The sequence below is a fragment of the Callorhinchus milii genome, unplaced genomic scaffold, assembly GCF_018977255.1.
Source record: "Callorhinchus milii isolate IMCB2004 unplaced genomic scaffold, IMCB_Cmil_1.0 Scaffold12, whole genome shotgun sequence".
NCBI lineage: Eukaryota > Metazoa > Chordata > Chondrichthyes > Chimaeriformes > Callorhinchidae > Callorhinchus > Callorhinchus milii.
In genome coordinates, this window is record NW_024704753.1 from 16,060,894 (window position 1) to 16,126,105 (window position 65,212).

At 43.9% G+C, this 65,212-nt stretch overlaps 1 protein-coding gene across 4 annotated transcripts; it reads left to right on the forward strand.

Annotated features, from left to right (window-relative positions):
- The first annotated feature begins 359 nt into the window (after window positions 1-359).
- On the forward strand, window positions 360-57,066 carry LOC103176690 (sodium- and chloride-dependent taurine transporter). 4 transcript variants are annotated; one of them, XM_042339819.1, is made up of 15 exons: window positions 360-397; window positions 1,510-1,589; window positions 2,452-2,679; window positions 24,986-25,120; window positions 27,017-27,251; window positions 28,700-28,832; window positions 32,933-33,067; window positions 33,817-33,920; window positions 34,055-34,179; window positions 41,114-41,226; window positions 47,473-47,610; window positions 49,165-49,267; window positions 50,451-50,551; window positions 51,034-51,204; window positions 52,043-57,066. In XM_042339819.1, the coding sequence occupies exons 3-15, from the start codon at window positions 2,454-2,456 to the stop codon at window positions 52,193-52,195; spliced, it is 1,872 nt and encodes a 623-aa protein (XP_042195753.1). In that variant the 5' UTR covers window positions 360-397; window positions 1,510-1,589; window positions 2,452-2,453; the 3' UTR covers window positions 52,196-57,066. The 4 variants fall into 4 exon arrangements, with proteins under 4 accessions (XP_042195753.1, XP_007888575.1, XP_007888574.1 ...); XM_007890384.2 differs by lacking the exon at window positions 360-397 and adding an exon at window positions 829-885; XM_007890383.2 differs by lacking the exon at window positions 360-397 and adding an exon at window positions 1,212-1,254.
- Window positions 57,067-65,212: the final 8,146 nt, after the last annotated feature.

A 65,212-nucleotide genomic window follows, 5' to 3' on the forward strand; every position in this document is an offset into this window, starting at 1 on the left:
GAGTGAGTGAGCTGAGTGAGTGAGTGAGCTGGGCTGGAGCTGAGTGAGTGAGTGAGTGGGTTGGAGCTGAGTGAGTGAGTGAGTGGGTTGGGTGCAGCGTTACCCGGAGCTGTACGCGCTGACGCACTGGGGCACTGCTCGGCTCTGGGTTTTTTCCATTCATGCATACAGTTAATGTTCAACCTACAGAGGGGCTGAGGGGAAGCCAAGGAGCCATATAAATGAAATGTACTCCCCTCAAACCCAGGATTCATTTGGCAGCGAACAAGAGGACAGTCTCCACACCTCAGGGATCTGCGATTAGATACCCCCCCCCACCCCCCCACCACCCTCTCCCCATCCCCACCCCCCTTTTTACCCCCCAATCCTCCTTTTTTTTTGAGCAAGAAACTACCAGGTAATGAGATCTATTTCATTTCTAGTGGGGGGTTATTTTTTTTTTTGGGGGGGTGGGGGGTGAGGGGTGGGATGGGGTTTGTTTATTTCTTTTGCTTTTAACCTGATCTCTCTTCTCTCTTCTCTCTCTCTCTGCATCTCTCTAATTCTATCTCTCTATTTCTCTCTCTCCCTCTCTCTGTCTCTCTCTCTGTTAGAAAAAAATATGCAATAAAACCCTCTGATTTTTCCATCTCCAAACCCCAAACCCAAACCCCCCCCACAAAAAAAAAATTTATTTTTATTTTTGTAAAATGAATTAGATTTTCTTTATTGTCTCGAACTTTTTATTGGGTGGAAAGGGGGAAGAGAGAAAGACCCCCTTTTTCCTACCCCCCCCCCCCCCCCACACACACACACACACCCCATCACCAACCTTTCTCTCTCTCTCTCTCCTCTGTATGTATCATTGTCTACTTTGTATCGATGGAGGGTTACATTTAACAGTGTGTAGGTTTGGTTTCATTGGGGTTTGTTGTGGTTGTTGCATAGGGCATATGTGTAAATATATATATAGTCAACGATGAAACTGACTGTGTGTTCATGTTTCGAGGGAGAGGGTAAGAGTGGATTTCCTCATGTCAGACATGCTTCCTGCTCAAACAAAGAAACTGAGCTTGAATTAAAATTAATTCTACCAGCCAAGGCATCCAGACCATCGAGCAGTGTGATCTCCCCCCCCTCCACCCCCCTCCACCCCCCCTCCCCTGTGATTTCTTGGGCTCTTAAAACATTGCACACATTTTTTTTTATTGGGGTGGGTATTTTTTTTTATTGGTGGTGGTGGTGGTGGGTGGACTTCTGTTTTGGTGGAGGAGGGTAAGAAAAAAGCAATGCTTTGGGTTCTGTTGAGGTGTGGGTGGTAAGAAAGGCATGGGTTTCTGTGGATTTTTTTTTTGGGGGGTGGGGGGGGGGGGGGTGTTGGAATCACTCAGATTTGACAATATGTGTAATTTATATATTCATTTCGATTTTTCTCCACTCACAGTATTGTTCCATTTTTTTTTCTCTTGCTTTTTTTTTGTTAATTTTTTCTCTCTCTCTGTGTCTCTCTCTTTCTCCCCTGAAACACAGAAGAAAAAAAAACAATTCAAGTATACTGGAAGCAAAAAACAATAGACGTTAATTCCGGGAGAACAGTAAAGTACTGCTTTGTATGTATTGAAGAATTACTGCGCTTTTGTTGTGTGTGTGTGTGTGTGTGTGTTGGTGGTGGTGGTGGTGGTGGAAGGGAGGGATGGGATGGGATGGGGTGGGTGGTGGTTATGTGTGTAAAATGGGTGTTTTTACTCATTTATAACCCAGAAAAAAAAATTTGCTTTTTAAAAAAAAGAATATGTATGTCATTTTGTTCTTCTGATCTGAGAGAGATTGATCTCAGGGTTAGGAGGGGGAATAGAAGGCAAGAGAGAGAGAGAGAGAGATGTAATGTAACCTTGCAGTGTTGGACACACATATGCATTACTGGTTGGGTGGATATGAAGGGGATCAGTGAATAAATAGATTGATCCATCCATCCATTAACACACTGTAACATAAAAGGCAACGGAATACACACACACACACACATAGAGATCACTCTCACTTAAAGGTGAGAAACCCACAAAGCAATTGCACATGAACACAGGTGACATTTTTGGAAGCCAGGAGGGAATGAATGGAGGGGATTGGGGGGCTGGGGGCTGGGGCTGGGGCTGGGGGGGGGGGGGGGAAGAAAAGAGAGGAAAAAAAAATACAAAGTGAAGATTTATCAATAAAGCCTGTAGTGTGTGTAGTGGCTCGCAAGCGCGTTAACTCGGCCGAGATAGGGTTAAACCAGAAGGGCGGGTTGGAATATGGTTATGTATAAATTTGGACGGTTTGAGTTTGGATGTGGGTTTGTGGATTATATATGTGAAAGGAACCTTGTTGAGCGTCCTCCTTCCTTGTCTCTCTCTCTCTCTCTCCCTCTCGCTCTGCCTCTCTCTCTCTCTCTCTCTCTCCCTCTCCCTCTCCCTTTCTCTCCGGTGCGCTCAGGAATGGCCCGAGGTGAGAAGATGCATTGCTTGAAGGATTTCCACAAAGACACTCTCAAACCCTCGCCCGGAAAGAGCCCAGGCACCCGGCCAGAGGACGAGGCAGACGGCAAGATGCAGCGGGAGAAGTGGGCAAATAAACTCGACTTCATCCTATCTGTAGCGGGAGGATTCATCGGACTAGGCAACATCTGGCGATTCCCTTATCTCTGCTATAAAAACGGCGGAGGTGAGACGCGCATTGTTTTTGAGTGGGTCCTTTTAAAAGGGGAAGGTTCTTTGAGAAGAAGTGTTTGGCCACTTTTGTTTGTGTGTCTATTGTGGGAGGGAGGGGCTGGGTGGGCAGGCGGGTCGGGGAGAGAGCTTGAGGTACAAGAAACGCGTCATTTTTATCACAAGGTTTTTCTCCTCGCGCAAGTGACATAAGGCAGGCAAAGAGGGTTCGATGTGATTTAAGGCTGTGCATCGGTTTAAAAATAGCAGAGCTAATTCTTCCTGTCCTGAGGACAATAGCCCTTTAATCCGGACACGTACTGGAATTTTTAATGCTGTGTTTTATTTTATTGTTGTGGCACACATGCGGCTGTATATGTTTACCCTTCACCTTTGTGTGATGACGTGTGTGATGCGATTTGCATGTTCCAATTTTTTTGGGGGGGATGCGTGCGTGTGGGTAGGGCGGTAGTGTTTGTCCGTGTGTGCATGTGCGTGAGAGAGATGCAGGCTCAGATCATGATACATACATGTCATACCTGATTGGCACTCCCTTATTTAGCTTGTGAAGCGAGGAGGGCAAATCTCAGGGGCAGATTTGGTACAAAAGATCCGATTGGAAAAATGTGGCTGTAAGGTGGGCCCCACCCCTGGGTGTGGCAGTCCACAGCATATCTGATCGTTTCTGGAGGCAGATTGAAGAACCTACCCTCCCCAGGGTAACGCAGTGGTAACCTCCAGAGATGGCGCGAAGGTGCCCTGTTTTTATTGCACTGCCGAATAACCGGGGCTGTAATAAGGCGGTAACATTGCAATGCAATACTGCAGCACGAACCTATTGTAATCGACAAAGAGTCTGGCACATCGGCACCTGCACATGCACTCGAGCAACGGAGCAGGCTAGATTTCGCTTGACACATTTCCTCAGGCGCGAGAGGCGGCCCGAGCTAAATCGAGCTTAAACTTTCCGGGGAGTTGTGAGGGTCAGAGTAAACCCGTGCCCGAGGTAGTGAGAACAGAGTGCCGCCCAGAGACTTAACGAGGACAGGCAGAAGTCGAGGTTGGCGGTTGCTAGCCACACAGAAAAGACGTGGAGATATTCTGTTGGTGAGTGCAAAGTCACCAACAGATCTCTTCCCCCTATAGTCTCGTGCACGTTCCAGCAATCCTTGTTCAGCGCTGATTGACTCGGTGATTAAGTTTGTGAGCTCAGAAGTGGGGGCGATGACATTCCCAGGATCCGATATCACAGGCAGGAGAAACTGCAGGTGATGCTTCAGCGCTGGTATTCAGTGCAGACATTTTGGGATTGATGGCGATTGTTTAAAGCACAACTGGTATAAATTATAAATTGCTTTGGCTCCAACGTTGAGAGGGTGGATTTATTTAATTATATTTATTTTTAAAAACACAAAGACTTCCGTGCAAAGACACGACTAATTACTGTAATGTGGCACAAGGCTGTTTGTATGGCTTCAGGATCCAGTGGGGCTGGGGTTTCTGTTAGAAACCTGAAGCTTTTTGATCGACAAACCTAGGCAAGAAGCCAAGGATCACAGTGCAGGACACGAGCAAGGTTGAAAGGAGGAAGAGGGAGGGGAAGATATACTGTATCAAGCATTGGTGGTTAAGTGACACCAGGCTTGGGTTTCAACAACCTCTACATCATATGAGGAAGGGAAACCTAAGGAGGTCCATAGTTTTGAGGGTCTGGGAAAGAATGACTCAGTGAGAATTTGGATTCCAAAGCAGTGAGAATACAGAGAGGAGGAAAAACGTGCCGGGGAGTATATTTGGAGCTTGAGGGAACTAAGAGAAAATGCAGAAGATTAATGACCTTGGAAGAAGATGGTATAAATATAATTTTTTTGGCTCGAGTGCTAGGATGAATTTATTTAACTATATTTAGAAACACAGACTTCGTGCAAAGACTCGACTAATCTACTGTAGCAAAGGACGTTTGAGCCGGGATCCAGTTTCTTTTGTGGAAAAAATTTCTGTAAACATTTCACATCACCTCCTTGTGATTATGGTGAGGTGTTTTGATCCCTCACAGTTTTGTCAGAAATCAGGGTGGGGAGGGGTGGGGGAGAGGAGAAAGCAAATGTTTGACTTCCAAGGCATGTTCTGATGACACGTTCTATTCAAACATTTCATCGCACACTAAAGTTTTGTCAGTTTTTTGCGCAAAGCAATAAGTTAAGGAGGGAGGAAAGACTCTGGTGTGTCACAGTGTGTTCCGAGTTGGCTGACGTTGTTGAACACCGTGTTGGGAGGCATTGCAATTAAGCTTTGCAACTCTTGGGATGAACCACCAGGCAATTGGCAGTAATAGAGTAACTGTCCCTCAACATCGGCAATACAACAGTAGTGACTTGCATTTACATAGCGCCCTTCATGAGGGGTAGCGTCCAGGAGCACTTGATAGCCTTCAACAGAGAAATTTCCCCAAATAGACATGTTCCCATTTGGGAGAGGGACTTCGTTTGTTCCTCCACCCAACATTCCTGACATCCCAGCATAGAGATCTCTCACCTATCTTATTATGCCTGTTGTATCCAGCGCCTTTGGGACACCCTCTCGACGTGAAAGGCGCCATACAAATGTAATTTGTCATCGTGAATCCAGAGTACGGCAATCCTTTTGGGTTTCACAAGTGAGGCCCCCAAAATTCTCAGCGTTACCTCAGTGACGTTATCTTGGTGGGGAGGATAAAACGAAGGTTGTGCCGAATCTTACAAAATGTCTTCAGTTCAGTTTTCATTTGGAAGTCGTTTTTTTCGCAGATATTCAGAACTTTCGGTTATCTAAAAAAAAATAGTCTTTTTCGGGGTGAGTCGTGCGCACAGTGAAGCGTGACGCTGGCACGTTTTGCCCATTTCATGTTAGCCTCAGGCGCGGTACAGACAGATCAGATGCAGAACGAAGGTTCCTCATCTCTGCCTCGAACTCAGAAGTGCTCCCTCTACTGTATCAATGCGACATTTTACTTAACCCAAACCAGCCATTTTGTGGCCCTTGTCCGTGATTGCCAAATAAGTGCTCAATCCAGTTTTGTGTTGCCCACTCACTAGTTACCTGTTACGGATTTTTTTTCTCCCCCCCCCCTTCCACGCGTAGAATCAATGCAGCCAACAGGCACAGGCACAGGAGACTTTCAACCCATTAGAATTGGCCGGTTTCAATCCCCGGTCCAGGAAATGAAGGTACATTTGTCCAATCCCACGGTGTCATTCAGTTCCCGCTGTAAACTACTTTGAAGAGTTTCAAGTTTTCAATCGCGTATATTATGGACTGCTTAAAAAATTATTTTTACAAAACCCAAAAATAGATGCCACGGTCGGCGTTGTTTGTCCTGAATCCGTTTATTGCTGACAGCTGTTGGTTTCATTCTTGGGAGATGACAAGGCTCTTTCAATGTCAGTTCAATCTGATGGACAGATAACTCATAAAGGACATATAAGTGTCATTCATTGTATCTGGCATTGTATTGTAACCCCAAATCTGGCACAAAGCTAGGAACATTACTTGTTATATCAAGGTTATTGCAAAAGTCTTGACCAGCTGATGGTGACAGAAAAAACAACAGGAGTTGGGTCTTTAATCGTCTTTCGATATTTCTAATACTGGATTGAGAAATTTTGAAATGTAATTACATAACACTTTTTGTTCTGCTTTTTTATTACTTGGGTCAACATTTCTGAATTTTCAGGTTTCTGTCACTGCGTTCTTGATTTTAGTTCCTATTTCTTTGGTGTTTGGGTTTGATCATTGCCTTCCTGAATTTGTGGGGTGTCGAATTCAAATTACTGCATAGGGTTTGTTCCCGAATCTAGATCCCGTTAATGGTAAAATAATAATAAGTCTGGTTATATTGAATGGTTTTGTGATTCCCTAGTTGCGTGATGATAACACTTTTTAAAGGGAATCTGGATGATAATGGGAAGACACTAAATCCACTCTTAACATATGGTGTTTTATCCTGATGGCCTTTTCTCTATAACTTGCAAAAATAGTCACCAATTATTACTCTGGCGTGTTCCTCCGACATGCAGGACTGAGTGACAGGCTAATTGAGTGCGGACATCTGGACAGATCTGTTTCCAAAGTCCGCAAGAAAGAGAAGGTAGGAACAACAACCACAATAAATTACACTTGGAGAGCGCCCTTCACGTCAGAAAGACGTCCCAGGGGGCTGAAAGGAACGAAGAGGGCAAGACAGGAATCGCAACATGTTATTGCGAAGCAATTGAAGGAGAAATTTAAAACAGATGAGAAAGTTAGGGTGAAAGGAGGTTTGAAATTTCAGACAACTCGAGTGGGTCAGTGCAGTTGGATATCAATGAGGCTTGATAGAGTATCCTCCATCGATCTGGCGAAATTGTGTGTATTTGTGCGTGTGTGCGCGTGTGTTTGTGTACGCATACTATCTCTGGGGGAAAACGTACTGATCCCCCAAAAGTAATCAAGCAAAAATCTTCAGAATAGGTATCCATCCCCGCATCGCCATTGTGCAACTCCGATCTCTTTCCCTCCAGAGGCAACTTTTCCTATGTTTTCCTACCTCCGCCCAAAGGAATACAAATATCTCGTTCTCCATCTAAACCGGTATCTTCCAATGTTGTTCACGAGTAGATATGTAGACAGTTCTTATTTCAAAGTACTTAATCAACATAGTATTTATTGTATTTAAGGCTGCTCTTGTTAAATGTTGTTCCCCAGACTCATTACTCTGGCAGTATTCTAATCTCTGTTGTCACTTGATGCTTTTTAGTAGTTAACCTATTGTTCTCATAATCCAAGTCCAAGTCCAAGTCCAGTATCTTGGTTACATCAACATAAGGTACTCATCTCATTTGAAAGACTTGGATCGTTCAAGCTATTTTCCACAGTTTGCTCTTAATTCAGAATTCTAATCTCTGAGATAATTATTTTTCTTCCTTCCTGAACCCTCTCCAATACTTCCAAAACAGAACAAAATATTCCAAGGAAGGATCAGAGAATCGTGATTAGATTAGATTTGATAGCCTGAGTGAAAGACCCAGCACTAGAGTAGGCTCAATGGGCTCCTTTTCTGCTCTTAACGTCTAAAGGTTAGAAGGAACCCATGGCTATAATTCTTGGTTTAATCAGCTCTCTATCGCCTGCGCACCGGAATTAAACCCACAGAGAGATTCATTACAGTTTCCTTAAATAGCAATAAATAGTAATTAGTCACATGCTGTTCCATCGCAGTATTTATAATGGGGTGGGGGATGTAGAAGAGCCATGGTGGGGGCACTCTAGAAAATTGTATGTCAGTTGCTAGCCAGGGTACCATAGCTACAGGGCTTTAGATATTCTAAGATGCAAACTGAGCAATTTCCTGCTCTGGTAAATGTTTTTCTTTCTCTTTGGCACGGGAACTCGAAAAACAATGCATCTCAAAGCTCTAAGTATCTTATCTTTCTTCCCTAGTCAATGTTTGCAGGTGTCAAACAGAAGAGTGGGGCTGCATTTGGGAAACACTAGTGCGCTGTTAACCATTGTGCAGTTGCATTCATGTGGACAGAGGGAATTCTAGGTTGGCATTAGTTATACAACTAAACAGCCAATGGAAAACATCCGAAAATGTTTTCTTTAGGTACATAATTAAAGGCACCTCCCAATTCCCTCACCACAAATACGGTGACACAAATCACGCCGAGATGTTTGTGTCATACATTTCCTAACATTATCCCTCAATGGTAATTAGTGGGTGTTTATCAACATCCAAATCACCAATGGAAACCATCATTCGTGGAACCCAGGTGATTTGTGTTTCCTTCCACTGTCAACCCCTCCCTTTTGCCCCCCCACCTCCCCTGCCCACCCCCACCCTCCAGTCGTATCACGTGTGACTTTGCTGTAGTTCCATGATAGTTCCCGTCCACCCAAATGGCCCCTGTCCTTGTGTAAGTCTAGACAGTGAGCATCAGTAGGGTATTCCACTGCAGAAGGGATCTCAACAGGAATCACTGGATAGCAATCAGATGCAGGAAGACTAGTGATCCCAGTGAATATACAGGGTGACCAGAAAGTCGTGAAAACTACCCGGTTATCTAAAAACAGAACAAAAACACCATTTTTTTCAAACATTTATTAGAAATTGTAATGGTACCATGACCTTTTTGGCCACTCTGTACTTACACACAACAGGGATCAGCTCGCAAGCTTAGCCACTGCAATGGCTCAGTGTAACTCCAGGCAGTGCCTTTCCACTCACTGGACCTTTTTTTAACATATCCAATGTTTAAGAGGCCCTAGTGGTTATGATTTCCCGTGAAATCAACATACAAACTGGGGAGCGCAATGGCCAATGAATGTCAGGCAGTGAGGTGCAAAGATTAGCAAAAGGAAAAACCAGGCGATTAAAATTCACTCGCTTAAGATGAGGCGAGCAGACCAGACGGATCTTGCTTCTCTACAGCTCCTTATCACGTTGTAATATCTTACAAACCGCGAGTTAGTAGCTATTTTGGTCGGCAGGCACGACAGCCATTTGCAACAGCAAAGAGCCATGATCTGAAATATAAAATGGCCCCCGGCTAACCTCACTTCTCGTCTAGCCGCTCGGGTCCGCTCTGTGCAGGATGTGCCGCTGGTATCCATTCCTACTTCCTGTGCACACATGCGATCTATCCTCTTCTGTTTGTCTTTGATCCCGAACAGGTTTTTTTTTAGATCAACAGCGATGAATTCTTGCACATTCCCATTAGTCTCGCAAAATAAAATAGGAAATGAATCACCGATTTCAAAGGCCTGGTAAATAGATAACGTGTGTCGGTGTTCTGCTCGGTCCTGAATGGTTTTCGTTTTTCGGGTCTGCGAAGGGACGCAGAAGACATTTCCCCCCCCCCCCTTTTTTTTAGGTCTTTGCTTTATGTGGTCAGTGGCTTTTCCTTTGAAACGGTTAAAAAAAAATCCAATAAATATTCAGCTTCACCTTGAACGAGCCAATTTATGACTGTTTTCAGATGTGAAGCTTGGGGATTTGGTGTTGTCACAGTGGTTTGCCTCATTTTAAATGGATGCAGGGGCTAGGTATGCAATGGAAAACACCCACACAAATCCATAGCAAATGCACAGTTCTACCGAGCAAATGTGATATGTAACTATTCAGATTTGAGACAGACAGGAAATTCTTGAAATGTAACCGTTTTTACCAAATTTTCCTGCTGGCTTATCCGTCGCTGAAGGCTTTGGCTCTCTGTAGCTCTGTGTGCGTGTGTGTGCGTGCGTGCGTGTGTTCGGCGGGAGGAGGGGAGGCAAAGGGGAAATTGGCAAGAGCCCATTTCAGGCAAGTGAAAGAAAGAAAGAAACCTTTTTGTGTGATTTTGGAGCCCAATAGTTTACATTGCACGTGGGTTCTCTTGTCAGCCTGACCTAAAGCAGTGGCTTTGAGATTAAACAGATTAGTTCAACGGCAAAGGCAAGTAATCTAGATCGTTATATAACATGGAGATTATCCTTTCTGTGCGAGTCAGGAACATTAGGGCTGAGCCCAGTGAAGCTTTGTGCTTTTAATTTTTTTTTTCTTTTTGGTAAAACGCAATCGTTTGTTTTTTAACCCTGGACTGTTAGAATCGGGAGCCGTTGACGAAAAGATCTGTGCTTGAAAGATCAGCGTGCTGCGCGGTGCCTGATAACAGCGAAAAAAATTGCAGCGTTCGTCTCCCAACGCATAATGTGTGCCCTCCTTCTGTGATTTTTGTTTTCCTCTCGCGATCAGCACAGCCGTCCTGGCCTCCCTGATGGCTCACTTGCACTGCCTAGTGTCAAACTGAGCCGTGCAGATCAGCAAGGCTCCTGGTTCGATGTACGGTCTGTGCTGATCTTAGATGGAGTTGGCAGTAAGCGTGATACAAAATTGTCCTCAAAGCTCCTTGGGCTCGAGAGGGGAAAAGATCTGCAGGCTTTTCTCTCTCCCATCATGAGCCAGTGACTCACCCATGCTGGAGCGTGTGTGTGTGTGTGCGGGCGTGTGTGCGCGTGCATGCGTGTGTGAGGACACAATGGGGTGTCACCGTAATCAATGAATCCTCCTCCTTAGGGTGAGGTCGCAGAAGGCAGCTTGCGCTTGTGTGAGAAGGGAGAAATTAAGAGAGCAAACCGGAAAACGACCAGACATCGAAGCTTTTTTCGTGTTTTTAAAAAGATGAGTGATGTATTTTACGCACGATAAACCAACGCACCCCTTTGTTATCCCAAAAGCAAGGTCGGAGAGGCCTTGCCTGACCAGCCTCGGGGAAGTGACATTTAGATCGGTCTTTCACACTTCCATTTGTTTGCCAGCGGGAAAAAAGTGTTGAGGATGTGTCGGAAATTGTTCCACAGCCTTCGTTTGTCATTCTGAATGGGTGATGCGAGCTGGAATTGATACAGTGCAAATGCACGCACACAGACACAAGCTTATATAAGTCGTCCGTCGATGCTGCTGTTGAGGTTCATTTGAAATGACATGAATTTTTTCTTAGATATTTTCCATTCTACTCGTTTGAAAAGATTGAACTGGTGGGGCTATTACTGTGATTTCCCCCCCCCCCCCCCCCCCCCCCCCGAGGCTTTCAGAAAAGACTAGATTTAACAAAAAAAATCTTATTCTTTGCAAATCATCATTGCGAGGATATGTCAGTGTTTTTTGAAACCTTCTTCGAGCCCCAGTGTCAGATCACTGCGAGATATACACAAATATACAGTCAATTCACTTTACAGTGTGTTCTGTGAAGCGCTTTGGGACGTCCTCCCGACGTGAAAAGCGCTATATCAAATGCAAGGATTATTATTATTATTAGATCAGATACAGAGTGAAGCTCTCTGTACCATCCCAACAATACAACCACAACTTGAATTTATATAGTGCCCATCACGCAGGATAGCATCCCAGAGCCCTTGTTGCAGGGTAGTGTCCGAATACTCCCACGTCAGTTACAGCTTGCTTCAGATACAGAACAAATCCCCCTCCCTATTAAACCCTTAAAACAAATTCCCATGGAAGGAGAGATTGCCACTGGGTTCATTTCGCATCTCAATTGGGGGAAAAAAAGGATTCAGTGGAGAAACTAAGACACTGGGGGTACTGAAAGGTTGCCTGATGCCTTCAGCCACTCTGCCCCCAACCTCTGGAATTCCATCCCCAATCACTATGCCATCGGACTCTCCTCTTCCTCTCTCCTCCCTTCTCTCTCCCGCCCCCGCCACCCCAAACCTTGCTCGGGTCTGAAATGCTGTACTCTGTCCAGCGCCTTGGGACTTCCTCCCGACGTGAAAGGCACTATATACAAATGTAATCTTGTAGTTACTGTTATTAAGAAGTAATGATTGGGGTTACCAAGCTTGGGTTTTAAAGCCTGAAGATTATAGACGGAAAGGAAGATTTAAGGAAGATAGGGAGTTCGAGTTCTGAGGTCCTGGGAAATAAAAATGGAGAGTAGAAGACAATGTGAGGGTAGTGGTAAAGTTTCTGTAATGTATGTGCACGGCACTCAGTAGCAATAGTGGTCCAAGTTTCTCCAGGACTCCCATTTACGATCTAATTTGGACAGTGGTGTCGGCAAGTTGGCCAAGCTCGTTCCCAGCAACGTTCCCAGCCCTTTTTTCTGTTGTCTAGTGAAAGTCGGAAACGATAATTACATCCTCCCTCTAAAACAGAAGAAGTGCTTCACGAGTCCCTGCTTTTCCTGGCACTCTGTTCAACAACATACATCAGAGTGAACCACACCCCCAGACATCAGTACAAATATTAAGAGTAGAAGCAAAACACATAAAGCCTCTCAGCCATGACTCAAAATTTGGCAGGTGCAGGAAACAGTTAGGGAGGTCTAGAATCCACTTGTCTTTGTCCGTAGCACTATTCCCCCCCCCCCCCCCCCCCCCCACCTGAAATCTTAAGTTGTCACACGGTTTTGTAAAATTCTTAAAAGATTAATCTTAATTTGCCAGCCGGCTCTTGTTAAAAAAAAACAACTACCTTAAAACCATTACTTTCCAAATTGAGAGTGAATTTAAGAATTCTAACATCATTTTACTTTTGAAGACATGCTGAGGACGAGATGGAACGCGATCCTTCTGGTCTTAAGAAAGGGATTTGCCCTAACATGGCCTTGTTGCGCCCTCTTCCCCACTCTGTTTACCGAGCAGTAAGTAAGTTGTTCGTTGAATGGCAGATCGCTTTCCCTTAAATTTTTGTTGAAGGGATTATTACCCCCAGAAAGCGATCCACCCATCGAATAACAACTGGATTCCTACTTAATGCAAGGTAAGCAGAGGTTACCTACTCAATCCATGTATATTTGTTGTGGACACTGCTGTGTGAAGCACATGACAACGACATGATAAGGCATCTGTGTCACCAAAACCCTACCAGCCCAGTCAATCTCCTGCACAGTAGCTCTGAACAGTAGATGATATCTTTTTTAAAAAAATTACGCCCATGTTCACGAGCTCAATAAATCTTTATTACACTTTAGGTCAGAGTACAGCGTCTCTTAAAATACAAAATGTACAGCAATATCCATCAGTGGGGAAAAAAACAGGAAGAAAATCATTAACAGACAGATAAAACTCAACATGAATGAGTATAATTTAACGAATATCAGGGTTAAGGAGGGCATTAATGTTGAAAGATTACGGGAAAGATGTTCAATGATTGGCAGTTCTTTGAAGGCGGAGGTTTATTTTGCATGAGAAAGACTGAGAGAAGAGATTTTAGGTGGCTCTACCTTTAGACAGGAGTCCCATACATTGTCCCGAGTCTTTCTGAACCTGCTGAACTATGAAGGTGGTTGTAACTGAAAAGAACGAGACATTAACCCTAAGAATCATTTGATTTGGTGTAGCGCCTTTGTTGTCTGGAGGACGTCTCAAAGCTCTTCACAGGATGTACTGTAAAATAAAGTGACTGCATAGGCAAACGTGACAGGCAATTTGTGCACGCCAACGTCCCAAAACAGGTATAAGAAGTGAATTAACTATTTTATCTGTGGGAATATTGGCCAGGAAATCAAGAGAACTCCCTTCTGTTTTTTAATAACACTGTGGGATCTTTAACAGACAGACAGAACCTTTAGTGCTTAATGTCTTATTCGAAGGAAGGCACCTCCAGCAAAGCAGTGCTCCCTCAACACTGCACTGGAGTATCAAAGTATGAGTTCAAAGTCCTGATGTTGGACTTCATTCGAATGGAGATTTCCTGGGGGAAAAGTTCCCAATAGCAAAATCCAAATAATCATCATCTAAGAGATGTTGGGATCCATTCAAACTAGTTCCACAAGTCTTAACACACAGCAGGAAAGGAAGGCTACCACATGGATCATGATACATCCATTGGCTCCCTGTTACTCACTCCAACCCAAGAGCACTTTGTGAGGCTTGTTGTCCATGTCGTTTCGAAGGCTTGCTTTTGTGTGGAAGCACCCGAGCCTATTTCATCTCTTAAAATGGCTCCTTACGCGAGCTGAGAGGCAGCAGAAAGGCCTAGTCACGTCTCCTGAGATTGTCAAGGTCTAACAAATCTGAACTCGTGTCCTACAGAGCAGTAAATTAGAATTGCTTAAGTCCAGAAACTTTCTTATCATCAGTAGCCGTGTGTGTTAGGTCTACCTCCCTCAAGCTTCTCAAGGTTGGTAAAGTAATATACTGTAAAGTGTACTGTAAAGTGATTTGTGTATTTTGAGGGTGAAATGCGGCAGCCAATTGGTGAGAGGTGGTGTACCAACTGCGCACAGAACTGATCTTTTGTCTAATACAGGAATATTTATAGGTGAAAGCTGAAATGGCTGAAAATCACCAATATTTTACTTAAAGGAACAACATAGGATGCAGCTATGATGAATGATCAGATCTGATAAATTCTGCTCGGGTAGAACGTGGGGTCTGTGGGCTTCAAAAAAAAAATGCTGGAAAGAAAGATAGCAACATGTTCAGCGAGGGGTCAGCGTGACTCAGTCCTCGCTCCTTTCTTGTGCTTTGTGTCTTTAAGCTGTTGATCTGAGGCAGCTGGAGAGAAGCCATTTTGTGTCGCAATCTCTTGCCCGATTGATCCACTGGTGCTTTTTCACTGCTGTCATTTTGTGAAGGAGCGTGGAATTCTCTCAGGAGGTTCAAAAAAGTCGCTCGCCTCTCCCACCTTAGTAATCCGGGGGAAGTTCCGTGGTAGGTAAATATTTAATGAACGTTAGCAAGGGGCTGCCCTATGCGCTAGGCTCCTTCCCTCCAGCCCTTTGTTGCTCAGCTGCTCCTGTTGGCACCTCTCGCAGGCTTGTCCCTGCCCACAGACAAACATCAGCCAAGTAGCCTTGCCGCTTTCTGTGTCGTGCGGAATTAATGTAATGTTATTCCAGGCCAGACTGCGAAGAAAGGGCTGCAGTACTCAGTAACTCAGAGGACCCTTGTTCCTCTCTCCCTCTCGCTCGCTCTCGTTTTGTTTAGGAGCTCACTACAGCAGCCACTCACCAGGGGTGCCTTTATTTAGCAAAGTTGCAGAGGCTTCGTATTAACACCAGATTCCACGAGAACAGCAGGTCACAAGTCCTGAGCAGTCGGCCAGTCGCCAGGATCACAAGAGAGGCACAAGCCAGTGTTTTTGTGCTTGGCTTCCAGGCATTGAAATAGCGAATCATTGAATTTCCTAATAGGTTTTTCTCCTTGTGTCTGGCCTTATCGAAAGCGAGGAGTGGTTTGGGTTTACGCCTCAAAGCTGCTCCTGATCTGTAGCCAGCGGTTGTTGAAACCTCCCAAATTTCTTTACAAAGATAGGTGGAGAGAAATTATTTCACTGGTCGGTGAGTCGGTGATTAGAGTGTATCAATTGAGCAAGGGAGCAAAGCGAGGAGATTTGGAGGAATTTTATTAAGAGTTGTTGAGACGTGCAATGCCTTAAAGATTGCGTTGGTCAAGGCAGGATCCATGTTAGCTTCCAAGAGGGAACTACATGCATATATGCAAAAAGGAGTCATTTATAGGCACAGGACTGTTTTCAAGGCGGCCCACAGCAAACACATGGAGGGAAGCGAGAGTAAATTTACTTCCCCATCAATTTCTGCAAGTAGCGCAAAGCTTTTAGTGGACTGTAACTTGCGTGGGCTGGCACATGCTTTGTTCCCTTCAGACCGCAAAACCCCTTTGAGAGAAGGGAATTTTTCCCAGCGTTCTCATGGCGCTTGTGGCAACCTTACCAGTGCAGGTGTCTGCTGTGTTTGCTTTGAAAAAAAACCAGTCACTCCACTTGACAGTCATTATCGGTTTATGAGCAGAAGTGCTTCATCTCATCAATCTCTCGTTAGGAAGTTGGACTGAAGGGGCTAAAAGCAGGCCTTGAGGTAGTTGGGGGAGGCGGTGTTGGTGGGGTTGGGGGTTGGTAATGTAAAGCTGGAGACCGCAATACCGTTGTACGTTGATGCAATCGGTGGTGGGTGGGTGAGCTCATTATGACTGCTTTTAGTGCAGGACTGACTCAGTGCTAATGCTGTAGGAGGGCAGGATTCACTTGTTAATTGGTAAGAGACTGCACAAGGGTTGTCGTCTGCATGTGGTCTGAAGTACTCTCATTGTCACACTGAAACTAAGTGGATGTCAGAGATGCTTTAAATGACTCTACATAGTAAAACACCATTTGCAATGCCCCTTCAGCTCTTCCTCAGCCCAGACTGATAGGAAAAAGACTTCCTCCTTCAAATCCTTCTTCCTCTTCGACCGTGCCTTCGGTCACCATCCTACCCCCAACCCTTGCCCTCCTCCACCCCTCCTGACCCCAACTCCCAGCTCGGGTCCAAAAACCCCTGACTGTCCAGCGCCCTGGGACGTCTTTCGGACGTGAAGGTGCGCTATAAAAGTGTAACTTGTTGTTGCTGTTCCTTCATTTGCTGGTTGTAAATCAAGCAAATTTAGTCTGTTTCAATCCTATTTATCAGTGGGCATAGGCTTATAGAAACGCCTGCTCTCAATTACTCCAGCTAGCTGGGATTTAATTGTAATAGTAATGTTAGTCAGAGAAGCCACAGCACATGTGGGCAGACATGTGTGGGTAGACATTGCACCTGGGTCTGGATTTACTACATTTTATGAGCATACGGAATTTGACAAATTCTGAAATACAGTCATTAATTTAGAAACTCGACTGTGTTTCTGGAAGTTCTTTTGAGAATTACAAGAAACGGGGCTTTCTGAGTTTAAACGCCGAATTCAGCAATTTGCCTGATTCCGCACACTCTGAAAGTGTTCCGCTTCACAGAATGTACTGTAAACTGAATTGACTGCATATTTTGTGGGTGAAGCATCCATCTGGAGAGGCAGTGGGCCTTTTCAGATGGATGTTAATGATCCCACTACACAGAAAGAGGAAGGGAGTTTCTCCTGGTGCTCTGGATGTTTTCGGGGAGGTTGCTGCTGCTATGTTTGAATACAAAATCAGCCATTACGCTTGAGAGTAATTATCCGTGAAGAGCTTTGAGATGTTTTAATGCGATGAGGCTCTAGAGGAAGTGCAAAGAATGGCTTTCTCCTCTTTGCAAGGATGCATTTTGATGAACAATGAGGAAATGCATTTGCATCTTCATATGGCCTCAATGATAGGGCTTCCCCTTTGTCCATCTACTGGAGGTTAGGGGCAGTTTTGGGGTGGAGGTATGCATGTGTGCTTGTGTAAAGACACAGGGGTAATTGTTAAAGCAAAGCCAGAGCCTGGGGGTGCCATCCTGCAGCATTCTTGAACGTGAATGGAGGCATCTGGCTGTCCGAACAGGTTCTTAAATGGGCTTGGATGTGAGCAGCTAGTCATTGTCTCCTGGAATGTAAATACTCTCAACAGACCCATGAAGAGAGCTCTGGTTTTAGCTAGATTGAACATCCTCATGACTGACCTTGCTGAATAGGACTGAAGGTTAGAAGGAGAGACACAGATAGATGACTAACCAGTAGTAAAACATAATGATGGTTCATGCGCTTCTGAGATCAAAAGTGTGTCATTAGACTTACAATTACCAGCAGTCAGAAATCTAAATTTGGGCATTTACTTTCTCCCGTCTTGAATATAAATAACCTTCCTTAATATTTTTGGAGGTTCTTTAAGTAAATGCAAGCAAGTACGCCCATAAGATACAGTCAATTCACTTTGCAGTATATCCTGTGAAACTTTTTGAGATATCTCAACGACGTGATAAGGCGTTAGATCAAATGCAAGGATTATTATTATAATTCTCATGGGGATTGGGAACAAGTATAGAGGGTCCAACTTCCCAGAGGTTACCTGTAGTTGGGTCACTCCCTAGTGTGATGGATTGAGTTTGGTCAGATATATGATTGAGCAAATTATACATTATTACTTTTTATGTACTGCAATGTAGGATCTGGGTGATGCAGTGGCCTGTTGCATCAGGGGTTTTGGTTGTCTCCAAATTGATGGGATGAAGGTCTCCTCTGTGCAATGACTTTGAGGAACGAAGTCCTAAAGTTCAACAAAAATTATGCTATCAAGAAACCAATTGGAATGAACTGAATAATCTTAATGATCAAAGCCACAGATTGGCTGGAGTGCAAATTGTGGATCACACTGGGGGAGTAGACAGTGATTTTGGTGATAAAGCATGTTCTTATAGTGGAGTCGATGTAGCTTTGCATGGAGTCTCCCTACTCCACATTACGTTGGAGATCCTGCTTCTTTCAAAGTCATTATTCGGTGAGTCGATAAGAGCACGACCGAGATCCCTGCATAAGGCAGGCCGTCATTGTTGACCTTCATTATAGTCCAATCAGATCCACAGTTACTTCATTTATCATTGAATCGATATTGAAGCGATTTCAGGTTAATAATAATCCTTGTGTTTGATAAAAAAACCAATGAGTCAAAACATCTTGAAAGCATTTCACAGGGTTTTTAATGTTAAGTGTAGGACCTTGATTTAATGTCTCATCTGAAGGACGGCATCTCAGACAATGCAGTGATCCATCAGCACAGTAGTGTTGGCTTAGACTTTGAGTTCAAAGTCCCAATGGGTTTGTCTCAGGGGAAGAGTGCTACCAGTTGAGTGAGGTGATACATGACCATTCCAGCCCTAACAAAACGTTGTAACACGCACTAAAATACCCAACACATCCATACACTAACACAGTAACACGACAAGACACGGAGTGTCGCACTCACTTATCACACTGATACAAAACACACCATGGTAACACACCAACACACTCCTCCACCCCAAATGTTTCCTTGTCTTGTTTCCCCAAAACCGTTGCTTTGTTACTTTCAGCCAAGTCCTAACACAGAGGAAGTCCTGATGCGGCAAAACACATGTTGCTGTTAAACAGCCGAACACTGAAACCCGGGATAAACCAGTTCAAAGGGTTTCCATTCTGCTTCTGTAAGGCGAACTAGAATGCAAACCATTTTAACCATTATCTCGATGCGCTCCTGTGACTGAAACCATGTTGGGCTCCCGTTCAGAGAGTACCTCTATGCTTGGATTGCGTGTCACTCTGTTTATAGCCTACGTTAGACACAGCCGGCCTCTGTATGTCACTGATTTATGATCTTTTTTACTAGCTTGGCGCCACTTAAGAAAAACAACAGTGTTAAAAAAGCAATTTGGAAAATGTTTCATAACAATTAAAACATTTTCCAAACAATTGAATCAAAGGAAGCAATTACTAAAATTATGCTGCGAATTCTGGTTACGAGACTGAGATCCTGTGATAAGCATGTTACCCTGCGAATTACAAAAATTGACTGCATATTCTATATTTTTAACCATTTAAAGCACGTTCATCTGTTAGTTTCTTCATCTATTGTGTTCCTTCCTGCAGGGTAGTTCAGCAATTCCCCAGCCCCTCTTTCCCAGTCATGCTCAGTCCCTGATGTTGATATAGCAGAAATACACTGTACTAATTATAGGATAACACATAGTCTAGAAACTCTCTCAACGCACAGCACAGCGAGGAACGAGATGGACTGTTCACGCTTTCTCCATCTCAATATGCATTGCTGGCTCTATACGTACTGCGGGACATTTTTATCTGCGTATTGCATAAAAACAAAATGATTTATTTTGTTGGCTGTGGTGCCATTGGTGGAGAGAGGCGCCAGCTGGTTTGGCACTGGTGGACAATGTTGGACAATCTGCATAAGGATAACTTGTGAACACTCCCCCGCTCCCTTTCTCCCAATTTATTCTCTTCACCTGAAAGTGCCAACCCATGCTGGGATGAGCCATCTGTTGTTACCTTGGCCAAATGACCGTTTCCTTTGTGTTTTGCTGGTTGATCCAATGCTGCGCCAGATCGAGGCCTCAGCTAGTTATGTTTAGTCATGTGTACTTTGCAGGGGCGACTGGTTAGCCTACAGGAGTGGAGAAACCTCGATTAATTACCCTAGCGACTAGAAGCCCTCTCCTGAGATATGATCGCTCAACACAGTAATGTTCTGTTTTAGTTTCATACTGGCAGTGGTTAACTGATTGAGCCATCAGTTGGAGATAATACTAAAATGCCTTAAGAGGGATATATCCCTCCTTTGGATGAGACGTTAAACTAAGGTCCTGTCTACCTGTTCAGGTGGATGTTAAAAGATCCCACTGCACTATTCGAAAAGAGAAGGGAGTTTCTTTCTCCCTGTGTCCTGACCTACAGACCCCCAAATAAAATAGGTCACTCATTCCGTGGCTATTTGGGGGACATTGCTTACAAGATACACATCCACTCCACCTTACAGTATATCCTGTGATGTGCTTCGAGACGTCTCAACGACCTGTTAAGGCGGTACATCAATTGCATGGATTATTTATTATCTGAATAATGTAAGTAATGATTGGCTGTAGATATGTTCCATAATATGAAAATCCACAACTGGGAGGAAGGTTCTTCAAGAGTGCATTGAACATTCCAGTTCCACCAAGGTCAAATAGCTGTCTTGACCCAGACAGAATTTTCTTTTGTTCAACTTCTTTCTCTGCCTTGAAATATTTTCCAGCGCCGCAGGCCATTCCCCGCTCAAATCACGTGGTCACTGATGCAAGAGAACCTCAGGGCTCGGGCTGAACATGCATGAGAGGTTTGACAGGCAATAACTCATATCACTCAGCCTGTCAAACTCGCTATATGGGCACACAGCAGGTGTGAAAATTCGATGCTGATCTCGTGCCAATACGTTCGGGTGACGCACATTTAATTCCTACCCAAAAGTGTGGGTCAATTTAGACGACTCCCTTCTCGCGCGTGGAAATTTGGATGCTTCTGTAACTGGTTATAGTCATGGCACGAGAAGAGATTCAACGATTTGGCTCTGAAATTGATCGAGTCAGTGAAACCGTGCCCTACTGGAATGCAGCATTTAAGCCTCCTTGGACCCAGATCAGGGTCTCATGTTACTGACACGATTGTAACAGAGCAACCAAATCCTGCAGATGACCCAGACCAATTTAAACCAATCCAGAAAAACTAAAACAGTCTATCAGAGTGCAGAATTACGATTCTAAACGACTTGATTCATACATCATCGTGCTCCGCCGCTGTCAAAGCGTTCTGGAACGCCGCCTTGCATGAGTTGCCGTTGTATACATACAAATTGTCGTTATTGCTGTTGTATGTTAAGCACGGTGATCTGCGAGACAAAGAGAATATGCATAATCCAGATTCCCTTCCCGCCCACACACACACACAGACACAGACACACACACACACACACGCGCGCAATGATTCTATTTATCTATACTTGGTCAAATGAAGGTTGTATAGTCTACAGGATTAAAATTCCGGCGTCTGAGCATTGGAACAGTAAGACCATGTTTGGGGTTTTTATTTTGCACTGGATGTGCGATGCTGCTATTTTCGATGCTCAGCATTCAGCAAGTGGCTGACTGATAAAAGCACACGGAGAATAGAATCCAGGTCCCCACAAGCAGGTACTTAAGCAGCTGAACAAGCTATTATAATTGAGCGTTCACGGGTTGGTCCAATGTTTTGGCCTGTCTGCCTGCCTATCTCCTTGTATGGCTGCCATGGTTAAATAATAATAATAATCCTTGCATTGAGGCCTGTAGCTCAGCGGTTAGAGCACTCGCCTCGCAAGCGAGGGGACCTGGGTTCGAGTCCCAGCCGGGTGAAACGTAAGTAGAAACCCGGTTGTTAGTCACTTGGCGGATCGCTTTTCCGGGGATAATAATTCCTTCGAAAAAAAATAATAGTAATTCGGTCACTCAATTCACGAATGTTTGTGGGTCGCTGCTGTACGCAATTAGCTGCTGCGTTTCGCCCCCAAAATACATACACAGTCAATTCACTTTACAGCGTATTCTGTGAAGCATTTTGACACGTCTCGAAGAGGTGATAAAGCACGATGTTAAATGCAAGGATTATTATTATTATTTAACCATTGCAGCCATACAAGGAGATAGGCAGGCAGGCCAAAACATTGAACTGACCCGTGAACGCTCAATTATACTGTCAGCGACAAGTGCAGTTGGGAGCTTGTGAGATTTACAGCGTGGCCCCTAGTAAAACTTTGGAACACATGGTGTTTGCAAACCCTGAATGCCACCGGCGTAATATAACAGTGCTGTGCGAGAAGCTTTTATTGTGAGATTCAAAGTAAATCAAGTCCTGACATAAGTTATTATTACTAACAATAAAATAATATTCCTTGCATTTGGCATCGAGTGTTTCCCATCAGGAGGACATGCCAAAGCTTTTCACAGGATCTATTGTCAAGCGGAGTGACTTGGAGTGTTTTGTGGTTGAACAAGGCAGCTTATGTGCACGCAGCAATGTGTCACAGATAGCCATGGAACGTGGACAATTTTTGTAATATATCTGGGGGCGTTTGTTGGCCAGAATACTGAGAGAAACTTCCTTCTTGTTTTTTAAATAGGGATCTTTTAATGTCACGTGAACAAATATAATCAGGCAATGCATGAATATAGATTGAGAACCTCAGCAATATACGAGGCAGATAAGCAAGAAAAATTCAGTGTGCAAGAATGTAAATACATAAGAAATTATTAATAATAATAATGTGCCTTATCACAGGTAAGCAGTTTTAATAGTTTTTTTTAAGCAGTGTAAGCACAAACCGGAGTCCTGTAGCTCAGTGGTTAGAGCACTCGCCTTGCAAGCGAGACATCTGGGTTCAATTCCAGGCAGAGGGCGAAACCTTGGGCAAGTTTCCTTACTCCACACACAGCCTAATAATAATCCCTCCAAAACAAAACAACAATAAATTGGTCATTTTCAATCCACGACTGTTTGTGGGACGCTGCTGTGCGCAATTGGCTGCCGCGTTTCGCCCACAAATATACAGTCAATTCACTTTACAACATATTCTGTGAAGCGCTTTGAGACGTCGAGAAGACATGAAAAGCGCTACATCAAATGCAAGGATTATTATTATTGTTGTAAACCAGGTTAAATCTGCTAAACCTACTTGTGCAGACCAGTTAATTGGTTGTCTTAAATGGAGCGTTCAAAACCACAACACCAACAACAACAAGGAATGAGACTCAATCTCATGTGCCGTTGTTAAGTCTGGTATTGAAAGGGAACGAAAAGTTCAGCAAGACTTCTTGGGTACCACAGGAAACCTTCATCATTTGAGGTAGTCAGTTCTTGAAAAGATATTGGGTCCTGAGAGAGGTTGCGCAGCAATGCTTCACAGCTTAGGGAAGTTGGTGGCTCCTACGAAACGCCATCAAAATGCCAATCTCACCCAGGACTGTCAAGGCGGGCAAAGTGGCTCAGCCTGACCTTGGAAGTTACCGAGCGCCTCATGTTGGTTGAGCGCAGGATTAGGCATTGGCAATTGGAAGCGCCAATGATTACGTGGGTTCAGAACCTTTCATTTAGCCGGACATGCCTGAAATTGCAGTCTCTGTGCGTCTAAACTTGCTTGCTGCTGGCTGGCACCTGCTTATCTGAGCCCCAGAGCTGCCTTCAAGCTGTGGGTTGACGTAGCAATGCAGACAAGCAATCCAAACCCCTGGGACTGTTGCCACGACAGGTGAAGGAATGCAGTCAGAGCGGCACAGCCTTAGCCAAATCACGACCCATAAGTGTTCCTCCGTCCGTCAGCATTGCAACAACAAGTGAACTCCATTGTGGATAGCTTTATTTCCTCTCTCATTCTGTTGCAAAGAAACCCATGTACAATCTAAAAACGGAGAGGATGCGGACACGGAGGGAGGAAAATAGCAGAGAGGGAGTTGGCTTGTGGCTGAGTCGCACTGATCCGAAAGGTGAAAAAAGGTTTCCATCCTGCCCAGCTCACACATGCAGTTCAAAGCAAATCGTGCTCTTATCACAAGACCTTGGATTTTTTTTTCTTTTTTTGTTTGTCCGTTCAAGGATAAACTTATTGACAAGACAAGCTGATAACTTTTATCAAGTAAAATGTCAATGTTCTGGCTTTGCCCCTTAGCCCTGGTTCAATTCCAGCTGCGTCCTTGCCACAAAAGAAACGTGGGACAAAAAGGCTTCGCCAGACAAAATACTAATAGTTACCACGGTCATGGAAATAACTTGAGTCACAGGCACTCCGGAGTCGGGAGGTGAAGTGCCTTATGCCCCATTTACACTGCAGCCTCGGCCTTTGTGTGCGCTGGACTGATATCATCTTTACAACGTAATGTTGCTGATTTGGGAAATGTAGAATTCAGCACAGGTAGTGAGTGATGAGTGTGAATGAGGTTCTGTTGTATTGCCTGGTCCTTAGCTGTCCGGTTGTTCAATTTTCAATGCCTGAAAACATCTCATTAATCCCGTCTGATCTTTTTAGTCATCAGGGATCGCGCCAGCAGTCATGAGCCTGATACTCAGAACCTTTTGCATCACTCGAGGGTGCTTTTCATAGAGCTGAGTGAGGCTGCTGTTAGTGAGGCCCCATTGTCAGAGAGTGAACGTGTGAGCCTTACTCCACATCTAAACCACTTGACCTGGTACATTGTACTGGATCCTTTCTATCTAACCTGTACTGTATATGGCTTGAGGGTGCTTCATAGGACAGTATGGAGGAGGCTTTGTTCTGTATATGACTTCTACTGCACATGATCTGAAACAGCAGAATATGAATCGCTAATGTTATTAATAATAATCCATGCATTTGATATAGCGCCTTATCGCGCCTTCGAGACGTCTCAAGAAAGCGCTTCACGGGATATATTGTAATGTGAATCGACTGTATATTTTGTGGGTAAAAAAGAATGAACGATATGATTCAGAGAGGAAGAAATTTGATGAATACCCGTCTAAAAGTATTGAACCGAAAATGATAATTGTGAAAACGTCATCTCAATATTTGTTTTTGTTCTTCCTCCTCCTCCACCTAGGTGCTTTTCTTATTCCCTATTTTATCTTCCTATTCGGGGGAGGTCTGCCTGTGTTCTTCCTGGAGGTGGCACTTGGTCAGTATACCTCTGAAGGAGGAATCACCTGTTGGGAGAAACTCTGCCCCATTTTCTCTGGTGAGTTACAATGTCCAATATTTACCGCCTTAATTCAAAATAAAAAAAAAAAGCCTGACTCCTCCGTGCGTCTTGTGTTCCCGTTGGTGGGGGCTTGATCCAAAGTAGCGAACACGGGGACGGGCTGAATGAAGTCTCTTGCAGGTCAGTTCACTGCCTCGATGGCCAAGGTGAGGCACACGTGGAGGTGAGTGAGAGCAAAAGCAGCAATGTGAGCAAGCAGAAATCATGTTGATTTTATTGGGCCGTAGTGATGTATCTGATTGTTGCATGAACTAGTCCTGAGCTTTTAGTGTTGCCTTATCTTCTCAGAGGTTTGATGGATTTCCAAGTCCAATGCAATGTCATTTATGGTAAGAAAATGAACCAGAAAAAGGTATTATGGGGGCGGTGGTGGGGAGGAGGGAATTGGTGGGGGGGGTGGGGGGGGGGGGGGAGAGCCTTCATTTTGAAAGCTGACATGTAAGTAATGTGTGATTTTCCTTTAATATGCTGCTGTTTGTAATGGTTGTCTGGCCCAGTGATGCCCACTCTCAGGTGGTTGCTGCTGGAGAGAATAGTCCTGTGTAGAAGTTGGGTGAAGGGAGGATTGTACTCAGCTGAGATGCCTTTCACCATCGATTTACCTTCCTGAGACTTGCTGCCCATGCTCGCTCATTAAGAACGCTCGCTCATTTTGAGCAATGCCCCAGAGATTTGCCGGCATCTATATCTAACCACACCCCCAATATTATTCACTCCCTTCCTGAGAGAATGGGTGAGGTGCAGAAATTGGGAGAAAAGATTCATGAGAAACACTTGAATTCTCGATAGACTGCTTCTCACGTGTGTTAAACAAAAAAAAAATGACAGGATTTTCTGAAGCTCTGTGGGAGTATTTAACATTTACATTCTAACCCAATGCATTCGTTGCCTGAATCGGTTTTGCATTAAAGGAATCGCATTGAATTTTGCAGTTCAGCTTTCTTGTAGTAAATGAATGATGCTTTTTACGTGGATTAATATGCTGTTGGAAAAAAAAAACTTTTTTTTTTTGCATATTTATACATAGAAATGATCATTATAGGCAATCCAAAGTATGAAAGAGATACCCTGTTACGATCAGTGGGGATGTAATACAGGGGAAGAGGGGAGTTATTGGCACTTAGTCTCGTGCTGTGCCCATGCTCTTACCCATGGGCTAGGTTTTCTGATCTTATCAGTGCTGGAGCAAGGAGGTGCTTGGCAGAGCCCAGTGTGTACCCAACGGGAACTGAAAAATAATTGGAGGGAGTTTAAACCAGGACCAATGATGAACACCTTCTAGAAGCTAATACTGGCCTGAGAGTGGGTTTCTTCCACTCCTTCTCTGTCATGGATGTCAGTTTTGTACGGGAAGACCAATAAGTGATTGGAGAGATTAAAAAACTACTTTCACTCTGAATACACATCCCCCCTCAAATAGGTGCACCGTAGATAGCAGTGGCTTTTACTGAGAACATCTGTCCTACCCCCTACTGACCATAACACTCTTCTCTCACTGGCTGTTCAGGGTCAAAGTGAAATGAGTTCTAGGGGGTTGATTTCAGAAGCCACAAAGTCCACGATCCAGCTCTGCTCTGGCAATCTCACTTGCCTGTTGGCTGGCTAAAGAAAGATGGTCATTAAGGACTCTAGGTTTAGGGGGGAAGGTTGGGCGGGTTGGGGGGCGGTGGGGTGGGGGAATTTGATTTAGTTAAGAAAGAAAAAAAGAAATGGAAAAAAAGCACACGATCGGGGTTGCCATCTTCTTAGCCTAGTGAGCAAAACAAACTTAAATTCGGGGGAAACTGAGAGAGAGAGAGAAAAAAAAGAGTTTAAATGTTAATCGCTAGACTTTTTTTTAAAAAAGGATTATGTTCTGTTTTGGCTGAGTAGGAATCGGCTGTGCATCCATCGTCATTGTGTCCCTCTTGAATATATACTACATCGTGATTTTGGCTTGGGGACTCTACTACCTCTTCCAGACCTTTCGGGATGAGCTGCCCTGGGCTAGATGTATCCATTCCTGGAACACCCCGAACTGCATTGACGACAAAATGAGGAAGAATGTCTCCCTGTGGCTGTCTGCCAACGCCACCAACTTCACATCTCCTGTGACAGAATTTTGGGAGTAAGAAAGCCAAAAGTATTCCACTTTGATGATAATTTTACTCAGGGTCCCTTGGCATAATTAGATCTAGTAGAAAAAAATATGCACAATGAAGAAAAGCCTTACTCGGCGGTCTGATATATAGAGTTATTTTACATGTGCTTTGAAGACCAATGTGATGCCTTCTTCAAATTCCAATGGAGACGAGCAGTAACCTTCCCCCCCGGTGCACGGTTGTGTAAGCTACTGAGCCATACAACCAGGAAGGTGTGAGGGTCCATCCCTGGTCTGTGCTGAGTTAGCAGATCTTAGCTGGAAGAGAGATAGCAGGCACTGCAATTGACCTCAGCGCGTCTGAGGCGGGCAGGGGAAAATAAACCAAATTTCCCACTCTTGATCTATGTCCAGTGATCCCACCTGGAACAGCATGCTTTATGGATATTGGGTGAGGACAGTATCAAGCAGTCCCTATCTGGAGAGATAGCCTCATTGTCGACACTCATTGTTCACTCTACCCTTTAGAAGAATGATCACTTTGGTTGCAAATCTACCTTTATACTTCTGCTATTGGTACTGAACTGGCAGTCTTACTAGGAGATGCCACAAAGTAAAGCTGATGCGGGAAATGGAAAATATCACACTGGTGCAGTAGGGGTGTTCTTCTGAGGCTACATTTAAGGTTAGAGTACAGGAATCTTGACTCTGCATCTAATCCTGTACTTGATAAGCAGGTTTGAAGGAGCTAAACTCCATATCAAACGTATGCTAAATCTTACCCGGGAGCACCACAATCTGGCACTTTGTGCCCAAAGTGGGGAGAGTATTCCTATTCATTCCCCAGGATTGACATCCATCATCTAACTGAGTAGTTACTGAAAAATATTAAGTAAAAAAAAACAAAGAAAGCTGAGACGAGATCCGTCCATCAATACAGCAGATTTTCAACATATATTCAAACACCGTCTATTTTAGCTTCCATTATCTTACAACAAACAACAGCAGCAGCAAATTGCATTTGCATCGCGCTTTCCACGTCGGTATCTAGCCGTACCATTTGTAAAACATATTAGGGGTGCCCCCGGAATTTGATGGGCAGAGCATGGCCGGATATCAAGGGCAACAATCCAGAACATTCTATATACAGTATAGGTCTCCGGGAAACCTCCCAACTGTTCATGGGACCCTTACCATTCCTTTTACCTTTGACCTTCAGAGGCCATTCCAGCTTTCTGCTATGATGTTGCTGTCGCAAAAAGAGTAAATGGGATTCATTTTAAAAGCTAGCATTTTGATTTTTTTGCATGCCAGCTTAATCCCTCAGAGCCCCCTTGGCACGCTCTTCTGCTTTCAGTGACCATACGAAAGCTCCATGGTGGTACTTGATTGGAATTGTAGTCACACCTTGCTGGATTTCTTGTTTCGCCTGAACGGCGCGATTGTAAGTGAAACGTTTCTCCTCTGTTTGATAGACGGAACGTGCTGAGCCTGTCCAGTGGCATCGACAACTTGGGCAAACTGAAATGGGATCTGGCGCTTTGTCTGCTTGCAGTGTGGGTCATCTGCTTCTTCTGTATCTGGAAGGGAGTGCGTTCGACAGGAAAGGTGAGTGTGCAGTCTCTTTTGAGCTTCGTTGTTAGGTTGGCAGCATAAGAGGGATTTGGGGGGGGCACCAACGGGGGTGTTTTCCTGCTCCCCCCACGTGAATAATTAACCACTAAGCCAATAAAATGCTACTTGCTGATCAAATGCACTTTGGCATCCTGTTGTTGCCAAGTTAAAGCATCCACATTTATGACTTTAATGAAAATCACAGGGAGCTGCCACAACAAGTGCGCATTCAGACTTTTGCCCCCTATAAGTCATGTGCGATAAGCTGATGTAAGGCGAATTAGGGAATGAGAATTAGATAAAAGAAATAGGAAGTCTGTGTTGACAGAGGCTTTGGTCAGCTGGGTGTTTGACACATACAATACAAAATTACATTTGTAAAGCGCCTTTCATGTCGGAGGACATACCATGCTCATCATCACGATTGAGAGTCCTAACCAGACTGAAAATTCCACATATGTATGCCATCTACACATGGAGATTTCGCTTTTGTCTGGAATAGACTAGAGACTCTCCCTCCCCCTCTCTCTCTCTCTCTCTCTCTCGTTCTCTGGACAGTCACACCTTCCGCACCTAATCCAGAGTGTATTTGGTGCTGGTTTAAGGGACCGCGGCATGTACGTTGAGGTTGTGTTGGAACTTAACCATCTAAAGCAAATAGCTCGGCATCGAGAACACTATCTGGCAAGCTTCCTGCTGATTGTCCAGCTAAGACCGCCTGAACCGTTAGGGGTTAGGCCTGCAGCGTCAATAGAAATCAAGTGGGAAGAATCCCTGCTCCAGTGAAGTCCCGAGAACAGAGGAGATATTATTATTGTTGTTGTCTGCCTCTCCCAAGTCATGGCTGCTCTGTGGTCTGCAGACCCCTGAAGCATTCTGGACGAAAGACTTAATTGTTCTTCACATGAGAATAATGCAACAGTGGAATGTATATACGCTTTTGCTAAGTTTTGCTGGTATGAACCATATGGCCGTAGCTATTCAAATATTTTAACCTTTTTATATTCTGCTAATGTAGCTGTGAGCTTGCTTATCTGGGTGTTCGAAATCTCAAATGATCAATAATTAAACGACAAGGAATTTATTTATTTATGTAAAGTAAATATAATGTGAGATTGAGTCACTTCCAGTCAACATCCTGCTTAGTGAGCAATCAGATGACTGAGTCTTCCGCAGAGGGTTGACTTGATTGTGACGTACCGTTGCTGTGCGTGTCACCTTGGAGCCAACCAGTCCTGCACCAAGTGATAGAAATAGCAATGGCTTGGGGTCTAATGCGCCGAATCCACCAAACCGTTTCACATATGGGAGGCAGTTCAGTGGCAATCTGTCATTGAAGGATTGGGAAGCAAAGTTACCCATTTCTTTTGGCTATTGTAAGAGAATCCAATTGTGCATTATGTGCAAAAACTTACTGAGTTACTTGGCGTGTAACTTTGCACACGTGGGTGACTGGATTTTTTTTTAACCAGGTCGCACAAAAGTAATTGTTCCTATTTTGATGATCAATATATAGAAAGAAATGGTATACACGTGGAGGTAGAGAGCGTCACAGAGAGAAAGAAATGGAAAGTTAGAGACAGAAAGCGAGAAAGACAAGAGAGAAAGATAGCACTAGAGGGCTAGCCTACAAAAAAAAGCCTGATGATGATTATAATAATCCTTGCATTTGGTGTAGGGTCTTATCATGTCATCAAGGTGTCTAAAAGACCTCAGAAACGCCACCTTCTACTCTTTCTATGTTAATCCTATTTCTGAGAAAGACAATACCTCTTGCCTTTCCAACTACCTCTCCTTTCCACAGTTGGTCGTCTAATAAACTCTGTTCTGGCTTTCTCGTTCCCTCTCAAATTACCGACACCGCTGAAATTAAGGATTCATCCCGGCTCTAAATTCGTCAACTTGAGAGTTTCCGGAGGTGCAATTCTCTCTCTCGCTCTCTCTCACGCCCCACTCTTCATTAAACCTCACCTATCCTTTCTTTTGCTGATGATCCATTCTTCATCAACTTCCTTCAGGTTGCACACTCACAGCACACACTCCCTTATCTGGGGGGAAATCTTCTAGGATCTCTCTTCCTTTCCGGGAAACAGGGTGCAAGAAAAGTGTCATCGGATAGGTAATCTTTTCTTGTGTCTGGCTTTCATATTCTCTCAAACCTTTACAACCTTACCCTTGTCTCTCTATTAGCAACATTATTATAGCCACTGGTTCTCCCAGCTTTCCTCTTGTTTACACTAAACTTCAAATACGTCACCCTGCATGCTCCAACTTCTCCCCGAGGCAACCCGTGTTTTAATCAAAACGCATTGGGCTGTTTATACTAACTCATTCTTCCCAAGAGCATCAAGGGTGTGAATGTATTGTATCTCTCAGTCTACGCCTCCTCAGACAACTTTCGGGCTTTTAATTCTCATGATTGACTTGACCTAACCATTATTGCTATACGAATATAATCTTGTTGTTGTTGCCGTTGGATTTCTGCACTTATCTTATGTCGCTGCCATTTGTTTTTAACCTTTGTTATATGCTGTACGCTGTACAAAGCCATGTAGAATGTTTTATGGTTAGAATCAAATGCAAAGCATGATCATGGATCCAGAATTGACTGAAGGCAAGGAAGCAGAAGGTCTTTGTTAAGGGAGTCAGGGCAAAATGGGGGGAACAGTATTAAGCAGGGGTGCCGGGTGGGTGGGGGGTGGTATTAGGACCCCTCCTGTTCCTTTATGTATACGTATATATTAATGACCTAAATTCACAGACCAAGATTAAGGTAGTTAAATTTGCAGGTGACCCGAGGTTGGGTTAACTGTGGAATTGGAGGAGGCAGCAAAACTCTTACAAGAGAGGTTGGTGGGGTTTGCAGATGGGCTGATAACTGGCAATTAAGTTTAACATAAATAAATACAAGGTGCTACATTCAGGAAGTAAGAATACCAAACACACAAAGAGCCAAAGCTTGGTGGTACCAGAGTGTGCAGTTGGGTCACTGCTGAAGTTTAAGCTGTAAAACTACACAGTTTACTAACACAAACACTGGCATAGCTTCCGAGGACCATCTTACCTGTTAGGACTTGTCTGTCTCAGGGTCTCTACAACCAAGCCCTAAATTCCTATATTCTATTTCCAACTCAGTCCCATTGATTTCATTCAAGTGAAAAAATCTCAGGTCTAACTGCAGCAGTACAACCAAGATTCATTAAAAATTGCCCTCAAACTGCATATAAATAATGGAAAGCATCTTTCAAAGAACACAGCCTTTCTGTTGTCGAGCCCTTCGTCATCCACTGTTTTCTTTCCTACTTAATTATCATTCTCCCCATTATTTAGGTGTCAGGCTGACTCAGTTGGTCTGGAATTCCAACCCCCAGTGCCTTCGCCTTGCTTCCTCTTTTTCCTCCTTCAAGGCCGGTCTCAAGACCTTTCTCTTCAACTGTGCCTTCACCTCCTCTCTCGACTCTCTACCCGCTCCTCGCTCCCTCCTTTTCCTCCCCTCACCATGACCATTTCCCCCTGCTCGGGTCCCGATCCAACTGTCCAGCGCCTTGGGACGTCCTCCTGACGTGAAAGGCGCTCTATAAATGCAATCTTGTTGTTGTTGTTGATATATGTCTCTCTCACCTCTGACTCAGGGGGTTCAAGCACATAGTCAGGGCATTTTAGCTCATGTTCTGTATTGTCAGAAGTGCTGTCCTTTGGATAAAATATTAAACTGAAGTCCTGTCTGATTATTTGAGTTGGATTTTAAAAGATCCGATGGCACTACTCAAAAAGAGAATGGATGTTTCTGTGTGTCTTAAGGTGCTTATCAAATGCATGGATTATTATTAGTTATTATTATTTACATCGAACAATCTAGACCTGACCAAAAGGACAAGGAGCAACCAGCAACTGGGTGTCTGACCTCCCAAGTTCTGGGGCTTTCTCAGTTCAAATATTAGAGACATTGCAACATAGAAGGAGACAAATCAACACCTCCAGCCTGAGTGCTCTAATTGACTGCTCTTTCCCCATATCTTTGGTATTGTTCCTGTTCAGAAGCGTCTTGCCAAACATGTTTAACGTGGAGCTCTGTGTGTGCTTTTGTTGGTCAGGTGGTTTATATTACGGCGACGTTCCCGTTCTTGATGCTGTTGGTGCTGTTGATCCGCGGAGTGACCCTGCCAGGAGCAGCTCAGGGAATCAAATTTTACCTGTATCCTGACATCTCGCGTCTAGGTGATCCACAGGTAAGTCCTCTTTGTGTCCAACCCAGAGTTGACGGTAATGTTTCATATCACTTAACGCCTAGACACATTCTTCTGAAATTCCCTCTCTTGTTCTTTAAAAGCTAATGTGCCAATATTCTTCCTCCTTCCCTCCCTCCCTCCCTCCTTCCCTGTCCTGAAATCGATCCTCGTTGCACTGTTTCCTACTCCCAACTCATTTCCTGCTTATTTTTGTCACAGATTGGATCGCCTCTCTCCTCACCTCCTGCCCCAGTCAATCCTGCCCCCCTACCATCTACAGCCCTTTAAATCCAATCTTGCCATCATCTAACCATTCATCTCATCGTTCCTCCTATTCTTGCGTAGAATTTGTATAGAATCATGGAATGTTTCATCGCGAAGTGAAAGACCATCCAGCTCTTGTGCCCTGTGTACAAATCATGTCTGCTTAGTCCCATTACCTGCACTTTCCTCCAGATGCTCTCCTATTTTCCTTTTCAGATGTGTGTATAGAATTCTAGAGGTTTTCAGGACAGCTTTGGCACTTCATCTGTGTTTTTTTTCTTCAAAAAGCCTTGAAAAGCAGATACGTGCACATTCCCCCATCCCCCCACATCCCCCCAAAAAGTAAGAGGACCAAATGATAGGAAAAAAAACCAAATAGGAATCATGATTCAGAGGTGAGGTGTGTTGACTGAGGCATTGGGGTGCTACTACCCTATTCTTCATCCATGTTTCCAAACTCCAACCCTTTATTTCCTCGCCCATAGGTTTGGATCGACGCAGGGACCCAGATTTTCTTCTCGTATGCAATCTGTCTCGGAGCCATGACATCCCTGGGGAGCTACAATAAGTATAAGTACAACTGTTACCGGTATGTATAGCACCGGGGGGGAATGCTTTGGGGTTTTATCGGAGTAGTTATGAGGGAAAAATGGGTCTTTTAGTTCAGGTCACCTTCCACTCCTTATTAACACGCTCCATCACTTATGACATATGTGTAAATAGGGACTGTATGCTCCTCGGATGTCTCAACAGTGGTACCAGTTTTGTGTCTGGCTTCGCGATATTTTCCGTCCTTGGCTTCATGGCACAAGAGCAAGGGGTGGACATAGCTGATGTAGCTGAGTCAGGTATGATGGCGCCAGCCGCTACCACCTATTAAACTGCTAAATTAATGAAAAAAGTAGCGGAACAATATATTCACAGCATGCATTTTTTTATTTTGTTGTCTAAATCCAAACTTTATTATTTTTAACAATTGATTCCACCTGGTAGAGGTGCCGTTTGTCATTGTGTATAGTGATTAAGCTTAAAAATGCATTGATTAAAACGTTGGTCGTGTAGCCTTATGAAGAGCTCGAAAGCCTATTTAGCCTTGTGGCGTCTGGCAGAATAGTTCCCAGAGTTTTTTTTTTGTTTGTTTGTTTAGCGTGTTTTCCAGAAGGTTTATAAAAGCTTCGGGCATTTTCAAGTATTAGTTTCCCCCCCACCCTCTCTTCTTTTAAATTTGGTGACAAACACTGGCAGAAGCAGGTTTTACTTTATCCAGATGTAACCGTCCCACAATTGTTGGCATTTCTGGCACTCTTTATCATCCGCCAACCACACTACACAAAGGAATGTAGGAAAACAGGAAGAGGCCATTCAGCCCATCAAGCCTGTTTAGTAGAACTTGCCCTGCCCCTTTCCCATCCCCCTTTATACGTCTACCGTCCAAGTATCAGTCTATCTCTTTTAAACGCCCCATTGATTCTGCCTCTACAGCTTTTCTGGGCCAAAGGGTTGCATGTTTTTGCAGCCCTGTTTGAATGCTTCCTGACCTTAGTTCTAACCATCTTAGTTCTGATTTTAAGGCCAGGCAACCCTTGCAATGGATCCCTCCACCCCAATGAAAAAAATCATCCATTGTCTAGCCTGTCAATTTGTTTCATTACCTTAAATACCTCGATCAAATCACCTCCTACCCCCTTCTGATCTAAGCAATATAACCCCAGCCTACCCAGGCTCTCATTACAACTCAGCCCCTCCAGCCCAGGTATTAATCTATTGAAGTGTCGCACAGAGAGTGGTGAAGATGCGGAATGCTCTTCCCTAGATAACTGTAGAGGCAGAACAATAAAAGTGAGCTCGACAGATGGTAGAAGTAATAACATGGTGACGTTATAGAAAGCTAGCTCGAAAGACTCCTCATTCTGCCCCTAACCCCGGCAAAGCTACTGCGTAGACAGTGCTCCGAGCCACACAGACCAGGAAGGTTTGATACCCGCTCGGTGTTGGTTTGGCTGAGCATAGCCAGGATCCCAGAAAGGCGCTACAATTGATCTCAGCATCCCCAACCGGGCTAAGGACTGGAATGTGCATGTGCGGTGGCAATGGGTGAGAACTGTTGGCACTCACTTGCACATAGAGCCATTGGGCAAGGTCTTTAAGGTCCACCCAATACCCCATGGGACAATCCACCAGCAAGAGACACTGCCTTAAGTGGAGGGAGCAAAGGGGAAGGGAAATTAGAAGGGTTAAAAAAAAAACGAATCAGATTTATGCATAAATTTTTATTTCAAGATCATTCTTTCTATATTAGCATGTAAATGATGGCACAGAAGCTTCTGATGAATCCAATTATACACTGAATCAAATCATTTCACTCCGACATGTGGAAAGTCTTGATTCCTTAATTTTTTTTAAATATAAAAAAGAGCAATTCCTCACACTAAGCTGACTGTTTCTGTGTGTGTGTGCGTGTGCGTGTGCATGTGTGCATTTTCTGTGTACAGCCCTCCAGTGCTGTCTGTGGCTATTCTGGGTTTCACCCCCAGTTCCCTGACACTTATGAAGTGCTCTCAGTTCTAGCCAAGGCATTTCCCCTCACGACCAAAGACAGTCACTCGGGCGTCAGTCGAAGGATTGTGAGGTCTCGGTTTCCTTTTGTTTGGTACCTCTTTATTTGTGGTCCTAAAATTGTTGCATTGGGAAAACCCTCTGTAAATACTGCGAGAAAACCATCTCTGTGAGTAGACGGGACCACTGTCCTTTCATTTCTGCAACATCGATTGAAATCCAGCCCGTTCTGATGGGCGAAGATGCATTCAACCCTTAGCCCTATGTCACACGGATTGTCAAAGCTTGTTTTTAGTGCGCCTGAGCCCTCAGCAGGAAGCTGCCCACAGCAACACAAATTGGCAGTCTTGTGTAAGGGCGGCTAGTGTGGGAACCGGCTGCGGTAGTAGGTCATCGAGGCCAAGATGAAAGCACAGGTCGGAGCAGTGTGAAGGGAGCTCTGCTCTGCACTTAACCCGTGCTGGCACTCGACCTAAAGGCTCTTGATAATGCAGCGTAGAGAGAGCGTTATTCTGTGTCTTAACCTGTACTATGCCTGATCCGGGGGTGCTCGTTGAGGCAGTGTCGAGGGAGCTTTGTGCTGCATCTCGTCCGTGCTATACCTTGCCTGGGAAAGCTTGATGCTTTTAGGATGTTGTTCCATCCCAAGCGCAGACATCTCCCTCTTTGGCTAGTGAAAAAATTCACCCAAGATAGAAACAGAAGAAAGCCCTAAAATAAATTCCTTTGCCCCTACTCCCACCCCACCCACCCCCCCATGTTTATTTTTACATCTATTTGTGCATTTTCCTCTCCTCGCCGCCCTCTGAAATCTCCCTCAGTCTGGAGACCGGCTGAGGTAGTCGCTGAGGGCGTCTGTTACGGTTTGTCACTAAAAGCACTTCCTTGTCAGTCTGCCCAGAAAGCACAAGTGATACAAGTGGGCTCACGCCAAATGTTTGTTTCTGGGATTCTCTCCTGTCATCCGAGGGTGAAACACTTCACCTCAGAGCAGTGTTTCATCCAACGATCCGATTGAGAACCTTCAAACGTGTATGTGCTTATGAGTTGAGAGAGAGATTGAGTTCCCAATGAGCCTGGTGGAGATCGTGGGCTTCCAACTTTTATTGGTTGTGAGCCAAGGCCCCAGGGCTTGAGTGACTAGCCTGCCTGCGATAAGGTTAAGTTGTAGATACAAAGCGTTTGTGTCATAGTCAATAGGGGCATTGCAGCATTTAATAATAATAATGATTAATGGTTTCTCATCAACGTGACTCACTTGGCAGTGTTAGACTTGCAAGTGAATCAGCTGAATACATTAACCTTCGCAGTAATATTTTTTTCTTCTCTCTTTATATTTTTCTCCGAACTTCCGACTCGCTTTGTAAAATAGAACGTTAAAATTGTGAAAGAGCTCCCAATTTGTAACATTTCATTTTTTTTTTTTTTTTCGGAGAATTGATTTTCATTTGGCAGTGAGCCTTCCGAGGACACGTTTCGGCCCTGGGGCTGAAATAGTCGCGCCTCTGATTAACTGTCGTGCTGTCTCATTGGCACTGCTTTTACCGTGAGTCGCGACACCTTATTGCTAATCCTGTCGTAGTGATTTTACACGCTGTGGGCTGCACTCCACTGAATCAATGTGTTTGTGTAACTCACAGTTCTGCATTTCAATACTTTTTAAGAGATTTTGCGTGTGAAAAAGCACAGCCTGCTCTGCGCAAAATCAGCTTGACTTCATCTTCCGATCACACGAGTTGATTTGTTTCCGCTGATTTCGCCTCCACATGTCAATTCCACGCAGACAAAATTCACCCCCATTTTGACACCGGTCGGTCTCCACCTTTTGTCAGTTTGGTAGTAAAGCATGCATTTCCGTGCATTTTTAAGATTACATACAGTACCTCGAAGTACTAACCTTATCTGCCTGTTCTTTTCCAACAAGGCTCTCTCTCTCTCTCTCTCTTCTGATCGCCAGTTGAGACTTCCCATACATTGGATTCAGCTGAGCGGGTGGGAACACAGTTCCAGCACCTTACTTGGTGGATCTATGGAACCAGATTTTTTTTTAGGACTATGAAATCTTCCTCCTCCCCTCTCCTCTCCTCTAACAACTGTCTTTCCATGGAATCCTTCTTCCAATTCTTCCTCCCTCGGATAAGGGAATTGTCCAGTTTCCGTATTCCCTACACCAGACATTAAACACCTCAGATTTGGAACTTTGTAGTGAAGAGTTCTGATACAAAGCCCATTACAAATCCCGACAGAAAAACACAGTGAGGTAATTTTTCTCTAAGTTTCTCTTCCTTTCTCCCCTCATTGTGGTTTTGTTGCAGAGGTGCCAGCACCGTCCTTGTGCCTTGGCTACCCAACTGTTGTAATGAATCCAGTCAATGAGTGTCAGCAAAACATGCAACTAAGGTATTGTAGCTGAATCTGATCATGGTCTCACATGTACATACAGCAGAGACTACTTGATAAGGGATCAGGGAGGGGGAACACTAGATTTTTTTCTCTTTCTTAACCCGGGGGCATTAAGACTAGGAATGATGCCATTGCATCTTGGCTGAGAAAAGGTAACAGGCCAGAGATCCATCTGGATTCTTCCAAGTCTGTATGGCTCAATATCGTACCACATAAAGCATTAACCCACCGAGCCACAAGATGAGCTTGGATTAAGTGAATTTAATGAAGAAAGAAAGCCCAAATGAAGGAGGTACTTAAAGTAACTAGTCCTGCCCCAAATGCACTCTCAAAAGGAAAAGACGGTGGGAGATTTACCTTCCATTTCAGCCACTTTCCACTTAATATAAACACAGCTGGATACAATACACAGCGTTTCCAGCTCTGCCACCTGGGACAGGCTGGCTTCCATTATCGTGGATGAATCCCATTCATTGGCCTGACACACGATACGTGACTCATGGCATTGGAAGCTTGCAGAGATGCAAAATTAAAGGAGAAAACAAGTCCCCAAAAATCCAGGTGTTTCCTGCCAGCTAGCAAATTTAAATGGTAATGATTTGCATGTAAGCCAGTGCCTCGTACAAAAAGAGCACTTGTTTTGGCTAAACCGGCAGTTCACTTGCCCGAGACTCAGTCGATGTACCTCGACCGCAGGTTAGGTTGGCTGCAGGTAGCTGTCCCAACTCGTGAAAGAAATTCCCGTTAAAAGGCCAACATCTGCAATAGCGCAGCAAAGCACTGAAGATAAAGTCAGGGAGCCAGAGATGACCCTTAAAGCCAATCTCTGTCAACGAGTGCGCTCTGCCAGCCCGCAAAGTAACACCATTGTGACTCGTTGCCTTACAAGTGTACAACTTGCACTACATTTGTAAAGTGTCATTTCATACATGTATATCTATATTTTTTTAAAAATTCCAACGTAGTCCCAAATATGGTAAAAAGAGCCCTTGCAAAAAAAAATGTCTCTCAATCAGCCGTGTTGCCGTGCTTGCCTTTCACTGAGGCACTCTGAGAGAACCCCTTTTTCTCACTCATTTCCCCCTGTTTGCGATGCGGTAGGAGCGGGATATCTCAATGTCGCATCAGGGAGAATAGGAAATGGCTTCCTCGAGCAGCTAGAAAACAGCAGGAACCAGGTCACCTTTTTGCTCAGCAGACGGGTTGGGGGCAGTGATGAGTTCTGACATGTTTTCTTTAACTGCATTTCGGTAGCCGGAGTTCTGTGGCTTGAAACCGTAATTGTTAAAACCTTAAATATTTCATACCTCCCCAATGCACAAGAAAGAGGGTAAAATGGCCTTCGATTTTGTTTTTGTATGTCAAAAATAAGAAAGATTTTTGCTGCCGATTTTAATTTTTTTTAATTCAAAAATCCAATCCCATAAACATACCCGAACTGTTTTGAAACTGGGTGCCTGTTTGCCGAGCAAAAAAAAAAGGGAATTAACTGAGAGAGAGATTACAAATACGTGTATTCAGTGAAATAAGTTTCCTCTCTTTTTTTTTAAATAAACAATTGCGCCATCAACATAGTCAAAGCAGAGCACTTGAGCTCCTGTACATCAATTCAAGATATAATCCTTCCCCGCTTTCTGTTACACATTCTCTACACGCTCAATCCTCTTTTTGTATCTCTTTGTCATCTCCATGCATTCCCCCAAAACCATTTTTTTCAGGTAATAAAATTACCTTTGAGCATCAACCCCACGAGTGCCAATCTAACCTTTCAAATCGCGAAAGGCAAGACAGACGCTGCCTTTCTCTTTCTCTTTCGTTGCGACCTCAAGTGAGACGTTGCCCTGGCTGGAGGGTTCATCACGGGAGTAAAACTCGCTTGCAGTGGAATCTTTTAACCAACTCCCAAGTCACACTCACAATAATGTGAGGCAGGCATCTTAACTCTCCGGTTTTTCAGGTTTCGCCCACATTTCTATGCAACAGATTATTAGATCTAAAAGAAAGCCATTTTTTTTTCCCCCTTACTTTGCTTGGGTCGAGTCAGATTGACCTAAAGTTTTGTTTTTTTCCGGTCTCCCTTTTGTTTATACAAAAGCCACACTTTTACACAATCTATCACCGCTCTCCACGATATCAACCCGAATCTCTTTCAATATACGAGGTTCGTAATTTTGTTATTTTTTTCAAAAAATGATTTAAAACCGGCATATATGCGTTTATTTGCTCTTTCAAACCAGCTGTGCTTTCAATTCTCCTTTAAGTCTTTAATCCGATAGAAGTACCAAACTGCCAAACAACAAGTGGCCCCTTTCACATCACTTAATCTGCTTGGTGCACCCCCCCACCCCACCCCCCGCACTGGAATTTTAATCGCTTTCTCAGACGTCTCAACTTTCAATCACATTGCGAGGCAGCCTTACATTTTACCGATTTTTTTTTTTTTAAGCATTTTTTTTTTTTTGGCTGCTCAAAAAAATATCCGAGAGAAAAAAAATATCTAAATCCAAGTGGGGGCGGGGAGGGGAGGTGGAGGATTTTTTTTCTTGGGAAAATAAATACTTTATTATTTGTAAATGTGCAATGTTCCTTTATGTCACTAATAAATTGGTTAGATGTTATTAATGGTGCAACGTTCTTTTATTTTGTTTTTTGTCGTAGAAAGGCAGGCATGCTATCTTTACTTAATCAGTTTCTGCTGTGCTAGAGAGCTTTTAGAGTGAATACTTGTGATAAGTACTTATGTTTTCAAACATGGAATGCATGTCACTTAGTACATCTTATTCCCAATCCCCTTCCCCCGTCTCTGCATTTTCCTCCTTCTAGGTCCCGGCTTGGCATTTATCGCTTACCCTAAAGCTGTGAGCATGATGCCATGGCCTGTATTCTGGGCTGTCTTGTTCTTCGTCATGCTTCTCCTTCTCGGCTTGGACAGCCAGGTTAGTCGGAAATAATGCCACGGGTCTGAACCCAGATAATACCAGAGTTCCTTACTGTTGGGTAAAGAGGTGGTGGAGTGGATGGGGGTGGGAGGGGGAGAGGGTGAGTCAAAGCAAAGAGCTGTTCAGTCAATCCCTTCGTGTTTTCAGCGTCGTCTAATTCCACCATTAGGGATGTATCTCTCCACTGCACCATTTTGACGCCAGCCTCTGTTTTGTTCTGGTCTGGAGTCCTGACCCGCAATGTTTCACTCCGCCCACGTTTATGTTTTTAACTGGCCACGCTGTTCGGGTGGAGACGCGCTATTTCAATGGGTTCAGTGTGGGTTCGCTTAGGGTTCTGGGTCTTGCTGTGGACCTGCACCTATACCGGGAGTACAACACCCGGCCTCTGGCGCTCACTAGCCAACTAGCCATCTCCGCAAAATGGCCGGCGTCTGGGTCATCATGTTGCCATTGACACCACTTCCTGCGTGTTGCCCGCGCACACTCCGTGCAGCAAGCGCCAGCTGGTGTCCTGTTGCGAAGGAAGTGATGTTGGCACTCTTCCTGCGCGTAGCACGGGCATGCGGTAGGGCAGGAGGTGTTGTCAGCAGCACACGGGCGCAGGAGTGCAGAAAGTGATGTCACTGTGGATCTGCGGACCCGGAAGTTGGCCATTTTCCGCACTCCGACATAGTGGAACCAGGTCACCGTGTTGTAACAGGATTCCCTGAAGTCTCAGAATCCCATCGGTGACGCCTGCCAACACTTTGCTTCAAACGGTAATTATTTTTTTGATTTGCAGTAATTTCCGTGACCCGAGAGGAAAGATTTGAGTAGCGGAATGAATGCGCGCGCCTGTGTGCATATACACACACACACAGACACACTTGTTGCACGCGCGTGTCTACGTGCATCTATGTACACATTTGTGTGTCTGTGAACATGTGGAGACATTTCTGTGTGCATAGTCGTGTATGTCCGTGCGAAAGCACAGGTGTGTGTGTGTATATGCTGTGTGAGTGCGTCCCTCTGTGGGTGGGTAGCTTGTACCATCAGTTTACAGTGCAACGCTTGGAAGAGTTCCACATGGCAAGCGCTCAGTCCAATTTTCAGCGCTCCCCAGTCACCCTGGACCAGGGAATGACAATGGAACCAATTTGCGTAATGAGGATAAATTGTGTAACTTTTTTTTAATATTAAATGTCACTACAAACGAGAAGATGGTTTGTACCACAAATGGCAGCGACGTAGGTCTTTCAAGTGGAAATAAAGCCCATGAACTGAGCCACGCTCCTTTTGACTCTTTGCCTTACGCCGTGTAGTTTATTTTAAAATCATTATGAAGTTGTTCGACTAGAAAATAGGGACTTTGGCTCAAAACGCATGCAGATATGATATTTTGTAACCCCCCCCCCCCCCTTTATTTAAAGTATTTCAGGGAAATAATAAGGTTTTCTGAGGTGCTAAATTTTACAAAACTGTACGCCAGCAGGCTGATAGGGGTGGTCCCAGAGGTTGGTGGGATGCAGGTTCAATCCTTTGGTCTCACATGCTCTGCATCTGTCCACACCACTGCAGGTGCCTCATTGAGCGGAGACCTACCAGGGTAAGCGGCAGAACCAGGAGGATCATGAGAGAGCTTGGTCTTTCTCACCTCTCGTTGCCTAGAAGCATGAGAGTCAGCCAGTCTAGCCTCCATCCTTTTCTGCCGCAAAAGGGGGACAAGACCAAGAATGAAAGGGGGTTAGAGATCTATTAGGAGAGTTTCCCCACCCTCCAAACTGCCATCATGTTAGCAATTACCGATCCTAGTTCTGTTTTGCAAATCTTTACCCTGTAATATCTGAAAGCTTTGTACTAGAGGGTGCAGCGCAGTAATGGGAGGGAGCTAAAATGGCATCCAAGTTAATTATTTTACACCATATCCTGTTTAGTTTTCTTCACGCAGGTAAGTGTTTTGAGATTCTTTGTCTGTTGCGATTTGTGGGTTGTGGGCTGGGAATGATGCTTTGGGTTGGGGTTGGGCGAGAGAGGGAGGGACGGTTATGCCTTGATAAAGTGTGTTCTGAATGAAAGGCATGGCATTTCTGTGGTTCTTGCCAACCTGGGGATGACATACACTTTGCCAGTGCTCTCAGTGCCAGGCAGTGAGTGAGGTTGGTGTGCCAGGAGCTGAACTTTGCATTGACCAGATGAAGCCTCCAGTACAGGAATAGATACACAAACCAGGAATGTGTGGCTTAGTTTTCACTGTAGTAAACTGTGCAAAATCTGGTTGGGATGTGTCTCCATAGCAGTTAGATGGAAAGTTACAAATTCCATTCACTTCAGTATTTACTTACAGTAAGGCATTGGCCAATGGCAATGCCTACCCTTATCCAACTAAAGATTAATGAAACAGGTGTCAGAAGCAGCACACAGCCAGAACTTGTGATAATATTGACTTAAGGTGCGGCTTATATTAAAAGCGAGCGATTGCAAATTAATAGAGGGTTGGACTTAACAGTAGGCTGGGTTCTTAAAAGCTTGTTTTCGAATTGATTCTTGAAAATTTCAAAGCAAAACTGATTTTTTTAAATGTCAAATGTGTTACGTAATTCTATTGCAGGTGGGGTGGAGTCGTGGGGGAGAGCCATTGCGATTGCGATACATTAATACATCAGGAATTCACCTAGGGGGGGGTTTGATGTTAGGCCTGAACGTTTCTGCCAGTCTGATTAGATTTGAGTCTCCTCTCCTTTAGGGGCAAACCAACCTAGAAACTCTGGTTAAGTACTTCTCCTTTGACTTTTGGAACTTCCCAATATAGTTACACGCTCCAATGCAAGGGGTGTAGGATATTCACTGGAATTTTTGCCCCTTCTTTAATATCTAGAATATTTAATTCTTTAATAACCAGTGGCTCAGGGAGGCTAACCGAAGCAGATAGTATAAACCGGTTTAAGAGCAAACCTAAGTGCACTTCTGCAAAAAAAAAAATCGGAAGGACACAGGGAGATGGCAGGTCGAGAATTCTCCAAAGGACCCAGTGATTATTTACTATTCTGAACATCCCTTCAATATCGGGTTAATTTCAATCCAGTTCCCAAGCAGTTCAGGCACAAACTACATATCTGCCGCTGTTTTGACACCGAATCGTGATCTTCTGTAGATATCTTGAGGAAGCTGGTGTGGGAAATGGAAAATATCACACTCTGGCGTAAAACGGATGTCGGTCTGAGGTTAACGCACGTGGTTGGGGGCAGGATAAAAACAGCTTTATTCTGCATTTAACTCCTGCAGTACCGAAATTTAGGAGTACTTGAGATCATGACTCTGTAAATTCATAGGGAAAAGTGTTCTGTTCAGCAAGTCAATGTTAGAGATCCCTCGCTGCGATGAGAACAGCATTCATTTACAACTAATATACCTTCATCCTAAAATACCCTCAGAATATTAATTCCAAATTGTTCCTTGCGGGTGTGTTAAGAAGACTTAGACCTTTCAGTAAAACTCAGGCAATCCTCTGCAACTTTCGACTGCAATAGAAACACTTGCTTCCTTTCTCTCATCTTGTTTGCAAGAGATCGGCAGTTCTTAAGGTTTATATGCTACTCCCTCCCCCCACCCACTGTGCACTTCCTGTTTGTTCAGGTTTTTTCACATTTTGCACACATTTTGCGACTATATTGCTCAGATACTATCTTACTTGTGCAATCGGCAAAAATTGTTACACCAGTACAGAGAAACTTAAGCACCCATTCCTGGTAGCTTTTGAGCAAGCGAGAGAAAATGATACGAGTCGTTTTGCTAACGATCCGGCACGATTAATGGTTTCTGACTTGTAATTTTAACTGGACGAGCAGTTCGCTAATGGGACTCGTCTTTCAGATAGATAACCATTTGGCATCGAACATTTTGACAGCCACGATATCAGCTTGATGCTTTCTTTCTCCCTCAAAAAAAAAGGAGAGGTATAAATTAGAAATTAAACATCTGCTAGCAGTTACACCCCAAGTCAACAGAAGCTTAACCAAAGCGTTAATGAGAGCTAATTTACTTGAGCTGATGACAAACTGATCTTATCTGGCTGCTTTCTCCCCTGTTGCCTGAACAGAGGACAAAATTCGCCCTTATGCTGAAATCTTCCACACTACCATGCGTGACCGAGTTCCGGAACATGACTTTTGCTAAACAGTGTTGAAAAACAAACCAAAATATTCACATTCCCAAGCTTTTAAACCCGTTTGCCAGCGAAAAATGATCGTTCTTGCATTTTAGTTCAGCTTATGTATGGGCAAATGCGGCAGCTGACTTGAAATGACAAGAAAAGGTCCCACTGGACAGGCAGTGATTGATCATTTTTTTGGGATATCCGAGGATTATTGGTTGGGCCACAAGGAAAATTGTCCATCTCAGTTAGGGTCATTTTTCACATCCATCTAAACAGACAGGCGGCACCTCAGGCTAATGTCACATCCAAACGACAGGACCTTCAACAATGAACGCAGTGCTCCCTCAGCACCGCAATGGAGGGTCAGCTTAGACTGTTGAGCCCCCAAGCCCTGACGTGGGGCTCGAACCCGTAATCTTTTTTGCCTCGGAGGCGATCATGCTACTGAATGAGCCGGGGTGACATCAAAACGATCTTTTACCCGGAGCTATTTCTAACTTCGAGGTGGTTGAAGAGAGTGAAGGTCAGCTTCGGTGGTGATTAATTCAGGAAATTATATTTGCATGTGAGGAATCATCAGAGTGCAGACATTTTGCTGTTTCTACCCCTGGTGGTTCGGGTAATAAATGCACTGTGTCGCATTGATGTATTTTGCATACGGACCAGGAAATCCCAGCTTTGTCCTCAGTCTACGCCAAACTGATCTCAGATAGAATGGTGTTAATTACACTTGGCCCAGGCATCCCCTCGATTAGACAAGGAGCAGAACAGCCTGGATTCCCACTCCTAGTAACAATCTAGTGAACGTGTAAGAATCTGAGCATATCTTCCCCCAACGCCCCCCCCAACCCCTCCTCTTCCTCCTCCTCACATGGTTTGAATAAGATCACATATGGGCCAGGGTTCGGGAGGTCAGTGGGGAAGGTGTGGAACTGGAGAGGAAACTGTAGTGTAGTGACAGGAGAGGCAGAGACGAGACAAACATAAAGCTCCAGATATAAAGCACAGTATATAGATCCCTGGGAATTTCTCCTCAAATAGAAAAGATAAACAGCTGCGGGGAAAAACACAGTTATATCTGATTATCATAAACAACTGAATGTTTTATTGCGGGTTATTTTAGGGAACCACTGTTACAAGAAGGTCCACGGGACAGATTTAATCTGTTCCTTATCACTCAATGAGTATCCCGAAAATAGCAGTGTGATAGACTTAAACCTGATAAAGATGAGGGAAAGGAAGTAAGTAACAAATTCCCTTTTCACAGATTACGTTTCAAATTGTGATAGGTGGAAAACCAGCTGTTGGTACCAGAATGGATCACTAAAAGACAAAGCCTTTTCATTAAAAACCCGTTGGACTTGTTTAACGGGGGAATATCAGCATGTGGGGGGAAGCAAGTGTTTCCCCCTCTCCAGCAGATAACATTCCGCAGGTCGGAAAAGTTACAGTTACCCGCAATCGATTGGAGTTGTGCACAGCACTGAGGGCAAATATGTTGTTGACCTGTGGAATTTCCCTTCCTGCGGAGACCAAAACAAAGACAGTGAAAATTCCGCTTTGCTTTCCCTCCCAACGCCAGAATTTGGCATTTGAGGCTGAGGGAGGGGAGAGGAGGGGAGGGGGACAGTGGGAGCTGTCGTCAGCATTGAATTCGGAGAGAGCATCTCCACAGGGAAAAACTGCCTGTGCTCTTTCCCATTTTCTTGGCTCAGATATTGATTTCCTTTGGGATTTGCACATAGACATAGCTGCCTTGCCCCCACCTCCTTACCCCCAGGAGAGGAGACCAAGTCTGTACAAGTTAGAAAGAGATGCACCTAAATTGGCAATATCTCCTGAGAATCTCGTTAACTAAATCTTCTTAGGTTAGGAATTCTGGTTGATCAAAGATGGCTGTGTTCTTCTGTCACTTAGCCTGTCCTGATTTGGGACAGTAGATAGCTCCCGCAACCATTTATACATTCAGCAACAGGACCAGACAGAGTGTAGCAGAAACTCAATGGCACTGGGAACCCCGAAATAAATGGTTCTCTGACTGTAGCCCACGTGATACGATGATGGATTGATGTCCCCTGAACCTCTCCCCTTTGACTTGTTTCCTGCAGTTTGTCGAAGTTGAGGGCCAGATCACGTCGCTAGTTGACCTCTACCCATCCTTCCTAAGGAAGGGTTACAGACGGGAAATCTTCATAGCTATAGTGTGCCTGTGCAGCTATCTGCTGGGGCTGACTATGGTAACTCAAGTAAGTAACTCACAATACCCTGTTTTACTAAAAAGTACATTGATGTTTTCCTATACCTTCTTTTGGATTTCCTCTATTATCTGCATGAATTTAGAACTGTTTGTGAGTTCTAGGATCAGAAGAATACAATTGGGTTCATTGTTATTCCGTAACTCATGGTGGGAGGGATGCTCAGGCTTCTCTGCGCCACAGTAGCAACACCAATTGCTTATTATCTCGTGAGTCAGACTCGAATCCCCACCTGGATGAGATACCGACAGCTACTGCCTCCCTCGTAAACCCGCTCTGGTGGTAACGGGAGTGCTGGAGAGGGGGGGAAAAAACATTCGCGGGACAAAAAAAAAGGAAATGATCCTAAAATATGGCTGAGGTATCAGAGAGGACAGATCGAGTCACGGATGGTGCGTTAAAACAAGCAACAAGACGGGCGGACAAGGAGGATCGGGGGCGAAGGGAGAAGTGCTAAGGTTACATTTAAAGCTGGCAAATTGCCACGTTTTTCAGCCAAGATAATACTGGAGTGTAATCCACACCGACCAGTTAGGGGGTAGAATTTTCCAGTCGTGAACGACAGGGTATTTGTTTACCAGCTACACTGAGAAACCTGAGCTCAGTGTCTGCCCACCCCCATTTCATGCTTGCATAATTCATCAGCCAGTTGAGAACCTGCCTAGTTGCAACATCAGACGTGAAGGCTGACTTGCGTTTGAGCCCATCTTTTATTTATAATGAGATGTGCCTTTCAACACAGAGAGAGAGAGAGAGAGCAAAACAGAGCTGCCACTCAGCAGAAGAGTCAACCCCGAGCAAAGCGGGAAATAGATTTCTCTTTGTGATGAGTTTCAATGCAGTAAATTCATCATTGTGTGTGACGTGACGGCCATTAAATAGTCAGTATTTGGCTTGTTTTGACATTGTAAATTTTCACCAAATTAATTAGTTGTTTTAGTATCAATTTCCCTCCCCCAGCCCCCAATGCTGTCCTATTTTTTGACCCAAAAATAAATTCTGCCCCCCCCCCCCCCCGTCCGTCCGTCTGAAAGATAGTCGGGTTTTTCTTTCGGTAGGTAAATAAAAAGACTTTAATGGTTCTTAATTGTATGCCAAAATATTACTATGTGCGCTAATTTAGGCCCAGAAATGGTCAATAAGACAACTGTGATCTATTGGAGAAAACTGCTGAGATTGGGCTTTAACATATTGTTCAAATAGAAGGGAGGAAGCATCACATCTGAACACCTCTTAAAGCATCTGCGAGTAACCTGTACTTGGCTTGTTCAGGGATGATGCTCGGAAAGTGGAAATGATTCCATTCGCAGCGCTGATAAACCTCGAATGTAGAAATTAAACTCCCAACGAGACGTTATAAGTGGCAGGGGTAGAAGACGGTGTAAATTTGTTAGTTGTGTGTGGCTGTCCGCTTTAGCCAGCACCATGGGGTCGAACAGGGTCCTGCGCCTCCTATTAATATTCAGTGTTGTGAATTGGCCAAGCGACACAGAGTCTGGCAAGTGAGTAATGGAACAGACTGCTTACACTTGTCTTTGTTTCCAGGGTGGGATGTATGTGTTCCAGCTGTTTGACTACTATGCAGCCAGTGGTATGTGCCTTCTGTGGGTGGCATTCTTTGAATGTATCGCAATAGCTTGGGTATATGGTAAGTCCTATTTCTTGATTTGTTTTTTCTCTCGATGGCGTGAATGGGAGGAGGCACGTGACTAACGCTTTCTGTCTGTGTCGCTGAGACCCACAACCCGGCCGCAACTTTGCTCGGTTCACCCGAGGACCGTATTTTTCCTGGTGATCCTTTTTTTTTTCTTGGGTTCTCTCCCCTTCCCAGGTCACTGAGACGAAGCAGGCGATTTAGGGGGTGGCTTGGAGGGATCGGGGTCGGAGTGAGGGGTTGGTGGGGAGGGAATAATGCGCAGCTGAGTGTTAGCCGAGCAAAGGGGTCGGGCAGGAGGTCCAAGCAGGTCAGAGAGTGAGGGAAAGGTTAGGACATGAAGCCACTTGTAAGTGATGTGAAGACCTTGACCTCGATCCTGGCGAGGAATGGGTTGTGGTGGGCGGTGCAGATGAAACTAAGTCTTCTCGGCAGTGAGTGAAGCTTTAAAAGGCAACGGAGCCCAAGTGGGACAAGAGCCAGCCTGATTTATTATCATTTCTTTCTCTCTGTGGTACAATTGGCTAATGATTACATCATATTATGTAAACCCCGACACGACCATAAAAATCTTAATCGCGTCACGTGACCATGTACGCCACAGAATAAATGGCCGAAACAGAGGCGGAGGGGAAAAAAAAACTAAAAGAAATTGGACGGAAATAAAGGAAAATGTAATTCATTTATTTGTACGCGGTTACTTCATGAGGGGGTTTTGTTCACAATGATTCAACTGTTGAGCGACATCTACTGATGGGAATCAGTCCTGCAGTGTATCGGAAAGATATTGCTTTACATAAAGTTGCTTAATTAAAGGGGGAAGGAAAGTGGCTCTCTAACTCTCACTCTCTAACACCTCAACTCACCACAGACTCTCTCCCCGTCTCTCCCACCCAACGCGCCCCCTGCCCCCCCCCCTTCCATGTGACTTATTTTATTAAAGACATCTCAAACAAAAACCTAGCTACCAAAAAGAGGTATCACTAAGCTGTGAATAATACACCGTCAGCTCTCCTGTTAAAGTGCTTTGATCCAACTGTTTGAAGGGAATTCAATCCCCAACAGTATCGGGTACCATTTGAGACAGTAAACCTACACTGAGTCCATCTGAAGTGCTCAGCGTGTGTGTGTGTTTTGTTTCGAGGGATTAATGTGAAGCATTTGTGCCTCCCAACAGGTGCTGATAATTTCTACGATGCAGTTGAAGACATGATTGGCTACAGGCCAGGACCTTGGATGAAGTGGAGCTGGAGTGTGTCCACTCCACTGCTGTGTATGGTGAGCGACACAAATGGGATAGTTTCTTACAGCGGAGTAACTATTAAAGCGAGACTGGTGGACTTTGTGGGTGACTTGGCTGTGGAACGAGGCGTTGAGTTGTACGTAGCAGGAAACCTACGGTGTTTAATTTCGCAGCCCGCACACGACGTCACTCCACTCTGCAGCGTATGTCCCGTGAGGTGCTTTGAGATGTCCTCCCGACAACTAAGGCACTAAACGTGTCGGGAGGACACGGAAACTCTGGAAGCGCTCTTCCTCTGTCCCTCCGCCTCGCCCCTTTCTTCCCCATCTTCAGGTCGCTCCTGAAGACCTTCCTATTGGACCGCGCCTACGGTCACCATTCCCCCTGGCTCGGGGTCATGCTCCGCCACTGTCAAGGGCTCGGGGGGGGGGGCTAAATAAATGCAAGTTTTTGTTGTTGTTTGCACCAAATGTAAGGATTAATAGCAGTATTGCTAACGATACATTTTCTTCCGCAGAGCTGTTTTATCTTCTCCCTTGCCAAGTATACACCTCTGACGTACAATAAAACGTACAGATACCCTGACTGGGCACAGGGTGTGGGGTGGGTATTGGCCCTGACCTCCATGTTATGTATCCCGATGGTAGGGGTGATCAAGGTTATTCAATCTGATGGGCCCATTTTTGAGGTAAGCTTGGCTTCCATATTTTGTTTAGTGTGTGAAAGGCGTTATATAAACCTATGTTGTTTAACCACTGAAACTCCTAACTCTTAGCCGTCACTTCACTCAGGAAGGTCTCCACAGCTTCCTGGAATGTCTTTCTGACATGAAGGGCGCTATACAACTGTAATTTGTTGTCGTTGTTGTGGGTGAGGGGTCAGGCGCAGGCGCAATGGTGTTCTGCCCATCAATCTCCACGTAATAAGTAAATAATAACAGAATAATAAAGGCTTATCACCACACCGCGATGACTAAATTAACAGAAAGGGTTTGCACTGATCTGCAGCCAGAGATCAGACAGAAGGACATTCGGTGTGGCTGAGAATATTGGTCTTGCAGCAAAAAGCAATCGATGACCTTGGCTCAACATTGGGAAACCAGGAATCCAACCACAAGGCGCAGAAAACAGATTTGATAACAACTTTCAGAAGGGAACTCGATGAGTACTTGTACAGGAAAAATTTGCAAGGATATGGGAAAAGAATGGGTGGAGTGGGACTGATTGGGGAGCTTTTCCAAAGAGCCAGGACGGGCCCGCTGGGCCGAATGGCCTCCTTCTATGCTGTAATATTCCATGATTCTATGACATCAGCAAGCCCCCCCCCCCCCCAAATAGGCGAGAAGGTGAAATCAATCTTGTTTGTGGCTCCAAACTGATGGATTCTAGGAGACGGGGAGACTGAGAGGAGAAAAGCAGCGATTATTATTATTATTCTTGTTGTGCATTCGTTAAGACTGTGTGAGCAAGCCAATCTTTTATTGTTCTTGTTTCCTAAACCTTATTCGGTGGTTCTTTCCCTTGCAGAGGATAAAGATGCTTGCTGGACCCAAGGCCGAAAGCAGGAAACCGATTGACCCAGCTCAGGACACCGAAGCCACTGTTCCACTCAGTCCCAATGGGACTGCAGGCAATGATGTGGTAAAACCCACTCAGATAATAATAGAGACTTCAATGTAACCTCTCTGTGAGAGAATAAATTGTGCTTTTGACATTAACTCTAGCCTTCTAGGACCAGAAGCCCCATTCACAAAAAGCAGTACTTAACTGTAGATCCGAGTCTGATCTCAATGGCGACCCTCAGGGTTTTAATTACAAAACCAAGGAAGCAACAAATATGAGTTTTTTGTTCAAGCATTCATTCACAAGCATTCGAACATTTTTCAATTGATTTGAAGGTGATCTCCCGCTTCCTAAGCTTTCCAGTATGACTAGGAGTCTTCCAATTTTAACTGTGATCCTTCTGGCTTGTTTTTGCTGAACTCCACTCCGCCCCCTCCCCCCTACACCCCCGTTCAAAATTCGATTTGCACGCCATCAAGAGATAATTTGGTGTCTGGGACCCGTATGATTCCATCAATGATGTGACATTACCAAATACGATGTGGGGTGGAAGGGGGTGGTAGGGAACGTACGCTGATTGACACCAATCTGGTTTAATATTGCCCAGCTTCATCCCGTCCCTAATAATTCGGTTCAAGGGGCTTTATGTTTGAACAATGTTGTATGGCGGGAGTCTTTTTCTCCCCCTTACGTCCCCCCCNGCCCGCCCTCTCCTCGCAGTTGTCAATCGGGAAGGACATTCCCACCATGCACTGGACCAACCGAACACACCCAGTTTTGACGTGACGAGTTACTGCAATCCCATTCCTGATCTGAGGACTGATCCCCGCGACAGTACTGTTTTGTGAATGACTGCTGCCATAGATTTACAAAGCTGAACATGTTGCACAGATGTTTGTCTTTTGTTTGTGGTGAAGACAGTTCGACATTGTACCTACAGCTTTTTTCAAGACTACATTCATTAGATTACGTGTGATAATATTGCTGTTGTTATCCACACCGATCATGCGGGAGCAGAACTTGCACAAAGGATGCTCTGAGAGAGATTTTATTATAGCGCTGTGTAACCCAACTGGGCATTTTTATTTTGTACAAAACCTATTTTGCAACTGGTAGCATTGTATTTGTGCAGAGCACAGAGTTAGTGGTCTGAATCACTGGATATGCTGTATTACTTAAAAAAAAATTAAGGAGAGGAGCTCAGTATTTTTTTTGCTCTGAAAAAGAATGTGTTTAACAGGGTAAACTTTGCATACAGTGTAGGTCAGCGAATGGGATCAGGAGTGCTGTACGTTTAACCCTTTGAGTGCCGATTTGTCTTGGCCGCTTTCAAAAGGAACACTTGTTTTACTTTTTTGATTAAAAAGGGGGGGGAGAGAGAGAGAGAGAGAGAGAGTGCTGCCGTGTGGAGATCCGTAGGAAGGCAGAGAGAGCCTGTCGGAGGCTTTAACCCCACCTGAAAATCAACCCCAAAACTCCCTGCCCGTTAAGAATCCAGTTACGTAAGCGAACGAGAAATAACACTGAACGAAATTTTGCTGGGAATATATGGTCAATTAATTGATATGTCGCAGTAGCATGAAGTAACAACAACAAATTATATTTGTACAGCGCCTTCCACGGCGGGAGGACGTCCCAAGGTGCTGAGTAAATAACTTTGATCATCTAGTTCTATTCCCTCTGCTTCTCTCCTGAAGTCCCTGGAATTGTAGTGAGTACAAATCCATGGGTATTTTCACTTTGTGGGCCCATACAGTGTGTGCCCGCAACACATAGAGAACCAACACACACACACGGATCATCAGAACAGTCTGATCCCGTCCTGGCCTGAGGTCCACCCATTTTTTGGTGTGTGTGTATCGTTGGACAACAATCAATTGGAGGAACCTTGGCCGATGCTCCCTTCTTACCTGCCACAGAAGTACTGAAACCCAATTCAGGCGACAAGAGAACTGGCTGGGATCAGCCAGGGTAAAAAGAGACAAGGGACTAAACTCAGTCCCGTCCTGGTCTGCGTGGCTCATTTCTAACACCGGGCAGTGCATTTGCCCACTGAACGTTCAGGAAAGCTCGGCACCAGTTTTTGCACGATTTCTGTGCACCGTAGAGCAGTCAAAACGCGTTGTAGTGCCAATACAACACTCCCTTTTGGAAACCTGCAGATTTATAACTACAAGAATAGATTAGCCCGAGACCACTGGAAATGCTCACAAGGGTTTTCAGTTGACAGTGATGAGATTCTGATAGATAGGCGAGACTTAAGAAAGATAAGATTTTGCAGTGGTGATTGGGTGATTGCTGCAAAGCTAAAAGCTTAACGTTTTAGAAACAGAACAGGGATTAAATCGTTTAAAAATAGTCCACTTCAAATGCTTAAATGGAAGGTTAGAGTGTTATTAATGGCTCTGTGCATATCTAATCAGTGAGCTGAAGGTTGAACGTCTCAGAAGGGAGAACTCCAAAGGTTTCCCAGCACTCATTTAATTTGATTTATGAACGTTTTAACATGATTTCGAGAGAGAATGATTCCATTTAACTGGTTTCCGTTTCTCCTTCCACTTTTCTCTCCCCCTCAACGTATACAAAACTATACAGTTCCTGAAAGGTTACCGCAGCTGTTCTCAAAGGGTTAAATGTACATTACAGACCAAACCAGGGTGACCACCCATTGATTGACCGGACAGTGCAGCTCGTGGAAGATTTTACAAATGGCCAGAAAGTATCTGATTGACGGGATTACTGAGCGACATTCGGTAGAAATATCACTTGGGGTTTGCTGGCATTTGGATTTTACCAAACTCCGATGGTACAAAGATACATTAATATCCTTACCGATCCTAAGGCTTTTCCACCTCACTTCCCGAACCTCTTTTTTGGTCTCTGCAAAAGGTGGTCACCCTACAACCAAATGCAAAGGTTGGATAAGTCACAAGTACGGTCGCACGTAGAGCATTGATGCCAAACTGTCCATGTGGCAAGATATGTGGAGATTTACAGCAGATTCTACCCCAAGTTTCCTCTCAGTGTTGGTGGCACAAAGTGGTGTGGGTGCATCAAGTCTCCCAAGATATTGCTCTGGTGTTTTTCCACTTCCAAAAAAATAAAGCATGAGGTACTTGGGAGGGAGGGAATGTGCCAGTCCAAATATGGGTAAGATTAGCGGAACGAAAGACCCACAAAAGCAGCATTTGTATTGTACGAAACAAACACAGTTAGTTGTATTGAAGCCTAAGGCTAGGTTTCAGGTGGTGTATAAATGTAACCTTTCTTCTGTAATAATAGACGTCACTAAGGCCATCTCCCGATTTTTCTTTCAAATCATCAACCAAAAAACATCGGTTTTTTATCTTCTCCTTTCACCTGATCTTTCTAAAGCCTCGCCTGTCCTGGCCAACAATTCCCCCCCAAGAAAAATTTGGTCACTCGCTGGGAGCAAGCTGGCTGTCGCATTCACCCACGAAATGCACAGTCACGACACTTCACAGTTGTATCCTGTGAAGCGCTTTGAGACATCCTCCTGACGTGAGAGAGGCTATAACCAAATGTAAGGATTATTGTTTTATTTTGTGAGAGGTGTGGTCAATACCATCGACTCTTTTAGCAATTACCTGGCACTCCATGTGACTGTGCTCCCTGGACAAGCCTTGCTTGACACCATAATGAGCTAACCTTCGGGATGTCTCACCCCTAGTTGAACCTTTCTTTCCAAAGAGGGATTTGGATACGCAAACACAGGTGGACTGCCGGCAATCAGCTGCTTCCCGGATAGCTCTCTAAAGAAAAAGTACAGTCAAATCACCTAGTTTTATTCCCGTGCTTCCAACCGTAGACACTGACCATGATCGAAACGAACCTTTGGTGATCTACCAATCACTCGCGCACTTATAGCCACTCTTTATGTTAACAGATAATGGGACATTTCAGGGAGAATCACTGCTTCACGTCTGCATTAGAGGGTCAACCTTTTACTTAGAAGTGTGTGGTGGGGGTGTGGGGGTAATGCTGAGTTGTAAAAAAAAGAGTTGGGGTTTTATTTGATGAGAGGAACTGAAGGCTTGATTTAAACCAGATGAGAAATCCTGTTTTGGGTTCCGTCCTAGTCCTGCACAGAACCCCCTTTTACCTTCGAGTGCAAAGTACAAACTACAAATCTCTCACAAGACAAAGTCCAAAATGGCTGTTGAGGCAGGGTACCACTCCCGTCGACATGTTAATCTCCGACACTGGCATGACACAATACCATTGATCCCCCCCCCCCACCTGCCCATTAATTGGGAGTTCTGCTACTTTGCCCCCTTTTTGCAAATTGCACTTGCCCCACCACGAGGGAAAGTTGGGTTCTGCATGGTACATAGGAGCTCCTGGTATATCATTTAGAGTGAGTGTGTGAGATTGAGGACAAGGATTGTTTTTTGTAATAGTTAAATATGTTATATAGTGTATTGCTGTGTAAATTCTGTTGTATTTTGCTTGACATTTGCATTAATTTCCCTGGAAACCCACATGCCATTTCTTTAGAAGACCGTAGACATCCACACATTTAATCGATACGCTTTGAACGCGAGCATTTTTAAAAAAAAAAAGTTTCAAAAAAAAAAGTATTTGTTAATTCAACATGTATGAATTGATTATTCTATTGTGTCCTAAATCCTGTCTTTTTTTTTGTAGATAAATTTGTTTGATTAAAGTTAACAGGAACCTTCATTCTGACCTACCTTACCAACTGGCCTGTGGCAGGTGTCGAAACTTTTTGTACCTTCTTCTCTGACCTTAACATTTGTAGCTGTTCGGACCGCTGTTCCGTTTTAGCAGTTTGCATTTTTTTAGGAGGAAAGAAAAAAAATATTTAAAAAAAAATTGTATTTAATACTTATACGGTATATTCATGTGTCCTGTGCTTTTTTTTAGATGATGGTTCGTAAAATTGTATTAGAAATTTCAAATCATGTAACAAGTGAAACAATGAAACAATAAAATTAATAAATGTTTACAGTTTTCACTGAATCGGTTTGTTTTAAGTGTTTATTCGATGGGGTTCGTTCTGTTTGCGCTTCCGTTAGTAAGTAGAAACCCGCTTGTCAGTCGGATTAGCAGATCGCTTTTCCGGGGTAATAATCCCTTCAAAACAAAAATAAATTTTAAATAATAATAAGAATTTGCTCGCTCAATTCATGACTGTTTGGGGGTCACTGCTGCGCACAATTGGTTGCCGTGTTTCGCCCCAAAAATAGTCAATTCACTCTGTGAAGCGCTTTGAGATGTCTCAACGACGTGACAAAGCGCCATATCAAATGCAAAGAATTCTTATTGTTATATTATTCATTGCTCCCTCCTCCTGGCTCACTTGTGTGTGTGTGTGTGTGTATATGGTTCCAGAAGCCCTCCAGTACACTGATCAAATGGCTCAATATCTGAGCCGAGAGAGTTCAGTTAAGAGGCTGGTCGCCAATGCAGACTAAAGACTAAAACTTCTTGTCACGGTGGTGCCAGTCTGTAAGAATAATTTCAGATCCCGTGCAGAATGCTAGGAGAAGAGTTTGTAATAAACTGCCAACTATAATTAAAACCAGCTCCTGCATGTTCCTATATCCAACTGTTGACATAGGTTAGAATGAATAAATGGTTATATAATTAAGTAGGTTAGAATGGATAACTTACATACATTTAAGAATACACTTTACACGAGCATATTCTGTGAAGCGTTTTGAGACATCTCGATGTGACAACGATGTGACAAGGCGCTATATCAAATGCAAGGATTATTATTGTTAAAATATAACATTTTCCTGGCGTCTAAACAGACATTGAAGGTCCCGAGTTGAAATCTTAGGCTGTGGTGGAAACACATGTAACTGGTTACCTAACCCAGCCTTGATTTATCTCCTTTCATCTGTTCTTTTTAGCCTTGCCGGGTGTCCTGCCTTTCACCTGGATTTCCTCAATTACAATATTTCCTCTGAAAATAAATCCAGGCTGCGTGATTCTAGAAGAGGTCCGATTTGACGAAATTCAACATCTTCAGGTGGGGCAAATGTTGTGGCCAAACTGGATCCAAGATGGTCAAGTCACTTGGGTTTGCGAAAGGATGCACCACCTGAAAAGACTATTGGGCCTTATTGACCATTGTGTGAACCTTTGACCCAAGCTCTGTGGCAGTTGCAATGCAGTTAACTGTCTCACAAGCGTCTATCCCTTGAATTAGAATAGAATTAGGCTTTTGCTTAGCACAACTCCCTGATGGCAAGGTTGACCTCGGGAACACGCTTGAGTGAGGAAGCAGGGGAACTTACAGAAGGGAAATAACTTGCTCACCGTCCAAGCACATGAAGAAAGGCCACTGGAGGGCATTTGGTGCTTGTGAAACCGCACATCATTCAGAGTTAAAAACGTCTCGAGAAGGGCAGAAAATTATTAGAGGGAAAGAAAATTCTGCAGATCTTCCTGCAAACTAGAATCGTCGGCCTCTGTTCAGGGACTAGAATTACTAAAATACAGAATGCAATTAAACCTTCTGCAAATCAGTTTTAGACCTGAACCTCCTATAATTATACTCTTAATCATTAAACGTCTCCATGCAACACACTATCTAATTAAAAGTATTAAATTAGGAACATAGTAGGCTCTCTGAAGATGGAAATTGATGAGGAGGAAAGTAGAGAAGTGAATGACCAATTTTATTGGGGGATTGTATGGTAGGACACCAGGAGAAACTCTGTTCTTTATAAAGCAGCAGCCTCACTGTCCTGTTACATATTTATAATGAATAATAATAATGCTGCTGCATTTCACCCACAAAATATGCAGTCAATTGACTTTACAGTATATTCTGTGAAGCGCTTTGAGACATCTCGAAGACGTGATAAAGTGCTCTATCAAATCCAAGGATTATTATTATTAAAGCTCTTCACAGGGTATACTGTAAAGTGGATTGACTGGGTATTTTGTGTCTTCGGATGAGACGTTAAAGCAAGGTCCCATCTGTACCTGTTCAGGTGGACATTAAGGCATCCTGGCCACCAAATCCCCCAAATAAAATATTTAGAATGAAGTTACAATCAGGTAAAATCAAGGACACCAAAAAATCCTGGGACACAGAGTTCAGGCAGGTCGTCTAGTAGAGAGGCAGAAAGAAAGCTAACGTGGATACTGATGGATGTGTATTTTTTTTCTCTCAACTCCATCAAAAGATAAGTCAGTGACTGGAGGACATGGATTCAAGATAATCACAAGAAGAGCAAAAGGAGAGTTGTTTGGATGTGGAATGACTTGCCAAGTAAGGTAATGAAGTAGGGTCCATTGTAGGTTTAAAGAAAGAAGTTGATGAGGGTAAAGGCTTGAAGAGATACGGAGAAAGGGTGGGGCAGTGGGATTAAAATGGACATCTTATTCTGAGAGCTGGTGCAGACTCGATGGGCTGAATGGCCTCCTGAACTGTAGATTCCTATGATTATATAAGATGGTTCTAGAATAACCTACTTAAAATATAGTCAATTGACTTTACAGTATATCATGTGAAGCACTTTGAGACGTCTCAAAGATGTGATAGGCGCTATATCAAATGCAAGGATTATTATTATTATATTATTATTATTAAAATAACATCTACCTCTGACTCCAACATGCTATATAGCCCACTTGGTAGAAATATTCTAGAAGTTTCTGCCAAGAGGTGACATACAGATGCCACATTATTCTACCAACAGCCATTGGAAAAGCAATAGAGGTATGACTCAAATGAGACGATTAAGATGCAATTTATCTGATGATGTTTCATTCAGCATTTTTAAATTTTTTTTAGATAAATTAGCTGAAACAGGTTTGTATTGTTTGCACTATATATTTGTATTCAGCAAAATCCTTTAAAATTAAGGATAAAAATAACATTTCAGAATGGATTCATCTCTTTCTCATTTCACTGCCAATTGTCTCTGGCTATCCACACTGTAAATCATTCCTGCGTATCCATTATGTTTTGAAAAAAACATCCTTGATCAGATTCCAGGCTGTAATGTACTTCTGAGTATCAGTTTACCCATTTATAAACTATTTGAATCACGTTTTTGTTCCCATTGAGAAACCGGACTGAAAGGTGAATAATAAGAAACTATTGGAACAACATATGAGACAATCAAGACGATTAGCTGATTTTAAGCTTGGGTTTCAATAGTACCGTTATATATATTTGTTGGGAGTTAAGGACTGAAGGAGGTGAGATTCTGAAAAAAAATGAGGTAGAGTAGGAGATGGGGCAATAGATTCTCACCCATACCAAACTCTGTCCACCCGTCACCCCAATCATCACTATGCACCACTGGTTCCCTGTCTCAAAGGATTGATTTCAAGATCCTCACCCTCACATACAAATCCCTTCGTACCCAAGCATCTCCCCACCTCTCTGACCTGCCCCTACCCCACTTCCTCTGCCCTCCCTCTTTGCTTATCTGGTATAGGCCTGCTGCACGGCCCCCACCCCACAAGACCACCATCAGGGTCGGTGCCTTCAGCCAATACACTCCTTACCTGTGGAATTTCCTGCCTCAATGGCTCCTTCTTTATCTATCTTTAAATTCCATTTTACGTCCTTTCCCCTCTCCGTCGCTTGGCTTCCAACCCCACCATTGGTCAGCACTCTGAGTCACTATCCTCTATGAAGAGTGCTACATCAATTCAAGTTACAGTGTTTGTTGGTGTTAGGTGGATGCTGCTGGTGTGGTGGTTTTTGATGTTGTATTTGCTGCTTTATTCTACATAGGGATGGTGTGTGTGTATGTGTGTGTGTGAGAGAGAGAAAAAGGGTTAATTGACTTGTTGAAATGAAGCGAGCATTCTGCAATAATCACAACGGTGCCTCACATCCAGCAAAAAGCAGCTTCACCAGCAGCGGATGAAAGCAAGAAGACGTTTCCAGAAAATAAATGCTTATTGGAGACCGAGAGGAACAAAATGAAAAGCTGCTTTGTATTTGCAGTGTGACGTGCATTTTTAATCTGATTTGGTCGGTATCAATGCATTACATAACCTAATTGTCCCGTCACCATCTGATAAACAAATAATGCATTATTTTGTATTAGATTTAGGATTATGGTGGTGCTCTGGATTTCCCTCCTAACGCTGGATTAAAATAAGTAATTAAGTGGAATCTTTTTCAAGGGCCATCCAATCGAAATAAGCCTCCCGGAAACGTCTGAGATAGCCAGTTATACTTTTGCCGAATAGATTGGATTTCTGCATCACCCTCCGCTCTCAACGTGGTGTCTTACCGGATTGAATCTGTCTGAGACAAACATTAAAAGGCAAGAGGATTGGGGAAAGGTTTGCGCTCAGATCCCTGGCCTTGTATTTATTCTTATTCTTATTATTGATATCATGATTATTTTTAGTAATAATTCTTGCATTTGTAAAATAATCCTTTGTCGAGCACCAGCACTGGCCACAGCCCAGAGGAACCCTTTTGGGGTCTTTCTTCGAAAGGCTGGAGTCTGTCACAGTGACAAGATTGGAGAGGAGAAAAAGGCCATTGCAAATCCAATCTTATTCCATTTCCATCTTTTACAACATACAGTGGCAGCACAGGAACCATTTATTGATCATTCTCTCACGTATATAGCAAATTACAATCTCTACTGATATCACCACTCCCCTCCACGCTCAAGGCAAATATACAATCTACACTACATCACAATGCCTTCACTGTACCATGTTCCTTCTGAGATCCACATAAGATCATATCTTTATAACTCCATGACCGGCAGATTCAACTGCTTCTTTTTATACAAGTAATTCCTGGCGACAGACACGTTTCACACTTATTCCCTATTTCCTCTGTTGTCGAGTTGTACCAGGCATCATAGCCAAGCTGAGCCTACAGGAAAGAATAGCGACATCCGACTGCAAGGTGTGTATCTTAGATGGATCACTGACACTGCTTTCAGCAGTAAGTTGCAATGGAGGCTTAGGCAGTAAGTGAGAGTGGAGTGGAACCTCCGCAGGGTGGTGAGACTTTGGTTTGCTGAGCGTTGCAATTTGGAAAAGGTGTTATAACGATAATAATCCTTGAATTCAATAGAGCGCCTTATCACATCATTGGGACATCTCAAAATGCTTCCCAGGATATGCTGTCGAGTGGATTGTCTGTGTATTTTGTGAGCGAAACCTGGCAGCCAGATGCACAGCAATGCCCACAAACAGCCGTGGGAGTGAGTGACCATTGTTTTATTCGGGGGGGGGGTTGTTATCCAGGACACCAGGAGGAGAAATGCCCTTCTCTTTTCCAATATTGCCATGGGATCTTTTAACGTCCACCTGAACAGGCAAATGGGACCTCAGTTTAATCTCTCATTCGAAGGATAGCAACTCCGACAATGCAATACCCCCCCCTCAGCACTACATTGGAGCGTGAGCTTTGGCTATATGACGTGGGGCTCGAACGCACAACCTTCTGACTCTTAGAGACGAGAGTGCCACCGCTGTGCCTGGCTGACACACAGCGTTCTATAATCTAGTAATCAAGTTTAAAAATGAAGTTTAGAGACGGTAAAATAAAATTGGCAAGTTAGAGCAAGACTGGGGTGGCTCTGGGTGTGTGTGTGTGGTTCGGGATTGTGTCAGTGATACTGGTTTGCAGTTTTATTTTGAATGAAGTGTTAATTGAGGTGTTACAAAACAGCTTTCTTTTTCTTTTTCGTTTATAAAACAGAGACAAGTCAAGTCGAGTGAGACTCTCAGCAGACTCGAACTGCTGCGGGGAGGTGAGAGACTGGTTGCCGAGAGTTAAACTGTGAAGGTGTTCGATACGTTAGAGCATGAGTTTATTTTTTAGATCTTGGTTTCTGAGGGAAGTGAAACCTCAGGAAGTTCAGGCTAATAATATCTGAAATGCTTGGGTTAAGTGAAAATTTTTCTAAGGCTAATTGGGACTTGGAGTGGGTAAATTACCAGAATCTATCATCAGGGACAAAATAATTGAACATCCAGATAAATATGCACAGATCAGAAAGAACCAACATGGGTTAGTGAAAGGCGTGTCATTTCTCATAGTTCCAATAGGAATCTTTGCCAGAACCACAGCAGAGATATATGAAGTGGGGTGTCATGTAGAATCGATTACATGGAGTGAAATGGCATTGAAACAGGATATTCAGTCAAATTAATCCATTCCGGTGTTTATACTCCACACAAGTCCCATCGCTCCTATTCCCCTCATCTATACCCCTCTATTTCCTTCACTCTTAGGAATTTGAACACCAAATATCCTGTATCTGAACCCAAATCGTTCATGTATGTCAGGGTGGGCCAACATTTTGGCTGCTGAGGGTTGGATGCTCTATTTGAGAAACAGCTGCAATATTTTCGTGTTTCCCTTCCAGAAACATAACATTTGTTGGTTTTGGAGGGAGTGGGTGGACCAGATGAAATGGAGGGGATGATATCGGTCAGTTGGACCACCCCTAATGCATGTGGTTAACAGTTGTGGCGCTACCTAGTACAGATCACTGTGGAACATTACTTTCTGCTTCTTGCCAGGATGTCATTTATATGGACTTTCAGTAAGCATTTGATAAATTGCCACATAAAATATTACGAGCTAAAATGAAGGCACACGGAGCTGAAGGCAATGCAGTATTGTGTCACGGATACAATATAAAATTACATTTGTATAGCGCCTTTCACGTCAGGAGGGCGTCCCAAGGAGCTGGACAGTCAGGGATTTGGACCCGAGCTGGGGGTCGGGATTGGGGAGGATGCAGGCAGGGAGGTACAAAATTGTAGGGCAGGGAGGTACCGAGATAGCAGGTTGAGAGTTAGCATAAAAATAAAAATGTTCTCTGATTGATGGGCGGTGACAAATGTCCCCCAAGAATTGGTGATAGCCCCACAGCTTTTCACCCTATATATCAATGACCTGGATACAGAAATAGACAGAACTATTTCTAAGTTTGTGAATGACACAAAGCTAAAGAGGTGTTGTAAATTGTGAAGAGGACATGCAAGAAATGCAAAGAGCCACAGGCAGATTAAGTGAGTGATCAGAATGATGCAGTTTAACATTACAATTTTAATAGTTATCCTTGCATTTGATATAGACCCCATTACATCTTCGAGTCGTCTCAAGGCGCTTCTCAGAACATACTGCAAAGTAAATTGAAGGTATATATTTGTGGGCGAAACACAGCAGCCAATTTCGCACAGCAGTATCCCACAAACAGTTGTGGATTGAGTGACCAAATTGTTTTTGTTTGTTTGCAAAGTGTGATGGAAGAACAGCAGTTTGGACCATGTCCTAAATGGAGAAACAAGAGAGATCTAGACATTCAAGTCCATAGATCATTGAAATCTAGTTTGCTGGTACAAAAAACAGGGCAAATAGGATTTAGGCTTTGTTTTAAACAAGAGGACTGGAATATAAAAGTAAGAAGGTGCTTTCCAGTTATACAGAGCATTGCTCATACTTCATTTAGAGTCCCGTGTTTAGTTTTAGGCACTCAATTTTAAGAAATATATATGAGCCTTGGAGCATATCCAGCAATGATTCATCAATACTGTCCCCATGTGAACTCACTGTCTGTTTGGCTCAAGTGGTTCAACAGTTGCATATGTTACAATGCCGTTTGTAAAAATTAATAGATGTACAAATCAATATTAATGTAAGTACACAGACTGATACCCACACTAATTGGGACCTGTCGCATTGTGAACCTGAACGTTTCAGATATTGTTGTCATGCAAAATTCAACTTACAGGACTAACTGAAACCCTCATACACCAGAATAATCACAATAATATAAATGCACAGATCAGATCTTTCAATTCCAGGACTGGAAAAATGCATACTTGGGAAAAATACCCAATCAGGTTTTAATTTCAGCGCAATAAAAGTTGCTGAGCATGAATGATTATCTGGTCTGCAACTAGGAGGCAAGTTCAGTGTAAATTCAGTTCTTGTGCAGAGTCGGTAGCCTTCTCACCTCTGAGCCCCACATTGAGCTCAAAGTCTTGGCTGGCACTCCAATCATTCACTGTTGGAGGTGTTGGCCTCCTTTGACATGAAAGGTGCTACAGTACAACAACTTGCAGTTGTATAGCGCCCTTCATATGGGGCAGCCTCCTGGAGCACTTGGATATCAAATTAATAAT

Bases quoted from the DNA above. Each gene is read 5' to 3' on its own strand.
- LOC103176690 (XM_042339819.1), top strand. From the start codon at position 2,454: ATGGCCCGAGGTGAGAAGATGCATTGCTTGAAGGATTTCCACAAAGAC. The intron at 2,680-24,985 runs GTGAGACGCGCA...TCCTCCACCTAG, and splicing joins CTGCTATAAAAACGGCGGAG to GTGCTTTTCTTATTCCCTAT. The intron at 25,121-27,016 runs GTGAGTTACAAT...TTGGCTGAGTAG, and splicing joins ACTCTGCCCCATTTTCTCTG to GAATCGGCTGTGCATCCATC.